At 42.8% G+C, this 72089-nt stretch overlaps 1 protein-coding gene across 1 annotated transcript; it reads right to left on the bottom strand.

Annotated features, from left to right (window-relative positions):
* Positions 1 to 343: 343 nt before the first annotated feature.
* On the bottom strand, positions 344 to 47895 carry LOC146810659 (uncharacterized). Its single transcript, XM_085614441.1, has 5 exons — positions 47540 to 47895; positions 22894 to 22931; positions 1972 to 2409; positions 751 to 967; positions 344 to 664 (listed from the first exon to the last, which is right to left on the bottom strand). Exons 3-5 carry the CDS (start codon positions 2104 to 2106, stop codon positions 393 to 395), a joined length of 624 nt encoding a protein of 207 aa, XP_085470567.1. The 5' UTR covers positions 2107 to 2409; positions 22894 to 22931; positions 47540 to 47895; the 3' UTR covers positions 344 to 392.
* Positions 47896 to 72089: the final 24194 nt, after the last annotated feature.

Below are 72089 nucleotides of genomic sequence, written 5' to 3' on the forward strand. Positions count from 1 at the left end.
AGGTAAGAGTGTAGCATATTGAAGTGGCAGAATGGTGAAGTGCAATTAGAAAACTGTAAATTAAATTTGCGAATGCTGAAGTGTCTAAATATAAGATTTTTCTTTGATTAATTTGCAGTTACATTGGTTTTGCACATATTAAACACCCAATTAGAGTAATGTAGTTTTGAGTGTTTTTTAACTATTAGCATGATATACATATTCTTTTTTAGCACCTTATAAGTGTTTATTCAAAGATATTAACAATGGTTTGTATAGGAATAACTGACAAAAATCTTTTAGAGTAAATTGTATTGCAAAAAGTTTGAGGCAACATTTTTATTACTATAAAGTAAGTCCTGTGGGAAAAAAACACCTATAATTTACATTTATACATTTTGCTTAAAATATATTCATACTGTTGCAATATATTTTATGATTTCTGTAATAACGCCATTGCAAAATATTATTTCACATGTCCGTGGTAAATATGGCATAAGTGCATCGGATAATTCCTCTACGTCAGTATTGATAATAAACCAGTCCATTAGAATGTCATTACTAATATCCATCGACTGATATGTGTCAGTATTTAGCACTTGCGTAGTTAGTGTACTTATTTCTTGCTCCGTTTTTTCAATCCCATATATTTCAATTTGTAATGTTTTGGATGAGGTTCTGTTGCCTGTGAATGGATGATAAAGTAAACATTAGGTTTGTTCAAACTTTGTTGTTGTTATTGTGTTTAAAATTTTTAGAATTTGTACTTACTTGAAGTTGGCTGTGTCTTGTTGTATTTAATATTGTTTTTATCGTTGAACTCATGCACTGTGACATGGGTTATTTTTACATATTGTCCAATTTGAACATTAAAGTTGGTTGCTTCTCTCCATAATGTTATTTCTACGAAGTCCGTCGAATCCTTTATTGTTATCGATTTTAAATTAGTGTCTTGTCCGCCAATAAATACAGTTTTTATTTCTTCTTCCTTGAAAACAAAATTTAGAATAGTTATTTTTTTATTTAGTTATTTTGTTAGTGAGAGAGAGAGTTTGAGAGCTAGTTAGTGAGAGAGAGGTAGTGAGAGAGAGAGTTAGATAGTGAGGTAGTTAGTGAGATACAGTATGTTAGTAGAGAGTGAGAGAGTTAGTTAGTGAGAGAGAGTGAGAGAGTGGTAGAGTGAGTTAGTGAGAGAGAGAGAGAGTTAGTGAGATAGTGATAGAGTTAGTTAGTGAGAGACAGAGATAGTGAGATAGGTTGAGAAGTGTAGAGAGAGTTAGATAGTGAGGTAGTTAGTGAAATAGAGTATGTTAGTAGAGAGAGAATGAGAGAGTGAGATAGTGAGATAGTGAGGGAGAGAGAGTTAGAGAGTTAGTGAGATAGTGATAGAGTTAGTTAGTGAGAGACAGAGATAGTGAGATAGGTTGAGAAGTGTAGAGTAGGTAGTGTAAGGAGTGGTGTGGCGTTGGATGAGGGTTTTGAGGTGTATGTGGTGTTTTTGGCGAAGTGAGGAGTATAGAGTAGGGTGTCACTGTTGAAGGTGTGTGATCCCTTCCTGTGGAAAAGTAGTTAGTGTTGCGAGGTGATGCATTGCGTGGTGCTGGGTGTTGCTTTTGTTGAGGCTATGGCCTTTGTGGAAGAGTAGATAGCGCTTTTCTGTGAGGTGTGGCGCTGTGTGCGGCTTATGGAGGATCGTGAGCTATTGTGAAAGAGGAGATATTTGTTCGAGGTTAGGAGTGGCGCTGTGGGCGGTTTTTGGAGGTCTTTGAGTCCCTTGTGGAAGAGGAGATAGCGCTGCGAGCGAAAAGGTGTGGTGCTGTGCAAGGGTCTTGAGTAATATGTGTAGAAGTGAAGAGTAGAGAGCGCTGCTAGGTTGTAAGTGTTGCTGTGTGTTGCGGTTGGAGTGTTTTCAGCCCTTTGTGGAATAGCAGAGAGCGATGTGAGGGGAGAGGTGTTGTGTTTAGTTTGTAAAAGTGTTGTATATAGACTTACCTCTGCAACAGTTCCACAAACAGTCATTAGTGTTTTTAAGCTGGCTTCTTTTTTAGCTTTCATTGGTGATGCTGGAGGTGCTGGTGGCTGTAATATCTTTTCAGCTTCTTTTACCATGAAGTCTGATAATGCCATTGACGGAAATTTTGTTATTTTTGTTTGCTTTGTTACAATAATTGTATTGTTTTTGATAATACAGTTCAGAATTAGCAAACCATTTGTTTCCTTTGTTTGACTGTAGAATTCTTCATTGTAACAAGTTGCTTTTATTGTTCCTGTTGTATCAGCTAATGCCAAATGGTATAGAACTTTGTTGTCTTGTCTTGTTGTTTTGTACTAGGTTTTTGGTGAATATTTCACAACGTTTACTTTGATCGGCTTTTGATAATTTTTGTTGTCTTCTGTTGGCTTGTTGATTATTTCTTGAATAGTAAGCATCTGAAATGAGAAAAAGAATTAATCGTATTTTAAATTGATACCCATAATGCTTTGTGATCACTATAATAGCATTCTAGTGTTCCATAGACTTGTAATACTTCCTTTGTGTATATGTGATCTAATAATGATTGGTAGTTGTTGTGTAAGTGTTTATAAGTTGTTTGCATTGCAATTGTCGATCCATAAATTCCAGAAGTAGTGTACGTTTTAAGCATTTTGTTTTTAAATCAAATCTATGTTAAAATTTTCCCTGATGATATATTTATAATTTGGATAGAATTGGGTTAAGTTTTGTATTGCTTGTAATAGTGTCTGCATTAATATATGTGGTGGTTTGTATAATATTACAACTAGGTAGGTGTTATTATCTATATGTAATGTAAAATGTATTATGTCAATCCCTTGTTGTGTTTTATAGATAGGTAGAATGAAAAGCTCTTTTAAAGTAAGATTCCATGGTTTGTTTGTTCCTTATGGTATTTATCAAATATCATATGATGACATTGCTGTATAAAGAAGTCATTTTGTGTTGCTTTTCTAGTGGTGTTTAATTCTGTTAGGCAAATAATGTCAGCTTTCATAAGGTTTTTATCTGATGTTATTGATTTGAAATGCTTTTGAAGTGACCGGATATTTTGTGAGATAATATTTAAATGTGTGCGCTATGTTCCTATTTGTGGTACAGATATTTCTAATAGCATATGTGTTCTTAATCTTTGCATTTCTTCTTTTACTTTGGGATGTATTATAATTTTGTGCTCATTAAAGTTTTTAATGTATATGTTTGATATAGATTTTGCTCTGCTTAAAGCTACATAATACAAGTGACGTATTTTACTGTTATTAAAGTGTATATAAAGTGGTTCAATAGTTTCACTTTGTGTTCTATGTAAAGTTCTTGCAGATGCTTGGCGTAATGGGAATTGTTTGCGTATAATTGTTATAATTTTTTTGTGAATTGGAAAGGTCTCGATATAGGATGTATGGGTGTCCATGTCGATGAAATATGTGATTGATATAAGTGTTTGTTTTGTTCTCGTGTAATTTTTCCAACTGTTTTATTATCAAATGCAACCCAAACGATAAATGGTGTATTATCAATATTTTCAACTGACTTCACTAGACCTGAAGCTCCATTAGTTAACCCATCATTAATATCAACATTACAAGTTAAATCATAGCGTAGTTTTAAAGCTATGTGTAATGTGTGGGCAAGTCCCATAGTTTTTGTTGGATCTTTTGGTAATTGTTTTAATACTGTTTCTTTTACTTTTTCTGCAAGATCTGAACTGACGGTCTCTTTTGCTATTTTGTAGTGAAAACTGGATATTTCTGGCTATGTTGTAATAATACTTTATTGTTAATGTCATTTACTTCGTTGTTAGTTGACATTATATATTGGATCGTTTTGCTAATACTGTTATCTGGGTTTTTTTCACGCTGCTTTATGTCTAAAATATCTTTGCATGTATGTTTTCTCCTCTTAATCTGTTTAGTAATTCTGCAAATTGAAGGTCATTTTGTTGGCGCATTATTTTTGTTAGTTCAAATAGTTTAAAATGTGCCACCCATAAGTTAGTACTTAGAGGTCCATAAGAATGTTTACTATTTTCGAATATATAGCTGTCAAAAACTGGCTTTAATTGATAAAAGTCACCAATAGCTAAAATTGAAATGCCTCCAAAAGGCTGGTTAAATGCTTTTATTTCCTACTGTAGCCTATTATGTATAAAGGTGAACATATTTCTTCCATCCATAGAAATCTCATCAATTATTAGCACTTTAACATGCATTATTTGACTTTGCAGAGCTGTTCTGTGTTCATGAGTTAGTGGTTTATAATTTAAACTTTGTGACACATGTATTTCGAAAGTGCTATGCAGTGTTCTCACATTAATATTATGTGCTGCTTTGCCTGTTGGAGCTGTAAGTAATATATAAATATTGTCTGGACTTTTACCGGCTTTGGTATTGTAATAACGTAGTAATGTTTGATGAAGTGCAGTAATGAGAAAGCTCTTTCCAACTCCTGCACCACCAGTGCAATATGTATAGCATTGTGTTTCTTTAGTTTTTATCCAGTGTAAATGATGGTAAACAAAATTTAGTTTCTCTGTTAAATTATGCATGATATTATAGTATTTGTCATCTGGTAAAATAGAATTAGTTAGGCTTTCTTCTTCAGTTATGCTACCAATACCTAAATCTAATGACAAGTCATATATAATCTGCTGTTCATTATTGTGTACCTCAGTGTCTGCTATATTGGATGGTATTATTATTGGTGATATAAGAGGGGTAATTAGTATTTCATTGTTGCTATTACTAGTAAGTTCTGTAATAATTTCATTATTTTTATTATATTCATTATGATGCCCATCTACAATGTCCTTAAATTGCATATAACTTTCGTAGTATGTGGTGTTATCTAAAATAATGTTGCTTTCTTCTCTCCATGGATAGTGAAGCATTAACAATTCTCTATAATAATTTTCGGTGTCAGTGTTTTTGTTAAACCTGCAAAAGCGTATAATTTTACTTAAGGTATAGTTTGTGACTATGTGTATATTTTCTTCCTTTTGGTTTATGTTGTTTATTTCAAGTTCTTCCTTATCTGAGCTGTAAAAATTTGTTTCAGTGAGTAAATTATTACTGTCATTTTTATCCTTTCTTATTTTTCTTTTGGGATTATAATTATAAATCGAGGCATTATCAGCTAATGTACATTGTTCTAATGCTTTTGGACGTTTGCAATATTTTACTATAATATTTTCACATTGAATGTTAGTTGATGTAACTGGTAATGAATGTATAGTATCTACATCTTTCATTAAATAAGTCCTTTTTTCAGGAGGGCTAGTAATAATAAATACAAATGACCTAGAACTTTTCCGTAATGGAATCTGAAGAATGAGGTAAGCTGCTTCCTGAGCACTTATTTCTGTACAGTTTAGGAATTTGTTTTCTATGTGTTTAAGTTGTTCTTTTACATTAGTATTGTAATTTACTTCTTTTGCAGCTTGTGCAATTATTTTGCTCATTCCGCTTAGTAATTTACTGATATATGAAATTATATAGACAGCACAAGCATAAGCATCTAATATAAACTGTAAGTCTATGTTTGCTCTCCAAGCTTCTAAAATAATTGAAATATAGTTATTAATAAAGCATTCTGCTGGTGTTCTCTTAAAAAAATTGTTGTTTTTTCTATTATTGATCTTGTACATGTAATATATTGCTTATTATCCAAATGTATTACTTCTAAGAATTATGCAAAATCTAGTGTATTAAATTCAGGAGTATTCATAGCTTCATGAATTTATTTATTTATTTATATTCCTCATATACCAAAGAATAAAGGGCTTTCCTGATGGGAGGCCATAACCTCTCCTCAACGGTCATCCTATCCCAGCCCTGGTGTTTTAAGACCGATGTGGAAAGAGAAAGGCTCAAACCCTCAAGCAATCACCACTTCCACTGTCCACTTCTTTTACACCGCTAGATGGGCCAGTGTCACTTAGAAGGGACGAGACGAGCAGTGCCCAGGTGAAATCATTGGAATATTCTCTATCTGTTCCGCCATGCAACCAAGTCTGCCCAGACTCTTCCGTAACTATTACTGTCACATGCTATATCTGATTCACTGGTGTAGATTATATGTTTCAGACACTCCATAAAGGTTGGGGCATTTATATTCTTCCAGGCCCTACAAATCTCTCGTTTTGCCAGGATGATCACATAGAATATAAATTTAGATAGTGGTTCATTGAGATGATAATCTGTATGTAGTCCAAACATGATCAAACTTGGGGTAATTTCAATCTGTTTATCTAATACCTCGTCAAAAAAAACTTGCACCTTTACCCAATAACCTGCTATTTCAGGACAATCTATAAACATATGAAGGTCATCCGCTGCAGGAAATTTGCATCTTGGACATTGATGGTAGAGGCCTGTAATCTTTGTTAACTTTTTGGGGGAGATATATACTCTGTATGTGGTATATAAATGATTTCTTTTAAGAGGAGCTGATTTAACCACAGCATGTAACATAGTGAAAGAGTCTCCCCATACTTTCATAAAGTTAAAGTTATTAGAATCCATACTGATAGCGTTGCCCCAAAGTGTATAGAGTTCAGATTCTGTTATACCTTCTATCTCAAGAATAACCGAGTACCAAAAAGAGACCTTCTGCTTCCACCTGCCCCTTCTTAATACATAGTCAAACTTAGGGTTCAGTGAATCAAAGTCCCAAGTTTTGCTTGCCCACCATCCTGCCAGCTGATAGTACTTATACCTAGATAAAGTTTCACCTGTCAGGCTGGATAACGACTCCCAGTTCAACAACTGCGAGTCTTTCTGCAGATCCTGCCAATAAATCAGACCAGCCATTTTTAGAGGGCGAGATAGATGGTCATTGAGGCATTCTGGTGTGCCTGGAGAATCCCAAATCGGAGCTTGAGGTGCATAATACGGGATTTTCAAGCTTTTCCTAACATACACCCAATTCTTAAGAGCAGTTTCCAGTACCTTTAGTCCCACCCTCTTGAAAAACCTTGGGTCGCCATACTTGAATAAAAAACATTCTTGCCCCTTAGGTATATCATATAGTAAGGCTTGAAACAGAAGGCCTTGAGAAGAAGCATCTATCTTACCGGCTAGCAATCTGAAATTTTTAAAGTGAAATGAGTGACAGTAGACGGATATATCCGGCAGGGAAAACCCTCCCGTTTTAAGGCTTCTCCTCAGTTTTTTCCAGGAGATCCTAGATATCTTAGCGTTCCAGATAAAGGAACCAATTTTCCCCTGTATTTTGGCGATATCGGATGCTGGAAACATCAATGGGATGGAATTAAACAGAAATGTGATCTTCGGCATAATAATCATCTTGACTAAGTTTACTCTGCCAAAAATACTCAGAGAAAGGCCAGTCCATCTTTGTAGTAGGCCACAGATGTCCTTATGAATCCTCATCAAATTTATTTTGGCTATTTCCGAGATGTTTTGGGACAAAATTATACCCAGGTACCTCATGCGTGTCTTGGTTTCGATTGTCCCTCCTGCCTGATTCCATTGCATAATCTCTGTTTTTTCTTTATTTACCTTGTAGCCCGAGACTTCTCCGAACAATTCTGCTTGTTCAAACAATCTCAGGATAGCCTCAACTGGATAAGAGGAAAACATGAGGAGATCGTCAGTGTACAAAGCAAATTTTAATTCAAGATCTGCAATTCTAAAAGGGTGAATCACCGGATCAGCCCTAAGCAAAGGGTTCGATATAGAGATCGAACAGCAGGGGTGACAAAGGACACCCCTGCCTCGTTCCACGTGAGATAGTAAACCAATCTGAAAGTACGCCATTTACTAAGACTTTTGCACGAGGACTCTTGTATATAGACCGAACAGCTAAAACAAAATTAAGGGGAAAACCAAATCTGGACAGAGCCGACCACAAATAGGGCCAGAATGGGGGGCGCTAGAGGGCGCGAACGCAGTATGGCCGCACTTCTGGGAGGCTCCTGCTGCCTGGAGCTGTAATCCTTCATTTATCCTCCTCCACCGTCTACCTGCCCGACATCAACCGGCGTCGAATGTTGCTGTCCTTGTTCTGTGGCTCCGGCGCAAGTTTGGGGGCTGCGGGACCTGCCGTGTGCGACCTGGAGGCTTCGCAGGTCTGACCGTCCCCTGGGCTGTCGCGATGCAGAGCGAGTGGCCGGGCCTCTGATCTGCGCGAGGCCGGTGCGTACCACGAGGCGTGTGGGCCCTGAGGAGCAACTCGCTTGTTTGGAGCCCCCGGGATCGCGGGGGCGGATTGCCGGAGAGAAGCGAAGAGCGCTGTGCGGCCGGAGGACGCGACCTGTGCCTGGTCCCCCCCTCGCCCCTCCCCCGGCGGACTTCCATCGCTGGTTCAGCCTTTCATCGGAGGGGAGGAGAACTGCCGGTGAGTGCTACTACTGGGGGGAGGTGTGTCCCCGGCCTGGGGAACGCATCTGAGTCGGACCTGTCCTCCCCCCCCCACCCCCCTGCGGTATTGGAGTGGCTGACAGCCTGCTGTTGGAGGACCTGGGCCCCCCCACATGGCCACATCGTACATTGGCATCCTTACTGGTGTGGCCTGAAGACACTGCTGAACACTGGTCGTCCCCGGACACACAGGCCCCCCCCCCGTGCTTACCTGGTGAGAACGCCACTGACCGCCCTGCTGAGGATGCGCATGTGGCATGGGGGAGAGTGGTGGCTGTGACACTGCCGGCCCGGGGGTGGTGGAAGACGTGGGGGACGCGGACCTGTCTGCTTGGGCCCTGTCGCCGGCTTAAGGTGCGACCCTGGATGGCGCCGGAGCGCGTCTGACCTCTGCACGGCCCTCGCTGGGGCCTCTCTGCTCCCTGGTGCTGTCTCCATGCCCGGGTTCCACTGTTGCTGCCGGAGGAAGATGGTTGCTGGCCCCGTGGCCATAGGGGCGACTGTCTGGTGACGACCCGTTGGCGATCCGTTGGCGCCCGACTGTCCCTTCAGTCCACTCGGAGGCCTCCCTACCCTGCAGGGGTGCGATAGCGGCAAGGGCGCCCTGACAGCGTGGTTCTTTATCCAGCGACGTGTGAGGCAGCTGTTGCTTTGTGTTGGTGACCGGCGCTTTCCGTGTCGTGGAGGACAGCTGTCGCACTCCTTACCAGTCTCTGCCTCGGTGTGCCGGCCTGAGCCCTCCGTTGTGTGATTGTCGCTTGCGACTGGGGTGTATCCGAGCGCTTTGCCTCCTTCACGAGGGCCCATGATGGGCAAGCAGGACAGTAAGCAGCCTAAGCTATCCTTTGATGCCCCGGTGGCTAAGAAGGGATTGCGGAGTACGCAGGATACGGGTGGCCCACCGGCGACTACGGAGGGCCTGAGCTCCCCAGCGTCGGACCTGCAGCAACTAATGCAGGAAATGAGGCAAGGCTTTGCTACTGTCGTTGATAAGGTGGACCGTCTCTCCTCGCGCATGGATGCTTTTGCGCAGAAACTGGATGTACATGAAGAACGCATAACGGAGGCTGAGAGGCGGATCTCTGATAATGACGACACCACCGCTTCACATACTTCGCAACTTTCGAGAATGGATATGTCCTCAGACTTATCGCTGCCAAGAATGAGGAGTTGGAAGCCCACAGCCGGCGGAATAATATCCGCGTGGTGGGTGTGCCTGAGTCCACCAACCCGGGGCGCATGGAAGAGTATGTGGAGAAAATACTCCTTGCCTCCATTGGTCCGGAGGCTTTCTCCAAACAGTTCATCGTCGAGAGGGCGCACCGCTCGCTTGGGCCGCGTCCCAAACCCGGAGCTCCACCTAGGCCCATCATTGCACGGCTGTTAAACTACCGAGATCGCGATGCTGCGCTGAGGGCCGCGCGCCAGAACCAACAACTCTCATGTGATGGTGTCAGCTTCACTGTTTACCCGGATTTCACGCCTGTCGTCCAGGAACAGCGGCGCAAGTTCATTGATGTAAAGAAAAAACTCCGGGCCCTCCAAATCGACTATGCGCTGCTGTATCCAGCGAAGCTGAGAGTCACCCATCAGGCTAAGCAGCATTTCTTTATGAATCCGCAACAAGTGGACGATTTCTTGAAGACTTTAAAACATGCACGTGCCCAGCGGCGGGAGACGGAGGGCGCTGGCCAGGACGATGATCAGTGACGACTTTGCTGTTGATTTCTAGGACTGGCCTCTGTACTTGAGTGTGGTCCGGCTGGCGCTCCACTAGAGGGCCGCCGCGCGAACCCAGATGGCGGTTGACGGAGCTGCTGCACAAGACTGCCCTGGTCGGGCATTGGTTGGTGGTTGGTACTGTACTCCAGGCGCCGCACTCCCCCCTGCTCCCCTGGCTGTGTTGGGGGTGCGAGGAGCGGAGGGCGGATATGTGTGTCCCATGGATGACCCCCGTAGGGTGTACCCCAATGGACTACCTGACTTCGCTGCTCCTGTTGAGCTGTTTGGTGTTCATCTCGGGAGGGGGGTGGGATGCGACTTCTGGCAAGTTAGGGATGCTTCTGTGGGCTGGGGGTGGGGTGTGGGGTTTTGGGCTTGCTTTGGTACATTGCATTTTCGTTTATTTTACGGTTGTTTCATTGCTCCTGCGGAATACGGCATCTCCTCCTGGGGTAGTGTTCCGTGCCCTCGTTGCTGGTCCATGTCTGGGGGCGGGGGAGCCCGCTCGCCTTTTTGTTAAATTCCGGGGCACAGGGCTGGTAGGGCTCACGCCTTTTATCTTGAATGTTCACTGCGTGGGGACTGGCACGTCCCTCCTGGACCCCGCTACGGGGACCCCTGGCGCCCTTGACGTGTCTGCCAATGGCGGGGGAGGGGAGCCTGTCCCGGGTGCCGGTAGTTTCCTGACCCCTTACTTCTTAGCGGTGCTGGGTGTGCACGGTGGACAGCCTGCTTCCACTGTGGTTCTGTCTACGGGCAGGTATGAGTGGAAGATCTGCTTCGGATATGCTTTGGGGAGGATGGGCACGGTTCTTTTTTCCTTTGGCTGTGGGATTGATGTTCCTCCGTCACCAGATGGAATTGACATTGCAAATGGTACCAGTTGCTTGTTGGGAATGTTGGAGGGGAGGGTGGGGGGGGGACAATGGGATTTGTATATGTTGTTATGATGTTGAGCGCAGCTGACGGCACACGGATGCCCCTCACAGGGTCGACAAGGTATTCCGCTCAGGGATCGCGATGCGGTCCCCTCATCCGGCAGGCCGTACACACACCTACTTGCTTCGGGGTGGGAGTGGGGCGGGCAGTATATATGCCCTTTACAGATACCGATCGCGCAAATCTCTCACACAGTGCGACATCTTTCCTTTTCTTATCGTCCTGCCTATGGGAGACACTGACCTGAACATACTTACTTGGAACGTTAGAGGCCTGGGGGACCCGAGAAAACGTAGGCAGATCCTCTCTTACTTGGACCGCCATGCAATACACATAGCGTTTCTCCAGGAGACCCACTTCAAGGCGCAGGCTACTCACACCTTTGCCTCCAGATGGGCGAAGCACACTGCTTTTTCCTCCTATTCCTCCTATTCGCGCGGGGTTGCAATACTGGTGAAAAAGGGGACCCCCTTTACTATGGCCGGCACTAGGAGCGATTGCCAAGGCAGGTACTGTCTTATGTGGGGTAGATTGGGACACATGGCAGTTACTCTGGCTTGCTGTTATGGCCCCAACGTAGACGACCCACACTTCTTCATGGACCTCGGGGCAGCCATAATAGGCGCTGGCCCGCAGCACCTTATATATGGGGGGGATTTCAACACCACCTTGGATCCGCAGTTAGACAGGTCCCATCCAGCCCCCCATCATTATACTACAGCCCGCGGGGCGCTGCTAGAATTACTGGAGGAGCATAGGTTGATCGATACGTGGAGACACCTTCACGCTGCTAAGCGGGAGGGCACACACTTCACGGCGCAGGCGAAATCATGGGCACGGCTTGATTACGTCCTCTTGGCCCCGCGCTTTCATACCGCGCTGGTTCGGGCACATCACCTCCCTCGTACCTTTTCGGATCATTTGCCGGTACGCGTTACCTTGCGAGCTTCGGACCTTGGCCCTCCGCTGTCAGCCTGGCGCCTACAGCCCGGGATGCTGTTGGATGCCTCTTTTCAGGAGGAGCTTCGAGACGAATGCCTAGACTTCTTTCAGCGCAATAAGGACTCCGTAAAGGAGGTGGAAACTATTTGGGATGCATTTAAAGTGACTCTACGTGGCGTGTGCATCGCCAAGGGGTCGGGGGTGCTGAAGGGTATACTAGGGCGGCTGCGCACCCTGGAAACTGACCTTAAGACGCTGGAGACATCACTGGCTGTCAACCCCGACGATGCCACGCTTGCACGTATTCACGAAAAAATCACGGAGTATACGGCCGAAACCTCTAGAGAGGCGAAATTTAGAGGCAAACACTGGATCGCCCGCCGCTACGGCGAGGGCGAGCGACCGGGTAAAGCTCTGGCAGCAACGATGAGGCTGACGCGTCCTACTAACACCATCGTTGAGCTTGAGGGGGAGGATGCCACGCTCTATCGGGACACGGCGCAAATCCTTAATGCGTTCGTCGCGCACTACCGAGCGTTATATACATCGACTAGGGAGGGGGAGCTCAACTTGCAAGACTACCTTGAGGACGTGTCCCTGGGATGGCTCAGCGACTCGCAAAGAGAGTTTCTTAGCACCCCTTTCGAACTGGACGCTATTATGAACATGCGTTCGGGCAAGACCGCCAGACTGGATGGGATTCCGATCGAGTTCTATAAGACTTATATTGACTTTATGGCGCCGGTCTTACGGGAGGTGTATGAAGATGCCTTGGAGGTGGGTCACCTCCCCCCCTCGATGCGCATGGCCCTCATCACGTCCCTCCTTAAACCCGGGAAAGCGGCGGCAAAATGCGACTCCTACCGGCCCCTCTCATTGCTCAATTGTGATGTGAAAATCCTTGCCAAACTCATAGCTAATCGTATTAATCTTCTGCTCCCCAACTTGATATTACCCGACCAGGCTGGGTTTGTACCCGGTAGGGCGACGTCCCATAACCTACGCACGTTCTTTTCAATCCTAAATTCGGTGCATGATGATCAACCAATGGCCGCTGTCTTCCTCGATGCCACGAAGGCATTCGACTCCCTGGAGTGGGATTATGTATTTCAGGTGCTGCGGCGTATGGGGTTCCCTGACATCTTTGTCTCCTGGATTAAGTTACTATACACCGCCCCTAGAGCCAAAGTCCTGATTAACGGCCAACTCTCGGCTGCGTTCCCCATTACCAGAGGCACCAGGCAGGGATGCCCTCTGTCGCCCTTGTTGTTTGCCATAGCTATGGAGCCCCTGGCTGCCAAATTACGGCAACACCATGGAGACAAAGCGCTGAGATGTTTTCAGAGGCAGATCTTAATATCTATGTACGCTGATGATATCACTCTTTATATACGCGATCCTAGGGATAACCTCAATCCGATTCTTAGGGAATTTATCCTATTTGGCATGATCTCGGGGGTCCAGATCAACTGGAGCAAGTCCTGTTTGTTCCCCCTGACGGCCTCTACTAGGCGGTTTGGGCTGGACTTCCCCCTCGCCTGGTGTGAAGGGGATTTTAAATACTTGGGCATACATGTGGAAAAAAACAGGGAGGAACTTCTGAGGGCGAACTATGGCACGGCGATGACTCGCATTACGGACTGCGTCGCCCGTTGGATCACTCTGCCCCTTTCTATGGCCGGTAGAACATCATTGATCAAAATGGTAATATTGCCGCAGTTGTTATATCTCTTCATGAACATCCCCTTTTATCCAGGAGGTTTCTTCTTCCGTCAACTACGCACAGAGCTTATTAGATTGGTGTGGGGCGGTAGGTCACCCCGGCTTAGGTGGGAGATCCTTATTAAACCGTACAATCAGGGTGGTTTCGGTGTCCCCGACTTTGAGTTATATTATCGAGCAGCCCAGGCACACTTCGCCTATTTCTGGGTACGTCAACCTAGATACATGCCCCAGCTGGCTGCCGAACATTGGCTGGCGCATCCGATCCCGATAGACGGCGCATTGTATATCCCCGTGGCGGGTAGAGATAAGACGCCCACGACAGTGATTAGTACGGTATCCGCATGGGGCCACTTGACTGGCACGCTAGGGCTAGACTTGTTATATGCACCGCTTTTGCCTCTTACTTACCATCCCAGTATGCTCCTGCTGCAAGAAGCGGGTTTTCGTAAACTGCTTCACACTATTCACGTATCGACGTGGGGGGACTTGTACCATAATGGCACATTCCGGTCAATGGACCACCTTTATGAGGGCATACAGCCTTCGCCCTTTGACGTTTTTTTGTACCTCCGGCTTCGTCAGGGGATAAAGGCACTGACACCTAGCTTTCCGCAGGAACCCCCACATATGGCACCGCTGCAACGCATCCTCCAGGACGATGTCCCTGCCAAGCTAGTTTCTAAGATATACAAATCGGTGCACTCGTTGACGCCCGCGTCACAGTTGGCAGCCAGGGGCCGATGGGACCAAGAGCTGCAGGCCCCACTGACGGACAAGCAGTGGGAATTCTGCCTATTGCAGACGGAGCGCATCTCCTCCAGTAGTCGATTTAGGATAATTCATTAGAAGTACATCCATAGATTATACTATACCCCTGCCCGACTGTGTAGATATCGACTTCGTGATGATGACAGGTGCAACAGATGCCGCGCCCCGGGGGCGGATTTTCTGCACCTGGCGTGGGCGTGCGAAGCAGTACACCGCTATTGGTGCCAGGTGTTTGAAGCGCTCTCCAAAATGATTAATACCGCGGTGGCGCCCTCCCCTCTCCTCGCTCTGCTGGGATATGTGGAGCCCATACAGGCGGCACACCGCAAATTTATCGCGTTAGCCTTTTTGCTTGCTAAGAGAAGGGTTGCGTGCCGATGGGGCAGAGGCAGGGCCCCGAAATTCAAGGATTGGTTGCGGGACCTGACCTACTGCCAGGAACAGATCAATACCCATGCTGAATTATTGCCGGCAGCGTCGCGTCCCACAGATATCTGGGCTCCGTTACAATGCTACCTCTCGGCTGGGGAGGCTGTTGCGAGCGAAGGGATGACCGCATGATGTCCCGCGGCTGGCGCTCCCACACGCTCTTGGGATCGGGCTACCCGAGACCATTCCCCGCTAGTTAGGGGGTAGGTGTACACTGCACGTTGCGGATCTCCACACAGGTTGAAACACATACGAGGTGGATACATGTGAGGCCTGGAGGTAGTCCCTCAGAGTGTGGTGTGGTCTCAGTTGTCTCTGTGGGTAACTATTTGCGGGTTGTATAAGACTGTTTTGATGCACATGTACGCACTACTGATGCCTGCTTTGAGATGTCTGCTCCCGCCCCCTACTCCCGATGTATTCCTTATGATTGTGATGTGTACTTACTGTCGCACTCTTTGACTGACCCTGTCTGTTTGCTCAAAAAAGTTCAAAAATAAAATTTAAAAAAATAAATAAAAAAAATGGGCCAGAATACTTGGTCGAAAGCCTTGGCGGCATCGATGGCCGTGAGGGTCAACGGAAGCTTTTTAGCTACTGCAACATCTATTGCTGCTATGACTATAAAAGTTAACTCATTTAACTGTCTGTCCGGGATAAAGCCCTTTTGATCCTGATGGACAATCGTTTTGATTACTTTGGCCAACCTTGCCCTGCAAAGATTTTATAGTCGGAATTCAACAGTGAAATAGGTCTATACGACTCTATTTGTAGGGGGTCTTTATTGGGCTTCAGGATCAGGGCTACTGTAGCTTCAGACCAAGAATCTGGGATAGTATCACCCGGCAAGTATATTCTATTAAATAAAACCGTCAAGGCAGAAACAGCTTCCCCTGATTCGATCTGATATATTTCAATTGGGAGACCATCCGGACCGGCTGCTTTACCTCTAGCCATTTTTTTTATCTGGGCAAGGACTTCTTCTTCCCTGATGGCTGAGGCCAAGGCCGTGCTATCGGTTTCCAATAACTTTGGTGTCTCTATCTGGTTTAGCCAAAGCTCTATATTTCGAGTAGGGGGGAGATATATCCTCTTTATATAAGTTTTGCATATATGATCTAGCTTCCTCTCGGATAAGGGTATCATCATGAGTAATTAAGCCTGTATTTTGAAGACAAATAGATTTGATCTGGTTGCGGACACTGTCCGTTCTAGCCTTCCAAGCGAGAAGTCGACCACATTTTTCCCCATAGGAAAAATTCTGAAGCTTGCTTGAGTCCCACCTATCTTTTAGAGTTTTATCCAGACTTGCTTGGTATTCTGCCCGCAGAACGTCTAATTCCCTTTGGATGCTGATTATATTATTTTGAGAGTCTGCTGAGGCCTGTTGTAGTTGCTCTTCCTTTTGCTTAATCTTAACAAGGCTCTCCCTTTCGATCTGTCTCCTGACCTTATTCCTCCTGATCATCCATGTGCTTAAAGTCCCTCTGATATAGGCCTTAAATGCCTCCTATGTAATGTGAACGTTTGCTGTCCCAGAGTTGAACTTAAAATATTCCTCTATACCTGATTTTAAATTACTTATGACCTCATCCTGTGCTAGTATAGACCTATCTAATGTACACCTCCTCTGCTGGTTTTCTATCTTTAAATTTATAATCAATTCCACCATAGAATGATCAGAAAGTATTGCTGGAATATATGCGATGGAATCTACTTTAGAGTAGAGGGCTTGGTCCAGCAGGAAGTAATCGATCCGCGAGTGGTGTCTATACTTATGGCTACAGAAGGAAAAATCCCTCCTGTTGCCGTTTTTTACCCTACAAATATCTATGAGGTTGAAGTCTTTAATGATGTTTTTCAACTCTGCTAGCGACTTCTGGGGGGGGGGGGGGGGGGGAAGAGTATATTTAGCCCTGGAAGTACGATCTAGTTTTTCATTTGGAACTAGATTAAAGTCCCCTCCCAATACAACTGGTGTTGTCAAAGCTGAAAGACTAGTTTTTAAGCATAATAGTGCTCCAGGCATGTCCTGATTGTGCCCATAGTATACTGCACATGTTAGTGGAGAGCTTTCTACTAGAAGAGATGCAACCAGCCATCTCCCTGAACGATCTGTCTCGAAGTTATCTAATCGAACCCCCTTATTGGATCGAATTATAACAGCCACTCCCCCTGTATTTCCTATCTGTCTGGAGCAGCAAATCTCTTGTATCCACCTACGCTTACCGAACGCTGCCTCACATTCATGTGCCTCCAAATGGGTTTCTTCCAATAAACAGATATGGGCCTCTGATTTGTTTAAGAATTCACAAACTCTAGCTAATTTCCTGCTATTTCTCAACCCGTTAACGTTCCAGCTAATAATTTTTATTCTATTAGGGATATTATTCATCAGGTGGTTTTCCTACCTTTTCTGCATTTCTCAAAGGATGAGCGATTCTCCCTTCCAACTCTAAACCTACACAAAATTTCAACCCTTTTTTCAGTTTTAAAATTATATGAGGAACAAGCTTTTCTTTTTTACCCCTATTACTCCCTCTCCCCTCGACCCCCCCCCTCCCTCCTTGAGAAACACCCCCCTTGTGATCTTTGGCGATCTTATCGCCTGTTGGGAGTTAATGGACCCAACATAGGATAAAGAAAACCCATGGACCATATAATCATAAAATCATAATGAAGTCACATTAAATAACATGCCGCTTTCCCTTTCCCTTTTAATCTGTATTATTTTTCTCCCTCATTATTCTCCATCTACTACAACTACTACATATATTATATCTCACTCTCCCCTGTTTTTTTTCTTTGAAATATATATATATATATATATATATATATATATATATATATATATATATATATATATTTTCCTTTCCCCCTTTTTAAGAGACATTATAGAAAAAGACTCAAAAAAAAAAATTATTCAAATACAACGTCTAAAAAAGAGCGAGTTTAGAGTATTGAGAGGAAAACAAAAACTTCATCAACTTTATTATTCAAGTATCTCCCATTTTTTTTTTCTTTTTTTTAAAGGAAAATAGATATTTCTCCCTTTTCTTTTCCAGTTAGTGTCGGGTTTTCCTAATGTCCGACAGAAAAGAATCTACTTCCTGCGGAGATGTAAAGTTATATGTTTTGTTAGACCAGACGACCCGTAGAGCTGCTGGAAACTTCATTTGTACCTGCGCCCCCAGACTCCTCAGATCTGGCATTCTAGAGCCAAGCTCCCACTGCCTCTGTGCTGTTGCCCGTCCCACATCCGAGCGAATTAGATATTTTGTGGTGTCTATCTGTAGGGATTTATCAATTAGCGCTCGGCCCAAAATCAGCTCCTTAACTGCGAATGTTTGAAAATTAACAAGAATTTTCCTTGGGGCTTTCTTATTGGGGTGCTGCCTAAAAGGATCCCTATGCGCTCTCTGGATTTCTTTTTCAAGGTCAATCTCGGGCTTATCTTTTAATATCCCCTCTCTAAGGAGCTTGCATATCAGAGTTTTAACGTCACCGTTTTCTACCCCTTCAGGTACATTCAGAAATTTAAGATTATTTCTTCTGGCGTGAAGTTCTAACCCCTCAACATCCATTTGGAGCAGTCTATTCTGAGCCCTTAAACCCACTAGTTCTTCAGAATGTTTATGGGTAACTTCAGATAGGGTGACGACCTCAGTCTCCAACGCCTTAGTTCGATCACGGATATCGTCCAGCTTCTGCTCCAGAGTTATGCATTTCTTATTTATCTCCTTCTGATTGAATTCCGAGATTTCAAATTTAGAAAATATGTCGCCACGAAGAGAGTGAAAAAGTTGCGCTAACTGACTGCTTCCGCCATCCGAACCACCCTCAACTTCTGCTGCGACTATCTCATTGATTTCAATTGGAAGACTTGATGATATTGCGCAGACAGATTTTTGGGGGGTCTGAGGCTTACAAACAATTACAGAAGAATCACCAGAAGGAGTTACTTGGGCCATTCCCTCGGGTTCGGACATCAGTGGAGAAAATCTATTCTCTGTCTGTATTTGAGGATGCACTAAATCCAAATTATCAACCTCTTTGGAGCCAATATTTATATTATTAGAGGTGCAGGGTACATTAAATACGCCCGAAGTGTTTGAGGATGCGACAGAAGGAGTTACTTTGTTTTTGGAGGTAGCCATTTGCTCCTTTATATTGAAGAAGGATTTTAAGGAGGGAGTCGATTTAAATAGAGGAGCACATCCTTCAGGAGCTTGACGTTTTTTTTTTCTCCTGTCTTACTACCCTTCTCTTTCTTTTTTCTCTGGCGTGGTGTAGTCGGGATTACTGTACCAGCCTCACCAGGAAAAGTAGGTTGCAACTCACTTTCTATCTGTGAGCGGAGTTGGTATCTATTTCTTTGGGATAATAAGTTAGATTTACTCGGAATAACAGGTAACTTAGTGTTTGATATCACAGACCGATTCTCTGATGTGCCCTTTTTCACACCCCCTTCCTCCCCCACAGCTCCGACTACTCCAGCTTGCCTCAGCCTTTCGTCTCTCTCATCTCCAAGGAATCCTTGGTCACAGACTGCTATTAGTCCTCCTTTTGGTGCAGCGTCCATTCCTGTGTGGGTCAGCTGGCTAGACACAGTACATCCAACAGGGAACTGAAGGACAGAACAACGATAGCCTACCAAGCTATTGCCTAAAATGGAACGCTGTTGACACAAGATAACCGGGGAACCACAGATTGAGCATCCCCCCTGCGTCCCCCCCGTCACTGACCGTATCGCTCTTTTACTCCGAAGTGGCCAGAATTCAATCCTGGCAACTGCGATTCTGGATCGCCGCCACAGACCTGCCCGACATCCACCGCCTCCTTCTCCCACACAGCGTCGTTCGGCGCACAACTCAGCAAGCACTTCAGCCCCCATCCGCGGTCGGGACTCTCCAGGGTCCTACCGCCTGCCGCCTGCCGTATTACCGTGCTGGGGGCTCCAAATCTCGACAGGAAAATAGAATATATGGGTATATTGAGTGCGAGAAATGCATGTAACGATCATTATATTCTTTCCGCACCTTAGAGTTGAACATCCATGGGCTCTCCCTCCATGCTGGTCCGGAGCTCCCGCGGCCCGCGTCAGCCGGCCGCAATGTTTCTCCCATGAATTGATTTAATGTTTTCTAGTAACTGTTTATCAGTTTCATCTTGTGGTAAAGATTCTAGTATTATAGTGTGTGGCATTGGATATTTAGGATATTGATATTTGCATGTCTGTTTGTTTTTTCTCCTGCAATTTTTTGTGTGTGCATGCCTTTCTGGAGGTATTAAAGGCTCTAATTGTGTCTCTTGTGACTTGCTACATGTGATATATGTATTAATAAATTGTATTACTTCTTCTATGTGTAATTCCCCATATTGTGGTGCCTTTTCAATCCATAATAACACATGTATATGTGGGGAGCCTCTCTGCTGAAATTCTACCCTGTAGAAGTAGTCAATTAATTTCCCAATGGGATTATCTTTATGCATTAAAATGCAATTAAATAATTTCCTAACTTGATAGTCGAAATGCCTTGCACAAGTAATTGGATCTTCTTGAATTCATTTACATTTTGTTTCCCAAGGCATATTTTGAAACTCTTCTTCTGTGCATTCATTTAGTTTATGTGACTAATAGTATATTTATTAAATGGTGCCATTTTGTTTCTGCAGCAGATAAAGTGATGAAAAACGTTGGTATTCCAAGTTGCCTTATCATAGCAAACAGATCTTTTTTGTAATTTTCCCAATACAGTGGGGAACTGAGGATAGTTTTTAGTATTTTGTACCCATCGTTGTACTGTCAGACATTTTCTAAATTACATTTTATGTCTTTTGTGGTAATACATTTCCCATTGGTGAAATGTTTTATTAGCGATATGTTAATTTTACCTTGTATTTGTTTTATGTGCAATTTGTTTAGTTTAAAGAATATATTAGGGATAGATTTTGCTACTCTTCTATCACAGCTTCTTAGTTCCCATTGACATATAGAACTTTAATGTACAGGTAATTGTCTTTCATTATTGTTAAGTCTTCGGCCGCCAGAAAAACTTGTTGGAAAAGCTAAAAACTCAGAATCTTTGTCTTCGTATAAATCTGTTGGGTGTATTATGTTCAGCAGGTGCTAAACTTAAGATATTAACACTTTCAGTGGTAATAGTTTCATTTGTTATCATGGTATCTAAATTTACTGCTTCTATGTTGTCTGAATTATCTGATGAATCATTTGTTTCTGATGTTTCACTGCAATAGTTTATTTGTGTTGGTATATACTCCCAATCTGGATTAACAGTGACTCCATAGTCTTTGTACATGTCACTATTTGTTGCTAGCCATAGTGCTGCTCGTTTGACTTTATTTGGTTTAAAAAATTTCAAAATGTGTATATGATTTATAAGCTTTCTTTTTAAATTAATAGGGAATGTCATGTTGTCATTAATTTGCCTTGGTAAAAGTGTAACTGTTGTCATAACATCTGCAGGTACATTAATAACAGCACCTAATAATGATTTCTGAAACCCACATGGCAATGTTCTAATTTGCAGGAAGGTAATTCTTGGAGAAACTAATCTTTCTTCCAAATTGTGCAAATGTAATTGCATTGGGATATATGGAAACTTCATCCCATTTATAAAAGAAGATGGTTGTATTTTATCTTTAATAATGTGTGAAAAGCTAGTGTTACATATATAGCTTGATTTGTTTGGGCTAATGTTACATTCCATACATTTGGGATGTGTGCAAATAGCACATGGATTTTTTTATGATTGTTTATTCCATAATTGATTGCAAATTGTACAAATGTACTCAGGGCCATGAAGTATTTCTTTATGAAAATGTGGATAATATTATGTGTTCTTTGTGTGTTTGTTTGTATTTTATACCATTATTGAATGCATTGTGTGTGTTGTGTTGTATACATTGCCTTTTGCTGGATCCTATTGCTTCTGTTATAGAATTAGTGCATGTTCTTATTTGTATGTTTGTTAACATGCTAGTTTCTAAATTATTAACTTGGTTCGTATGTTGATTTGAGCTATAGATATTATTTTTGATGGTAAGCTTTAACCATTAATGTTATTGCCACCAGGATTTATATGTGTTATGTTTCTAGTTTTAGTAGAAGGCATAACTGTTTTGCTAATTATATCTATAGATGTTTGTGTTTTATGTACATATAGGCTTTTTATAGCTTTGAATTCTGACTTTTCTTTGTTTTTCCGGAGTGCATCTTGGAGTGATTTCTTCTCTATTGTATTTATATCTTTTGGAGTTAATTCAAATGCAACATAATTTTCGTTTCTAACTTTTATACTGTTTGCAAGTTGTAAAACATAGTCCTTCAAAGGTTATTATTTGCATAGTAATGCATGTCCCATTAGGGTGAGGCATCCCTTTGTTATCTCGGCTATGGGAATCAAATACAAAGTATGACTGTGTAGTAGAGAAATATGAAATTACATATGCATTCATACAAAGTAGGATGCCTGAATGGTGATTAACAGTTACATTTAATGCAGTTTTAATATCAGGATATAAAGGGTCAATACCATATAGAACGTCACCATAATAAGGTTTTCATAGTGCAAGCGAATATATTCTGTTATTGTGCTGTATAAATTTAGGTAAGTCATCTGGATGCATAAGTATCTTTTTATTAATGGAATGTATTTCTGCATATAAAGCATCTCCTAGGTCCATAATATAATGTAAATCATTTGAATCCTATGTACTAACTGTTTTATAGAAGTTATGTATAATTGCAAAAGTACTATTTGGTAGGCATCGTTTCCCTTGAGAATTGCTGTTAAATCTTTTATGGCCCTGATGATAACTAGCTTGTAGGATTTTATTAATAGTGTATGTTTATGTTTGTATGTATTAGTCGGTATATAGTGGATTAGTTTATATTTTGTGTTTTGAGATAGATGTGTATTTGTAGTGAATGTATTAATATTTGTTGGTTTAGGTGAAATAAAAATGTCTTACCTTGTTTTTTGTCTGAAGTTTTTGTTGAATGAAATAATCTGTATGGAAGTAAAAGAAAGGGACATTGAAATGTTATTTTGATGTCAATAGAGAATGTGCAAGCATTTATTTAAAGTGCCCCAGCCCCTTTAGCTTTTAAGAGACAGACAGTATTTTTTTTAATTAAATAATTTGTAATTTAATAAAAGGTACATTGTGTAACTACTTATTAAAATAAAGAAATAGTATGGTACTATGTTTGAAAGAGGAAAAGGTTGAGATAGTGTTAGTTAAAATAAAGGTTCGCATACATAATATGAGTAAGTGTCCACGTAGTATTAGGTTTTTGTTTCTTGAAAGAAATAGTAGAAATTGGGTTAGTGAACTATTTTCTTTTTGTTAGTTAGAGAGAGAGAGTTGGTAAGGGAGAGAGTTAGTTAGTGAGAGAGATTTAGCGAGTTATTTAGTAAGAGATAGAGCGAGATAGTGAGAGAGATTTAAGTATTTTTTGAGTTAGTGAGAAAAAGTGAGAGTTAGTTATTTAGTGAGTTAGTGATAGAGATAGAGTTAGTTAGTTATTTAGTTAGTGAGAGAGTTAGTTTGTTAGTTAATGTGTTAGTTGGTGAGAGGGTTAGTTAATGAGAGAGTTATGTTGTCAGTTAATTATAGAGAAAGATAGTGAGAGAGTTCGTTAGTGATAGAGTTAGCGTGAGAGTTAGTTAGTTAGTAATAGAGTGAGAGTTTGTTAGTGCGAGTGAGAGAGTTATTTAGTTATTTAGTGAGAGTGAGTTAGTGTGTTGGTGAGCTTGAGTAAGCAAGTTATTTAGTGAGAGAGTGAGAGTTAGAGAGTTATTTAGAGAGAGAGTAAGTGAGTGAAAGAGAAAGCAAGTGAGAGAGTGAAAGAGGAGGGCTCTTTGTTAGGGCTACAGAATGTTGCAGTGTTACAAATAAGATATTTAGAGCATAACTTATAAATGTCCGTGGGATTTTTAGATTTACTGTAGAACTGTATTTATAACATAAATACAGTGGGTGTGCACAATTAGTTAGATAGCTTGGGCTAAAGTATTATGCAAGCAAAAAATTTCATTTTTGTGCCTGATTTGCTAAAAAAAAAAAATGCAGCTTGAAACTTAGAAATGAATAAAAAACACGTTTACTCTATGCAACTTTTATAACAGAACTTACAAATTATATTAAAATGGGCTAAAGTATTATGCAAGCAAAAAATTTCATTTTTGTGCCTGATTTGCTAAAAAAAAAAAATCCAGCTTGAAACTTAGAAATGAATAAAAAACACGTTTACTCTATGCAACTTTTATAACAGAACTTACAAATTATATTAAAATGGGGCCTATTAGGCGTTCCCCCTTATTAAGTGTACTTAAAATATTACAACTAGCGGCCAAAGTATTTTGCATTCATCAGTATACCATTTTGTGTTGAAATGTTAGTATATGCCTTAATAGGGAGTTGCTGTTTACTTAATGCAACTCTTAATAAAAGCTTTGTGACTTACGCAGTTGTATGTATGTTGCATTGAGTATTGTGTAATTATGTGATAAGTAATTATGTGGTAGTGAGTGGTATGTGTAGTGTATTTATGTTGCATTGAGTTCAGTGTAAACATGTGGCATATAATTATGTGGCAATGAGTGCTATTACATGGGGTGCATTTATGTAGCATTTAGTAGAGTGTAATTATGTGGCGTGTAACTATGGCACACTGAGTGATATTATGTGGAGTGTATTTTTGTTGTATTGAGTATATTGACATTATGTGGCGTTTTATGATGTGGTATAGTGTTCTCCGGTGGAGTGTATTTATGTTGTATTAATAGTGTGATTATGTGACATGTAAGTATGTGGTACTGAGTGGTATTATGTGTGTAGTGGATGTTGCATGTAGTATAGTGTAATTATGTTGCGTGTAATTATGTTTCAGTGAGTGGTTTTATTTGTAGTGTATGTAGCATTGAGTGCAGTGTAATTATGTAACATATAATTATGTGGCAGTGAGTGGTATTATGTGGAGTGTATTTATATTGCATTAAGCAAACTGTAATTATGTGGCATGTAATTATGTGGCATTGAGTTGTTCAGCTCTTCTACAAGCTTGTGCGTATATGTATGTATGTGTATGCACCCGGATGCACTTTATCTGTGTGCCTAACAAGTGTATTTGTGCAGTGAAATGAATGAATTGGAGGAGGGATAAGAGATGGGGGTGAGAGTAACAGATCGAGTGGGATGGAGGGAGTGAGAGAGGGAAGCAGACAAGAGAGAGAGAGAGAAAGAACAGACGTTGTCTGTGCTGTAACTGAGCTGCTGGAGGGACTAGTGATGGTACCTTAGCTTCTAAATGTGGGAAACAAGTCTTTCTTCTATGGGACTCCCTTTGGCTGAAATGTTGGCAGCTTAGACAAACATGAAGGCTGGTGTTTGGAGATATACAGGGTCTGTGCAAGGCATCATTAATTCACAGCAAAACAAGGAGAGGGGCTCATTAAAGTCCAAATGGACAGAGCACCGGAAACTGTGTAGTTAAAAAGATTTTTCTCTTTGGACTAGTATAGATAATTGCACCATAAATAATCCACTCACATCAATCTGCCACTTATACACTATCACACTTGATTATGATCACTCCAGATGAAATGTTGGAAAGTTACCACTAAGGGATGGCAATTGAGCTTCCGAGACCCCTTTTTGCGTTTAAACGCAATGATAATATTCGTAAAAATCTGGTTACTACTTATAGAGTCAGCAAGCCACAAATACAATCTTCTCTAACCATGCAGAAGGTTATTGGCAGCTTTCCTTGTGGCACGTGTAGTATTTGTGAACATTGTCAGGCCACGAAATCTATCACTTACAATGGATTTACGATGTTATCCAAAAGCATGAATAACTGCAGAAGTTGCAATGTTGTTTACCTTCTACGCTGTCCCTGTGGACTAGCGTATGTGTGTGAAACTGGAAGAGAACTTAGATTACGCCTATTGGAACACCGATTGGCTCTTAAAACCAATAAACAAAATGCCCCCCTTGTTGAACATTACAATCTAGTGAAACATAAACACACAGAATTTAAGTGGTTTGTGATCGGAAAAATCACAGGTAATATTAGAGGGGGCAATATGGAAATGAAAAGGAAAAATAGAGAACAATGGTACATTTCCATTCTCAACACCATCAGCAAAGGACTTAACACCAAAGAGGACTGGATGAAACTGATTACATAGGAAGTCACTCTAGGGCCATATCTGGTACACCTATTGGGTAACCACATGGGTGGTTCTTTGATTGTGTTTCAACCACAGTGGACAACTACATTGCTGGTCCGTTCATTATGTCTCAACCACAGTGGCCCCACTAGGCTTCAAACTTACCCCCCTTCTTCTAAACTGGAAAAACAGGAATGTCTGATTAGCACTCCACCATAGAGATATGACCGCACTATATGGGTACAACAGAGGTATTGTGTTATCGGGTAGCCTATTTTCTCTTTAGATGTCTGGTTATTTGATCATTACATATTCGTACTACAAAGAGATGAGATTCTGCGCTTCACATACCTGAAACATATGATGTTTGAATCCACGTGATTAGAGACGAGTACTTAATGTGGTTCCTAAATGCCGGTTCTTGCGAAGAGAGGCACGCACTAATCGACGATCGTACAGACGCGAATGTAGAGCGAAAGAGGTAAGAGCTAGTTAGTATTAATTATAACTTTTAGGTCCCTTAATAGAGAATATCGGGCATTTTTAGGTTAAAAACGGTTTAAATAAAGTATCTCCCTCGGTCTTTTTTTGAAAAAAATGACATTGACACGCTTTCTGCCTTTAAATACACAATGGCAGTGAGAGATTATAAATCGTGATGCTTTTCTTTATACCACTAAATGACCTAAGTGTAGGGCTTTTTTTTACCCTCAGTTTTAAACCTTGTGTTGTAATAATAAATACGGTGATTGACTACGTAATGAGTCTTTCGTTACTTCAAAAATCATCGGGGGTCATGTTGTTAATATAACACAATAGGCGGCCCACCCCTTTTAGTTTTAACATGGCCTCCTCAATACTTTGAGTAGTGGTTATGTTATAAATTTCTCGTATGTGACTAAATGAATCTAATATAAGGGGTCACTTATTGAATATGTACACAGGCGTCAGCATTAACATTACTTTAGTTTGTACATGGCCTCCTTAATACTTCGAGTAGTGGCTATGTATAAAAATAAAATTCTCGTATGTGATTAAATGAATTTAATATAAGGGGCTACGAATTGAATATATACATAGGGGTTAGCATTAAAATGACTCATGTTCATTTTAATTTATTTTATTTATCTCGTCTGTCTAGCCCATCCTACAATATTGGTTGGAACAGATAACCATCTCCCTGTCCAGTAAGACATCTTTTTAGATGAAACACGGCTATTTCAACAAACTTGTGTGAAAGTATTTTCATATTGTGGGTAAGTTGTTGTGACAAACTCTTAAAACACGTAACATTTAATATCCACAATTCTAATGGGGCATGCTTTGGACTTATCGTTTGTCTATATAGATCGTGTTACCCTCGAGGATTAATTGATTAATACGAATCTTCATACGGAGTGAGACCCCACCTGATCATCTTAAGGTGAGATACCATAGAGAGACCAGTCCCTTTTATACACTCTAGGTGTTATAATGCAGAGGGTCCGTTGAATAAAGAATTAATTGAGATATTTCCTTTCTTTTTCAAGTAAAGATAGATAGATACCTATCATCATTTTAACTTTGGTCGCCTCCAATCCCAGAAGCCCACTGCCAGTGATTTTCATTGCGGCAAAGGTACTTATATAATCACGACTGAGAATTACATTGGGAGTGGTGGATAGAGAGACTTTAGAATAATCAAATTGCTCTCTATACAATAAATAGTCACAAATAAGGTATGGTGTATGATGAGTAGTTTTTTTGATAAAGTGTGTTAGTCTGACAGTGTGACGTTTGTGGATTTTGTTTACTCTAAGCAGAGCGTTCCAAATGGGATGTTGGAAATTTGAGGGTGGGATATTAGTAGCCAAATTGACATACTGTTTATACTAAGACTGCCAATTTTGCATGTTTTAAACAACGATTCTCTAATCTATTGGAGTGTGTAGACAAATTGTATATATATTGTTTTTGCACTATATTAAATTTTTTCGTTTTTAATTTTATATTATGTTTTATGCTAGGAATGATCACTAAATTTGTCTAACGGAGGAAAAAATATTGCAAGTCCTGAGGAAGGTGGTTCTTATCATTCTACACCACCGAAACGCGTCGACGCATATGTTTCTTGTTTAATTTGTTTTGGGACAGAACTTTGAGAAACTTGGGTGAATTATTATCAGTCTGTTTTTGTCAGTGGTTGTCTTTCCTTCTGTATAAATGTCTAAATGTTCAATTGTCATTCCTGTATGAGTTTCAGGGAAAAAAACATTTTCTCACTGGTTTAATGATTAAGTTTTGTTTTAAGTTTATTAATTTGTGCAAACTGGTTTTATAATTCTCATGTGAGTCCCATTGCTATAAAGGGACTTTTAATATGCTAATAAACTTAATTTGATGTTTTTTAACTAACACAAATCTCCTTAGTGGTAACTTTCCAACATTTCATCTGGAGTGATCATAATCAAGTGTGATAGTGTATAAGTAGCAGATTGATGTGAGTGGATTATTTATGGTGCAATTGTCTATACTAGTCCAAAGAGAAAAATCTTTTTAACTACATCATTAATTCACAGTACAGACAGCAAACAGATAAAGAGCTTCGAGTCCCAAACCCCATCTTTGAACCGCCCTATCGTATATCTATGTTTTAACCATACATTTGCATGTTAAATACTTTTTGCTAATAAGCGTTCCGGCACACACCTGTTAAAATTAAGCCCCTGTATGGCTATAGGGGCGCTGCCAGGAGTGCTGGGGTTTTTTGTTTGCCTTAATAGGTGGATATTTTTACAAAAAACAAAATAAGCAAACATGCAACAGCGGCAGCATTTGCGAAGGCAAATTTTTTAGCGGTGTTTTTTTTTGTATTTGTAAGGAAATATTTAAACTATGCAGTTTACACAATGTTACTGGCTTATAAAGCAAACTAACCGCGTCTCGCCAGGACCATCCCATCTGTTCTAAGTTGCCAACACCCACACCCCTGAGCCTTCCACAGGTAAACCGCTGACTGGCTGCAGTCATTCTATATACATCGGCAAGTTAAATGCGCGTTGCTGACATCTGAGTGATCAGCAGGTCATGCATTTGAGGGGGGACAAGAGAAGGGGGTGAGAGAAATAGATCGAGTGGGATGGATGGAGGGAGTGAGAGAGGGAAGCACACAAGAGAGAGAGAGACAATTAAAACAGACTTCGTCTGCGCTGTGACTGTGCTGCCATAGCGACCCGTGAAAGGACCACATCTTGTAAATGAGGGAAACAAATCTTTCTTCTAAGGGACTCCCTTTGGCTGAAATGTTGGCAGCTTAGACAAACATGAAGACCGGTGTCTGGGGAAATACGGGGTCTGTGCGAGACAGCATTAAATCACACTCCAAACAGCAAACAGATAAAAAGCTTCGAGTTCCAAACCCCATTTATGATCCGCCCTATCACATGGTACATATTATACTGGTAAATATCATCAAGCAGACACCTGTTTAAATTAAGCCCCTGTATGACTATAGTGGCACTGCCAGGAGTGCTGGGGTTTTTGTTTGCTTTAGTAAGGTGGATATTTTTACAAGAGGTAAAATAAGCAAACAATAAACGGCGGAAGCGTTTTTAAAGGCAAGTGTTTTCTCGGGGAACCTTTATAATTTGAGGAAATATTTAAAATTACATGCAGTTTACAAAATGTTACAGTTTTTTGGCACTTTGAAACAGACGGATTACAACAAACGTGTGTTTAGTTTTGGTGATAGTGCCTGTATTTTAGCCCACCATAACCGTAATAGAACGGTGCGCTATAGAAGCCAGTGGAGGGTAGGGCTGGGGGAGAGTCAATGACTGCAGCGCTACCCAGTGTGAACCCAAACACCCCATATGCATTATAAACGCACCATAGGAGACGCGGCCTCGGTTACAAACACCTCGTCTGACTGCCTAGAAATAGCCTAAGGGGGGGGTGTGGGGGGCTGTGGTGAAACTAAGCAACGTCCGTGCTGGTGCCATTCCACGGCCTTATCTCTTGTTATAACAAGTCTGCAGACTAGGGACATGAGTCCACAAGCAAAAAGGTGGTTGTAAAGACATCCCAAGGGAAGAGAGTGGTAAACAAGCAACAAAAGCTGTAAATTCATTAGTAACAGGATACTAGTTTAAGCAAAGGCAGCAGCATTTGTAAAGGCAATTCTTTTATCGGAAAATGTTTATGATTTCTGAGGAAATATTTTAAATTCTATGTAGTTTACACAATGTTACTGCTTTATTTGCTCTTTCAAACAGATGGCTCCCCCGCCCTATCGCATGGTATATGTTTTACACGTAAAATTGGATGTTTACATACCTTTTCATAATAAGCGTTCCGCCAGACACCTGTTGAAATTAAGCCCCTGTATAGCATTCATTCTATATAGATCGGCGAGTTAAATGCGCGCTGCTGACATCTGAAGTGATCAGCAGGTCATAAATTCGAGGAGGGACAAGCAAAGGGGGTGAGACAAACAGATCGAGAGGGATGGATGAAGGGAGTGTGAGAGGGAAGCAGACAAGAGAGAGATAGTGAAAGGACTCCAGTTTCTAAATGGGGGAAAGAAATATTTCTTCTCCGGGACTCCCCTTGCTCAATACATTATCACAACTGGTAGGATAGCTCAGTAGTTCAGGGCTCACTGCTGTAATTTGTGTTTGATATGCAGGCCACACAGTGGTCTACCCTCTGATCATTCTGAGGCTGACAGGGTGAATGCCACTGGGATGGTGACAGCAGGCACTGTGCCAGGGGGCAATTCGATTTGTGTTATAAAGATGGCCGTTATTATAAAAATGTAGACCCATGACAACATTGGAAAAGCCAACGCACAGCACGCTACGAATGAGACACAGTTGAAACGCACTCACATGCGCGTGAGAGGCAGGTGCTCACGTGCGCCACCAACAATGTGTTCCTTACCTTTCACTAGGCCTACCTACGTCTGTATCTTAGCCCAGACCAACCCTAACAGGACAGTGCGTGAGAGAAGCCAGTCAAGGGTAGGGCTGGGGGAGAACAATGCACAATACAAACAGCAAATAGATAAAAAGCTTCAAGTTAAAAAGCCCATTTATAAACCGCCCTATCGCATGGTATATGTTTTACCCATAAATGTGCATGTTTAAATGCCTTTTGCTGATAAGCGTTCCGGCAGACACCCGTTTAAATTAAGCCCCTGTATGGCTATAGTGGCGGTGCCAGGAGTGCTGGGGCTTTGTTTACTTTAGTAAGGTGAATTTTTTTACAAAAAGTAAAATAAGCAAACAATGAATGGGGGCAACGTTTTTAAAGGCAAGTCTTTTCTCTGAGAATCTTTATAATTTGTGAAGAAATATTTAAAATTCTATGCAGTTTACAAAATGTTACATTTTTTTTGCACTTTAAAACAAACGGATTACAACAAACGTGTGTTTAGTTTTGGTGATAGTGCCTGTATTTCAGCCCACCATAACCGTAACAGGACGGTACACGATAGAAGCCAGTGGAGGGTAGGGCTGGGGAAGAGTCAATGACTGCAGCGCTACCCAGCGTGTACCCAGCCAACCCATGTGCATTAGAAACGCACCATAGGAGACGCGACCTCGGTTACAAACACCTCGTCTGACTACCTAGAAATAGCCTAAGGCAAAATGGGAGGGAGGCGTGTCTGTGGTGAAACTCAACAAAGTTCGCCCTGGAACCATCCCACAACCTTATGTTGTTATAACAAGTCTGCAGACTAGGGACATGTGTTCAAGAGCAAAAATGTGGCTGTAAAGACATCCCAAGGGAGGAGGGCGGTAAACAAGCAACGAAAGCTGTAAAGTCATTAGTAACAGGATAATGGATGCCTGTAGACACAGAGGGCACCACTCAAAGGGGTTTCAGCGGAGCGCGGCCGGAAACGCCACAGTAGGGAACGGGTGTGCGGCTTTGAGGCTCAGTCCATGTACAGCGTTTACCTCATGGGAGCGAGCAGCGGCAGGCTCGATAATTGGAAACAGATGGCTCCGCTGCTCGCTCCCGCAAGGTAAACGTCGTACATGCACGAGTGCTCATTGGAAACAGTGCAGTACATGCACGAGTTTCCCAAAAAGTACGGAGTGATTCCAAGAGATCACTCCAAAGCAGCGCTTGTGTGCTGCATAGGTGAGACCTAAAAAAATGTGTGCACATGTAAAATACATACCATAATGAAGCAGAGATTGTTTACATCCAAATAGAGCCTTATTTTACAACAAAAAAACCTTCCACTTACCAAGGGCATTTTCTAACACAGCAAACTTAACTGCTGCTCAGTTTCCCCAGAAGGTTTGAAAAGAGCAGGACTCGGTCCTCCGTTCATCTGGGTGTCCTGTCTCCTGCCCTAAATGTGAAATATAATTCACGGTGCCCTTGATATACAATGAACATTCAAATTACAGAATTAATAATGGTTGCTGAGAGATGCTAGTAACCGCATGTGCTGCGGGCGGCTTGAGGCCCCGTCAAGAGCATAAAGCGCTGTAGACATCTACAACACCATGTGGATACTTAAAAATGTTGTGATTAAAATGGCAGTCTTCGGATGCTCCTGTTTGGGGTCTTGGGATGCTGCGCACCTTTATGTGCTTCTGCCCGCTCTTGGGGTGACTTCTCGCTGTAAAATCCGGTGATTACATCTCTTCTGCTGTAGCTTCATAGCGCCAGTGCCATGGCTCCTAGCCTAGCGCCTCTGCAGCTGTATGTGCAATAGAGCCGGCCTGCGGTCGATTACCAACTCTTTCCTGTATCTAGTGGAAGGGACAGGGCAGGCCTGACTGGCATGCAGAGGAGGCCAGGGGTCCTGGTTCAGTAGTGACTGAACAGTGAAGATGGCAGAAGCAGACAGAAAATCTGAACAATAAACGCTGAGTAGTTGCCTAGGAAACCAGTTGTTAAAACACCCTTTGACACAGGCAGTTTGCTGAACTTCGAGGCCTCACAATTTTGGCAGAAAAGAGGAATGGAAGGGCGCTCGAGATAAAGTGATTAGCTCAGGATCACACACTGTAGGAATGCGTGGAAGCCGAGATTTGAAGTCGAGTTTCCTGGTTCAACAGTTGAAGACGGCCCATCTGGACAGCGTCTCCTTTACTGCCTCTACACTCCTGGAACGCAGTGGCTTCAGACACAACACGGCTGCTCTCTTCTCTGTCAGTGCGCCCGAGAGCTTTACTGTTTTGGCCGAGCACCTGCGAGTGAACTGAGCAACATTGAAACCGTTAACAGCGCAGCGCTCATGCCGAGCACCGTGCTGATTATGTATAATTAACAGCACGGTGCTCGTGACAAGCTCCGTGCTGATTATGTATGCAAGTGGGGCCTTAAAAAGAAAGTTCTCCTTGGACACACATGAACCACAAGAGCGGACGAAAACTATAGTTAGGCGGTGCTGCTTCTGAAATAAACGGAAGTGACGCATCAGATCAACAGCCAATAATAAGCCCGCTAAGAAAAGCAATGCCAGAGTTTACTAATGGCATGTGGCAGGAGAAATTACCTGGCAATAGGCGGAGTTTGACCCCTGATACGGATTAATTGATGTCTCGGAGAGACAGCGCATGCGCGATGCCTAGGCGAGACCTAAATAAATGGGCTAATGACTATATGGGCTTATTTAAAGTATTTCTTCAAGAGATGAAGATGAATTCAAGATAGAATTGATATGGATATCATTTTTTCATAGAGCTCAACGAATGGCCAAGGGCGTCTTGGCGCTGGCATATGCAAGATAAGTAACGCCTAGAATAATACTGTAGTTCAAAAAGCCAAGATTTCAGTTGTTTCCTGAAACATGTCAAATTAGGCTGATTTTTTAATTGGAACGGAAGCTTGTTCCAGGGTTTGCATGTTAAAAAGACAAAACTGCTGACCCCACAAGAGACATTGTTACATTTGGGGATAATCACAGTTTTGGATGCCACGGAACGAGGGGCTCTCCAAGGCATATTCCAGGAGAAGGATTTCCTCAGATACTCTGGGCCTGTATTATACAGAGATTTATGGGCCAAACAGAGTGACTCAAAAGCAACTCGCTTTTTGATCCGCAGCCTATGAAGCTCAGCTAACTTGTGAGAAAACTATTTAAATTTAGTTACTCTCAAGAGAAGAAGGGCAGCGGCATTCTGTAAAGTTTGAAGTCTATTCAAAAAGCGTTGTTCAAAGTCCAAATACAGGGCATTGCAATTATCCAACCTGGAGAGTACCAGCGCTGTGATCACTGATTTCTGCAGACCAAAGGAGATGAAAGAAAAGATCTTCCTCAACATTCTTAAAAGACAGAAACAAGAGGAAGAGAGCTTGTTGATCTGAACACAGAAAGTAAGATTAGAGTAAAAAATAACTCCCAAATTCTTAACTTTTGGAACAGGAAGGGTACCCAAATGCTGCGGCCCCCAAGCAGAATCTCAAAAGGAAACATCCTTACCAAAAAGGAGGTCCTCGGTTTTATTCATGTTTAATTTAAGGGAATTATGTCTCGTCCAACAGACAACTTCGCTCATGCAGCTATTGAAGCATTGTGAGACATCTTTACCATCACCGGAAATCAACACCACAATTTGGGTGTGGTCAGCATAGGAAATGGTCGAAAAGCCAAAAGAGAGGATCAATCTTGCGAAGGGCTAAACATACACATTGAACAGCGTGGGGCTTAATGACGACAACTGAGCAACCCCCCAAGTCAGTTAGAATGTTTTAGACGTGAACAGGGTGATAGACTGCTCCCTATTAGTTAGAAAACAGAGAAAGAAATCCAGCACTGTTCCACAAATCCCTATCTCCTCTAGACGATCCAGGAGGACGGAGCGACTCACCATGCCGAAGGCTGGGGATAGGTCCAAAAGGATCCCCGCAGCCTTCCCTCCCCTGTTCATAATAGATCTGATTTTCTCCATGGCCACCCAACAAAGCCGTTTCTGTACTATGGTTTTTCCTAAAACCATTTGGGCTCCATATAAAATTTCATTTTGATCTAAGTAATCAAACAGTCATGTTGAGATGTTTTTCAAGAATTTTTGCAGGTATAGGCAAGCATGAAATTAGGCAAAACATTTTTTTTCCTCCTTAGGATTGAGATTAGCTTTTTTTTGATCGAAGGAGTACAGAGGTCGTTTACCAGAGGCAAGGGAAGGAACAGGTGAGGTGTCCAAGAGTGCTGACCAATATTGATACTTGGACACAGGCATTTACGATGTATGCCAGAATAATTTGTGAAAAGGCACCTGAAAGTAGCATGGTATTGCTCAAGTATATGAATGCAATAAGGATGAACAGTATCAGCTTTGGTGGTCTGGCATGGCTGAAATATGACGAGAAATTCATGTGGAGGAGAAGTCTTAATCTAGCCAAAATATGGGAGGAATTGGACAATGAGCTGTAATTACAATACACAATCCCAACAAGCCCCATGCTGGGTATACAAATGGTGAGTGGGTTACCACTGAATGAGCGAACAGGCCCAGGAGGAGTAAGTTGGCATTTAAAAAAAAAAGCATGCTACTTACCCATGCAAGTTCTGACATACATTCTCCAAATGTTGAGGCAGACATCCAATGCAGACAATCAACAGGACAAGGAAAGAGGTAAATAGGTAGATTCCAGGGTACTTTAGGAAGCAGGGGATAGGAGTGGTAAGCCACGTAGATATAGTATTTGAAAGTCCGGTGTTATTCCATGATGAGGGAGTCCACCTATCCCTATTGGGCAACAGGATTTACTTAGAAAAATTGATGGAAGTGTTGGTGAACCAGGTGCAGAATGGTCAGAGAGTTGTTTTGTAGGGGTGGGAAATTGTTTAGAGGCTGAGGAAAGAGTTAGTCATTATTTAATAGGGTAATGTGTATGGATCATTAGAGAGAGCAGCAGTATGCGTTCCGTGGGTTGGAGTGGGTGATACTGTAGTAATTCTGCATGTTTTTTCCTAGGACGAGCTGAGAAACTGAGACTCTTCTTGTTTGTATGTACAAATCTCCCTAGTATTTAGCTAGAGACATTTTTGCAAGGAACATCCAGCAGATCAGTGCAAGTTTTGTACAAATTTTGTAATGACTACTTGGACACTAAACCCCTGCTTGCTCCAGATAGATATTAATCTGAATAGGGATATCAAGGCATAAGATTCCATCTCTATTTGAACAGTGCACCCAATCAGTGCAAGGTATTGTTAATTATCACCACACTGAATGATAGTTCACTCATCAAATTCAGATGGAAAAAACAGTGAGAAGACACAGACAGATTCATAGCAATGAAATGCAGGTTTCACACAAGTTAGTGTTGATTGTTCCCAAAATTAAAACATCATTACTAAGGAAATTCATAATCATGAGGGGTAGGGGAGGGAGACGTCTGGGGGCAGGTTTTGAGGCTGGATCAAAATGTCCTCTTAACCAGCGGCTAAGAGGCTGCGTGATTGAAATGTACTTCAAAAGTTTATCAGGTCACCCCAACGTTAGTAGTGACACATCTCAACACGTCTTTCATTCTTTAAATGTCGTATTACCAACACCTTTCATCAATGGCCCTAATCTTTAAGGGGGCATTACCATGAATTCTGAGAATGCCTCCCTTTCTAGTAATGAGCAGTACCAGCCTTCTGGGGCAGGTGAGAGAGGGTGGTAGAGATGTCGATGACGATGACGGCAAGCTAGAGAAGCCCCCAAACCACAAGGTTGCAAATTAATCCTTTATCATTCTGACACCGGAGAGGTCCAGAACATTCCAAAGAACAGTCAGGTGCTGAGAGAGGGGTGCAAATTCTCTTGATACTTTTCCCATTTCAGCCTGAGGGTGAGGAGGGGCCCATGAGCTGAGAGAGTGACTGTCCCAGGCTGGGAGGGAAGGAGCATGAGGACATGTGCCTAAGGGGAGTTGTGAGGTAAGATGCTGTGTTGCTCGTACCCTGGGAGAAACCCATGCAGCAGAGACTGGGTCAAGGTTTGTGGCAAGGCAGGATCCACGATGAAAAGAGCTGCAGTTCCGGTAACAAGGAGAGAGATAACAGATCCTGAGCCCATGGAGCGGCATGACCCTGTCACAACATGACTCAAGCACTAGTTGCCGTGATAAATGAAACAGCTGGAGGAGCCGATGCCAAAAAAGTGGTATCTCCAAGACAGTCCCAACATGGAAGCAAAAATGGTCGGTGGGACTACTCAGAGCTGATCCTGGGGATATTAAACCCTGATTGTAAAACTGGATCAGAGAGTTGCCTTCTCTCTGCACAGAGGCAGGGAGCCAGTGGGCCTGGACAGCTAATCTTATTGTGGGATGCTTAACTGAGGTTAATCTACAGATTGTCTGCCCCCCAGTATATTAGACATGGTCCCAAATCTATTGTTTTTTGGCATCTGTGGGGTGCAAGAGCCATCAGTGAGGAAACAGGAACACTGCACAGCTGGGCCAAGTAGGTTGGAGAAGACGAATGGTGGCATCAAAGCCTAAGTTGGGTAGGCCGCACCCTACAGCGTCTGAGCATACAACCATGATTGTGGGAAGCCCCAGACTGAGCCTTCCTTGCTCTGCAAAGCTTCTGAAACTTGAGTGACCCTGAAGTGAAGACACTCTGGCCACTTGTCTTGTGAAAGAGCAAACAATACCAGAAGCAGCTGATGTGGCTGCATGTGTACATGGTGGCAACCCCTGCTCCAAGGCGGCTGCCTATATAGAGCCCTGAGGACCAAACATTAGAGATGCGGAACTGGGGCCCTGAAAGGGGGAGCAGATAAGGACTTCAGACATGTTACCTGTAAAATGGTCCTTATTAATGCACAAGACATGTGTGAAGCCAGTTCAAGTAAGAGCTCTATTCAAAATATCCCAGCCAGCTCCTCTGATCGGCCCAACTGATCTCTCTGGAATACTGTAATATAATATTCCAAGGATACAGGCTTTGAACAATGATCATTAGCCAGGTGATATCATTGACATCATGTCACAGGACATCACACTCAAGCACACAGAAGGGTAAACCATAGGTGATTTTTGTCCCTAAGTGAGGACACTCTAGGCATGAGAGGTGGACTGTGACTCCAATGGCCACTGAGGCAGTTCAGCATATTCCTGTGCCGAACCATTAAGTGTTGCGGTCTGCTGGCTGATTGCCAATGGACAAATGGAATAGTGCACTGTGACTGGAGCCTGCATTCAACCGTTAAGAGCCCTGGAGCCCTGGAGTCAGCAGCAGCAGTGACTGAAACCAGTAGGACTGGCCAAACAGATTGAGGCTCTCCACTGAATTGAAGACACATATTGGTTAACTTGCATCATTGAGATATGGTCCACTGGGGATGTCAGCCACGTGAATCAATAATGGATAAACCTAAAACATGCCAGGAATTGGCACGGGGGAAGGGCCCTAATCAGCAACAGCGGGCGCCCAAGTGGACTATACCTTAGGGGTGATGCAAGTAGAAGTACATGGAGATACATTACATCAACCTCACAAGCTGGACAAAATAGTGGACACAGTTGCATCCACAAGGGAAGCTCTGGAAACTAAGATAATTGATAAAGTGGTTATAGCTGTAGGGCTGCTTAGGGAAGATCAGAAGAAACTGTGTGGGTCAGGGAAAATGAGCCTGTGAGTGTAAAACTGCATTCATGCCCTGAATAATCCACATTTGAATGAGGAAAAACAGGTACAGAACCTCACAGAGAGGGTGCGATTCCTAGAATATACAGCAGAAGATTCAGAGAGGGCTCCAGATGAAAATAAATTCACATTGTGAGCCAAGATAAAGGAAAAGAGGAAGCAGATATGACTTATTTTCTCAAACAATAGCTCACAAAGAGGAGGAGCCTCAGGTCCTTTCTAATTTGTATGGAATATAAAGGGCACATAGAATACTGGCATGTTGAGGTCCTCATCAATATATAATCCTAACAAAGGTTCAGAGGACAATTAACATCAAACTACAATACAAAAAGCTTTTGAAAGCTAGGCAAGTCATAAATCAATACCTTCAAGAAAAAATAGAAGAAAAGTTAAAGGAAATTGAGAAGAAAAAGAGAGAAAGAGACCCATATATAATGTAAATTCACAGACAATTTTTTAACAAATTTATTACATTAATAAATATTGAGACAGTTAGAATAGTGGCGCTTAATACAGTATGCTGGTACAAAAACCAGACAAGTGGCAAACAACAGAATAAATATCACAGAACAAGGAACAACATAGAACAAAATAATGTGTCCTTCATTATTTGTATGGCCACATTGTGTCGACGGCGTTTCGACCTCTGTAAAATTACACGGTCATCATCAGGACTGAGAAATACATTGAGCGTCCAAATATTTCTGTGTGATAAAAATATATATATGGGTCATAACAATGATAATAAGCTAATTTTCATTTATCACAAAAAAAGTACTGAAAAAAGGTCAAAGCTGAAGAACAAGACCATGTAAAGGAGAAGAAAATAGATTCAGTCCAAGAAAGTTAATTCACCACACCCAAACAAAGTGAAAGGAAAAAGGGCCTTAACACCTAAAGTGAAAATGAAGTTGGAAGCATCACCTATTCCGGTTTGTTCAACAACCCTATCTTGCTTTAATGGGTTGGAATAAGACTCCACCAGTTTTATCTAGGGGTAAGATATTTGTAAATTAGAAAAATATACATTTATTCTATATATCCAAAACCGAAAAACGAATCAGCATATTACTTACTTTAGAATTTAAAATGAGCAGGCATAAATTTAAGCCGTCCAAACAAGATCCTGAAACACTTTATTCAGGCTGGTGATTTCGATCTTGACAAATCATGTCACACGTCAGGCAAATAAATCACTAAGGTACTTCGGCGCCACAACTGGCTGGAAAAATAGAACACACGAATACCTTTCTTTAGTTGGTATGACCAAAACCCATTGGTCCAAAAAAAACCTAATATTACGAATGTAGTCACAATTCTCATGTGGCTATCTTAATTAATTGCTAGCCACAATCTGATGTACCATGTCAAGGATATACTTACAATATTTATCTCTAATGTTAGCAGAAAGCTAAACTAATTTCGGTCAATTTAATTTCAGAATTGACACTTTATCAATAATATATATTTGGAAAGTATTAATTTCTAAACGGTAATTAATCACAACGTTTAAAAATACGTGCTTAATCCTTGTATGTATTTAAGAAGCAACAATTGCAGATGGAATACTGCTATTGTGACAATTTTACGAAAATGACTGTATTTACAAGACGATAATACGTTTGTCGTTGTGCATATGTACACAAGAGTGGTTAAAACACACTCCCATTGGTGTGCATGCTAAAGAAACATTGCTTGAACCTATATGGTCAGGGACTACCGAATTTCCCCCTCCCCCTGCGCGTAAACCACATTTTCAAATGAGGGACATGAGAAGGTAATTACTTTTTGGAGGCGGGGGTCGTACAACCCCCGGCCGTATTTATTAAAATATGAAAACAAAATTAAAATTTAGAAATAAACAATATTAACACAATTATACGCAGAAACATAACACCACATTTGATTACAATTCATATGCACAGATATCAGATGGCTAACCTTAAACTATCACTAATACATAGTTTTCCTATCCGAATCTAACATCTGGACATAATCATACATTAATTATTTTCTGCGTATCCTATTTGGGCCTACGGCAAGGTCGCTAACCGGTGTCAGATCCTTATCAATTAACCACGCCCTCCCGTAGGAGTTGCGCATGCGCAGAGGGCCCGCTTACCGAGAGGGTACTTCCCCCCCCCGGTTACCCCCATACGTTCCCTGAACTCCATTCCAATTTGTGGGGTCTTGCACTCTGCGCCATTTAATGACGTCGATACCAGTGCGGGGTGGCCAACCAGCCTAAAGAAAGCGTGACTCCCCTCCTTTCCCCGCACCCATCCATCCAACCGGATGTACCGCCCCTGGAGTTCTAGGAGAGACCCCTTGTCCCTCCTCCTGGGCGACCCCATCCGTGAATGGCGCCGCCCCCTAAGGACCTTAAATGTACTGCTCACCAGTCATGACCTTACCGCCTGACCAAGGAATAGCAATAAATACGACGATAAATGACCTGTAACGGGAAAAAACAAAGGAACAAAACAACACCACACCGTAATTCATTACCCAATGATCCTATTGCAACAGGGGATGGTGGGTGGGCAAACAAATAGTTAGCAGCCCCCCAAGGGCTGCGTCTGATTGTCTAAGAGCGCGGGACCAAGAGACCGTGTCCCGCGCTCCCGGGCCCTTTATCCTAACACTGGGGGCAGACCAGTTCTAACTGGCCTGTCCCCCACCGCCCCCTTGACCCAGAAGCACCTTAATTGCTTCCGGGTCAAGGGTTCCCTGCCGCCACCCAATCCCGGCCGTGGCGCGCCCACCGCGTCACACTGATGCGGTAGACCCGCCGGGCCGGACGAACAGGCGAGGGAGGGGGAGGGGGTCGGTGCCCCGCCATATCCGCGGCGGGGCCGATACCGGCACCCGCCTTTCTATATGGTCAGGGACTACCGAATTTCCCCCTCCCCCTGCGCGTAAACCACATTTTCAAATGAGGGACATGAGAAGGTAATTACTTTTTGGAGGCGGGGGTCGTACAACCCCCGGCCGTATTTATTAAAATATGAAAACAAAATTAAAATTTAGAAATAAACAATATTAACACAATTATACGCAGAAACATAACACCACATTTGATTACAATTCATATGCACAGATATCAGATGGCTAACCTTAAACTATCACTAATACATAGTTTTCCTATCCGAATCTAACATCTGGACATAATCATACATTAATTATTTTCTGCGTATCCTATTTGGGCCTACGGCAAGGTCGCTAACCGGTGTCAGATCCTTATCAATTAACCACGCCCTCCCGTAGGAGTTGCGCATGCGCAGGGGGCCCGCTTACCGAGAGGGTACTTCCCCCCCCCCCGGTTACCCCCATACGTTCCCTGAACTCCATTCCAATTTGTGGGGTCTTGCACTCTGCGCCATTTAATGACGTCGATACCAGTGCGGGGTGGCCAACCAGCCTAAAGAAAGCGTGACTCCCCTCCTTTCCCCGCACCCATCCATCCAACCGGATGTACCGCCCCTGGAGTTCTAGGAGAGACCCCTTGTCCCTCCTCCTGGGCGACCCCATCCGTGAATGGCGCCGCCCCCTAAGGACCTTAAATGTACTGCTCACCAGTCATGACCTTACCGCCACAGGCCAGCATAGTTGACCGACTATCTGGCCCCCACCCATCCTAACTCAGAAAGGTCATGCCCCTGCCTCAATTCCCTGACCCATCCTATGAAAATTCATTCCACACCATTTCATCACCTAACCTAGTCGAATGAACCACGACTTCTATGAAGCACAGTTCCCCCTGACACCCCATGGGACCAGATTATGCTGCAGCCCTGGCACCTTTGTGCTACCCAGGCAACCTTGGAGATTACCTCCTCCAGAACGACCCTTCTGCCTAGTGGTATCAAGCCGTTACCCCACTACCTAAGAGCTATTGTGGCGAAGGACAGTGTCTCTTCAGAAGATCAGTGATAAAAACCCCCCTAAACTGACTGCGCCCAAGAATAGATACTTGGAAACCCCCTTGCTCTCAGCTCTGTCAGTATAGTCCGCAGGTGTAAAAAACACTAGCTAGCTTCCTCCCTACTGAAATCTCTGCAATCCATGCAGAGGCGAACCGCGGCCTAGACGCGTCACTATCCCACCCCCATACGAAGTATTCCACCTGCTCTCCCCAGGCGTAGGGTCCGTGACCCCCTTCCTAGTGTGTGATAAAACAAATACCAGGGTCGACTGCATCCGACAAAGTTGACATACCGCCAGGGAGCCACTAAATGGTCTTGATTGAACGCATCGCGATGTAACACGTCGCAACCCACACCCCTAGTATTAGTAGCACCATGCTGTAAAACAGTCAGGGTTAACCGGCCACTCAAATAGCCCGGCACTCATTGCCGACGTGATTATACGATTGTGATACTGACCCAGTAGTGTCCCACAGGCTCCCAAAGAATTCCCTTAAGCGTACCATGGGCCTCGTGACCCATTGAAACCGAAACAATCTGCTCTAAGATAGGTTCTGTGTTGACTGCTGCCCCTACCACAACATCCCAACACGCCTAGTGACCAATTTATTGACAAAGGGGTGCTGAGCAATAGTTTCGTACCCGGTCACTCCACATTTCCAGGATAATAATGCTACGGGGCTGGCTTCATCATAGGAATGTGCTTGCCGTTTGAGCCCTAGACCGTGAACTACCTGCAACCAAGCACAACGTTCTGGGATAAGCTCCGTGCCAGCCTATCCCCCTACATCGAGCATTCCAACCCTGCTCAATGTCCGCACTGAAAGGCGCCTGCGTGGACATGCGCCCTAATGGCAGTTAGCCGTTCCATGACCCCGCAATTCATGCGTCGCATCTGCCCCTAACACTTGTGTTTTATACCGCTGGTAAAGGTATCCACCTGCAAGGCAACGACCTGCCACCATAACACGAATGGCAACAATAAATGGGGGAGAACCATACCCTCCCACTATAATGCATGAGCAGCTCTGAAGGTATACACCTGCCAGGCAGACGTACTGCCGATTTACCACAAATGGCAACAACAAATGAGTGACAACTACACATTCCAGCTATGAAGCATATGGAGCACTGTCTCAGGCTAGCACCGCAGGAACCACTGGGTCGATCGCCCATTCCATTTGATGCCGCCGCTTGCCACTCGCGTTCCGACTCCACCGGTCCCTTTAGTTGTCAACCTCTCGTAGTCATAGCGGTGTGTAGCTCTTCCAGGCATCAGGCGTGGATCCAGGCATACATAAATGAAAATCAAAATTAATGATTAGTGCCTTATGCTGTGAGGTGCCCAACAACGATTTTTTAAGTCAGCGCTACTTCGCGAGACTGTACTCTCCCCACTTTCACCCACACCCCACAGGCTTTTAAAGTGTATCGATACTAGTCTTAGGCCCACCGGACCCATCATTCGTACGCCAAAATGTATGTAGGTGACCCGACGGAGGCGGGCGCCTCGCGGGACTGACATCAAAGACTGGAATATATTGATGTGACCTCACCACGGCTTGGAACGTCACAGTCAGCAGTCATGTTTCAATCTGACAAACATGTTTGACCATTCTGTAGCACATAATGGTCAGCACCTGGATGTGTAGCATTGAGTTTTTTGCGTCCATATTGACCAGACACATTCCTACTCCCCGAGTAAGTTCTACGACAAAATGTGGCAAGCAAGTAGAGCTGGCTAACCTGGTTGTCACCACTCTTTAGTAAGTAAGGATATGTGCGTTTCCGCAAGGATTAATTTGTGCCACTACCATGAGAATAATGGGTAATCTACCGTCTCTGCACCTTGGTGACTGACCCGAAGTAGTCTGTGGTCAATGCAAGGTTTAAAAACCCTACACCGATCACCGACTTATAATTTCGACCCCTTAGCCTGCCCTCAGTTGTATCACATAAGAAACATTGAAACCGACTTTCAAAGAGAGCTTGACTTAAAATGAGAGCGCCTAGCATAGCGCCAGTTGCAGTAATTGAGGACATTGAAATCATAATTCTATGTAAGAACGCCTAGCATAACACCAATTGTAATTTATATGAGGAGCATTGAAGTAGCGAAATCAAATTAGAACATCTAGCATAGCGCTAGTGTCATAACATGAAGAACATTTCACCAGATTTTCCGAGAGACTTCGAGAGTGCTAAGCATGGTTTAGCTTTAACTTTCGTGTTTTGACCCGCAAACCTATCCTCCATTTACACATTCAATCAGAACAATAGGTCCTGAAATGGCCTCACATATATCGGAACCTCAGTTCGCTATGCATTATCACCAATGATTAATAACGGCCATGTAGCCGTGTGAAATTTTCATTTGCGAGTTTTTGTATTAGTTACACTTGGCGTTACGCTTAGCAGAGGGGCAGGCCATTATGTTGAGAGCACCCAACACAGCCCACTCGCATTTAAAAAGGGGCACATTCATAATTGTTAGGCACAGGAAGATTGAGTGAACTCCTGCCTTACTCCTGTGCAATCGTGTTAAGATGGACATGATGATACGTGCTAACCACCCCATGGTTACATACATGCTGGCACACTTGATAAAACCCATGCGGTAACACTACGTGGGAATACCCCAGAAAAACGCCCATATCGTAACATCACTGCAATCCCTCCATGCGGTAACATCCCCTTTGATAACCCCTTGTAAAACCTACGTGGCAACACACGGTCACAGTCACGCGGTATTACCCCCCTGGTAAACATTCAAATCCAAAAGTACTAAACACCAACGTGATAGAACCCACAAGGTAACTCTTGCTATCATCGCAGAAAGGGTTTACCCTATTCCGAGAACCTATTCGCTAAGGTGTCACCGAGATCCCAATAGCGTGAGCATAAGCAAGGGGCTTTGGTCTCCTTGCTTTGTGCAGTAACGTAACCGCAAAAATATGTCTTTAGATAAAATACCCACGCAACATATCCCCAAGAGCATAAATACCCCAACTGTGTAGCTTCAGGTAGTAACAAGCTGCCCTGCAAAAAATGCGCTTTATGATTTACATGCAATCCATCATAATCTCTCCCTTACAAGAGGTATTCTTGACCTGTCCGCGCGTGGATGTGATTCAGCAGGTGTCGTTATAATTAACTAATAATATTTGTAAAGAGATAATCATGCGGGAAATACCCTAGTCAACAGCAATCACTGACAACGCCAACATACTTAGCGAATGTACGCGCCGAATACGGGCACATATGGATAATGCATACATGCACACAGGCAATCACAGCTACTGACCCCCCTGTTACCGAAATTCGAACAGACATGCAGGCAGCCATGCCCACAATCCAAGAAATATGTAGCCATTAAACAGTAGGGGCAAAGAATGACGGGTATCAGGGTACGATGAATCACTGGGCGATTTGCACTAGGGGCCCATGATAGCACCGAGCCAGTTGCACCAAGGCGGTTAGCACTTTAGGACAACACACATGCACACAGATACACAGTCTTGGCATCAAAACGTGCATAGTCCCAAATCGCATCTCTTAACACCACCGTGGGGAAAGGAGCATGGTGGTTTCACGATTTTCACTATTCCACCCTCTCACGCTGCCACGCGCATCAAGCCCACGCGCACGCAGGGCCCGCCCCAACACCCTCTCACACTGTAGTTCCGGGTAGCCCGGTTTAATACGCGCTACCTTACTACTAACAAATGCGCTCCTTTATGCTGGTGCCCGTGCCTATCTTCTGACCCAGAATGACCCTGCTCTTTTAAAAGGTAGTGCACCCGTGCACGCGCGCTGCCTTCAAGCGCTATCTCCTCCCCGCATTATCGAAAGCTTGTCATCATACCTCAATTCCATGCTTCAAACTCAATCAAACATGGTCTGGCAAGTGTAGTTTTACAAGTAGCTACTGACCGCCGATTATTGGAAAATGAATCTGTGTGTAGCTCCTGCGCGCACACCGCACTCTCATTACACATATTCTATGGCTCGGGGAGATTACGTAATTAGCCCAGAATCACAGGATGGACGCGACCAGGATGGAAAATTGGAGCACCTGATGACCGCCAAGGGCACTTTTACATGGTGCCCATAGATGTATGGCGCGCCATGCTTCTGTTCTGAAAATAAACGTTGGAGAGTAATTCCCAACCAGCATTGGATCGCATTGCCATGAACCAGCCTACAGCGCATAACATGAGGTAAAAGTAAAACACTGCCCTGGGCCGAGCCAAAGCTCACGTTATGTATATTTTAACTAATGGGGGAAAAATAGTTCTTGCATATAGCTGCACTGTCAAACCAGAGCTAAAAAGACTCAAAGGGTCAAGGGAGACATTAGCGAAATTCTAGTGTGCAAGGGCAGAAATGCTACACACGGATCCAAATTGTGGCTGATCGGCTGTTCTGTGGAGGCCAAAAGGGAAAGCAGACTTGCTTTCTGTAGCACCACGAGGGGCTTCGCAATGTTTACACCATATACCATTAGGGTAAGTGCCCCCTCCTGGTTGTGATTACCACACACATCATTGCAAACAAGCAAGGGCAACAGGCCATCAGCAGTAAATATTAGCACAGGCCCAGAGAGGAATTATGATTCTAACTAGTAACAGAAACAACAAAACACCACTCGGTGTTAGCCGAGGACAGAAGACAGACTGTATGTGCACCGCCCCAACAGAACCTTCGTGTCCACATTCCAGAATAATGCAGCAGTACCTAGGTGCTTCCTGCTCGGTTGTGGCTCCTGTGAGAGTGAACATGACTACCATAGAAGAAGGCAGCGGTGGGAGAAAGTCACTACCTGCCCCATCGTAAAACGCTGCACGCCTACCTCGCGCTGAACAGTGCCTCACGCTGAATAGTGCCTACAACTGTATCACACGTTTGCCACTCACCATTCCTGTGCTGAGCAGGGCGATCACCCTGCGAAAACGGCGCGGGTCGGATCCACTGTGCCGCTCCTGTTGCCCACGATGTGGCTCCACCCGAGCCCATCCCTCCGAAGGCAGCTCACCGCCGTCGAGCGGCAGCACTAGGATTCTTTTCGACACCGGTTGAAAAGTATGGCCTCTTCATTCCGCCGCACCCTGCAGAAACAACAAAAAGAAGGAAATAAAATTACAGCCTCCTTGCGAGACTGTTGTGCTTAAGGCAAACAAATAGTTAGCAGCCCCCCAAGGGCTGCGTCTGATTGTCTAAGAGCGCGGGACCAAGAGACCGTGTCCCGCGCTCCCGGGCCCTTTATCCTAACACTGGGGGCAGACCAGTTCTAACTGGCCTGTCCCCCACCGCCCCCTTGACCCAGAAGCACCTTAATTGCTTCCGGGTCAAGGGTTCCCTGCCGCCACCCAATCCCGGCCGTGGCGCGCCCACCGCGTCACACTGATGCGGTAGACCCGCCGGGCCGGACGAACAGGCGAGGGAGGGGGAGGGGTTGGTGCCCCGCCATATCCGCGGCGGGGCCGATACCGGCACCCGCCTTTCTAGAAAAAGCCTGACAGAGTAAACGAGTCAGGAAGCAACAATTGTAAATAATGTACTGCTATTGCGGTAATTTTGCAGAAACAACTTTATTTACAGACCGGTAACAGATCCGTAATTGTGCATTAAGACACGCGAGCATTTTAGACCATAGTCCATACTCAATATTACATCGCTAATATATCGAAAAACGAACAGTTCCCGCAACTTGTACTTACCGAAAGCGTCCAAGTTGGCGACAGAAAATCAGGAAGCCACTGCGTGCCTTAAAGAAGTGCTCTATAAAACATTGCGTTACCAACGTGGTTTTCCAACCGACAGAGACAAAGGACTACAAGCTACAAATTGGTATACACTGAACTCCAAAATAGACGCCATCACATACATAATGTTTAAAATGTAGTCTATATGGCATCCTAGAAGCAAGAAAAGAAGATTTACGGAAATTTTCAGCTGCATCCAGAAGGCAATAGAACTCCCTTATACGCGGAAAAATATCCAAGAGCCCAGCATATTGCATCACGGGCCCATATCTTTTTAGAACACAAAGACATATCACTTGCTGATTACGTGTGCGCCATTTTGGATAAGTTAACTCTCAAAAATATGTCAGGAATATGAAAAATAAACGGACTGCTACAAAAATATAGAAATATAGCGGACCAGGAGATCGGGTGGCAGTAAATAAAAAACCGCATCCTCAAATCCAATGATGATTTCTATAGCAGATAAATAAAGGCAAATTGAATATCATGCCAAGAGCAATTAGAGTGCAGAAAAAGAAAATTAAAAAAGCGAATGGAAAGAATAAACAATTACATTATAAATATCAGCAATCTAGTTACACATAACCAAAAAGATTTAACAATATATAAGGAATACCATTCCCCAATACAATACATTGCATGCATAAAAATAAATATAAAATGTAAACATAACAAATACACTCAGCATAGTCACATGGTCCTGGCAGGATATTATCGATTTTAACAAAATATATGGTTTGTCTTTACATGGTTTCAAATAAGTCATATACTTCAATATTTTAGTGATAACTCATTTGTTCATCGATCATATATTGGGACAGTCATATTTCAGTATTAATAAAACTGCAACGAGTTTGCACAGTTGTATCATAAATCATGTTATCCCAATAGCCAATAATATACACAAACAAATTGTTAGATTCAGCACCACACACAGTCAATACAGCAAGAGAGAATGTCAAGGGTAGATAGATCAATCAGACTGGATATAAACTAATCAAATGTGGGTGATACAGCCTGCATGTCACCTTGAAGCCTCAGTATTCACATATTTGCTTATTAATCATTCAGCTAAAAATAATAGAATGGCATTCCTCCATAGAGTTAAGGCCCTTATTGATACAATCGCAACGAAGTATCCAAAGACATTCTGTTTTATTCAGGATATTAGTAATACTCCTTCCTCTCGGTGGAATCCGAATTACTTCAATAACCTGCCAACGAATTTCAGAAGGGGCATGGTTATATTATATTCAAGAAAATGCACCACCAGATTTGCATTCTCTGTTTTGCAGCGAATTCGGCTTTTATGTTGTCCCAGGCGGACCTTTATCTTTTGGGTCGTTTGACCCACATAGATAAGGCCGCATGGACACCAAATTGCATATACAACGTTTTGTGTATTACAATTTGCATAATCTCGCAGGTCATGATGGATATTGCTCTGAATCAATTGTTTGGTATTTAAGCTAGAATCACACATGATACAGCTTTCGCATTTATAATGGCTCACAAGTTTGTTTAGACCCCACATAGTTGTCAAATTAGGAGGTTCAATTCGGGGTAATGCATCTCTGGCCAAATGGTCCCTAAGATTCTTTGCCCTTTTATAGGAAAGGAGAGGCTGTTCGTTTGTGATTCCTGTTGATATCACAAGAGGCCAATGTTTTTTGATGATACCAGAAATTTGATTACTTTTTGTGCCAAAAGTGATAACACACGGAGTTCGGTTGGTCTGTTTCCGTGTCCTAGGAGTTAATAAAAACTCACGGTAATTATACCATGCTCTTTTCATGGATCTCTTAATGAGTTTCCTAGGATAGCCACGTTATCTAAGTTCTTCAGCCAAAATCTCAGCTTCGTGAAAGAAGTCCTCCTTAAAAAAACAATTACAACGGATGTGCAAAAACTGCCTAAAGGGCAATCCGTCCCTTAGACCTCTTGGGTGGTTACTTGAATATTCTAGTAATGTATTGTGAGCTGTAGGTTTTGTGAAAAGTCTCGTCATCAATCTACCATCACATGGAAAAATTGTCAAGTCCAAAAAATCAACCTTAATGTTACTAGCCTTAGAAATGAACTTCAAATCAGGAGAACATAAATTAAGCCAATTCACAAATAGTGATAGATCAGAACTTGTGCCAGTTCAAAAAAATGTCATCAATATAACGTCGCCAATGGCGAACGTTGGCAAGAAAAGGATTTTTACGGGAATCATAAATAAACCTTTGTTCAAAATAATCCACAAACAATATGGCAAAATTGAAGGCATAAGAAGCCCCCATCGAAGTACCCTTCACCTGCAAATAATATTGTCCGTCAAACTCAAAATAGTTACGTCAGTAAAATAGTCTGAAGTTCCACAATAAAGTCAGTTGGAACCAAGGCCGGTGCTGGAAGTGTGTCCAGAACTTTTATCACCTCAATGCCTTCCAATTGTGGAATGTTGGTGTATAAGGACTCCAAATCCAAACACACCAACAATTCCAAGTCAGGGCAGAATTGCTTTGCTTCCAATTGTGAGATAATGTCACCACTATCACGTACATAGCTACGAGTCTCAATGGCAAAATCCTTGATAAAAAAGTCAATATATTTTTAGGGTGGTTCCAGGACCGAACCACAGCCAGAGACTATGGGTCGCCCTGGTGGGTTCACTAGATCTTTATGGACTTTTGGGAAGGTATAGAGAACCGGAGTTCTTGGAGTCTTTGAGTTAAGAAGAGCAAACTCCTTCACACTCAAATACCCCTCCGTTTTGGCAATAGATGTCACAGTCGAAATCAATTTTTGAATTTCAAGCAACGGATTCGTTCTCAGCATCCGATAGTGATTTACATTATCAAGCTGTTGTTTGATTTCTAGTTTGTATTTATCAATTGACTGAACTACAATCCCCCGACCTTATCGGCGGGTTTAATAATAACTTCCTGATTTTGTTTAAGCGTTCGAAATGCTTCTCGCTCAGTCAGGGAAATATTATAAGGGATGTATTCAAAATCCTTGGCCAATAGAGAAACTTCTTTAAGAACTACTGACTCAAATGCCAGCAGTTTAATAGGCATTTTATTTGCAGGAGGGTTAAAAACCGAGGGCAGCCATAGTCCAGAAGGGCTAAAAACCTCAGTACTGATGGTATTTAGAAAAAATGCCTTCAAACGTAATTTCAGAAAAAATTGTAGCAATTCCAATTGAGTATCAAATAAGCATGTTTTTTCAGTCGAAACAAAGCTTAATCCTTTAGTCAATAAGGAGAGCAAATGATTGGATAGATTGAAAATGGGGATCATCTCGGATGTAGTGTCAGTTAAAGAAGTCACTGCTGTGGGGGGCCCCCCTGGTAGAACTTCCTGCGCGTTTGTCTCTCCCCTGCTTGAAAGTTCCAATGTTGGGGGGGCGGTCTGGTCTTCCCCCTCCCTCGCCCACGCCCATGCTGCTCTAAAAAAAGTGTGTAACCAGAGTTAGAGGGACCAGGTTGTGGATTAAAATTTGTGTCAGATTCATCAGCAGAACTGGCTGAAGAGTCAGAAAAAGTAATAGCAGTGTTTCTTTTAAAACGGCCCCATGTTGGATAATTCTCATTATATTGCTGTCTAGGCTGAGAATAAAATTCATCAAGCAGGGATGGGTGAAACAATGTTTGATCAAACATAGCTATATCTTTTTAAATTTTATTCATTTTTTTGTCACGCCCAATTTTTTCAAACTCAGTAATGGTTTTCGTAACCTTTTCAACAGCCGCCTTAGTGTCAGCAACCACATTGCCCTCCATTAGGTGCTTCTCTAAGTCAGCAATATTTTCTAGTTCTTTTTTGCTATGCTCTAGGGCAGTTTCAATGCCATGGACAAGCCAATGGCGAGAGCATGTTATACCAATATGACTAAACCCCTTTCTGAATTTTGGATTGTTTATAAAGATTGCGCACTTGCAAACCCATCGGTATCACATCTTTTTTGAGGTTTTCAGCCATCATTAGAGCGTGTAAAGTTGTGCGTACATGTTTCTTTTTGCACTGTTCCAATTCATCAAGCAGTGCTTGTGATTCATTCACAATAGGTTGCACCATTGTTGATCCCAACAATGATGGACCACTCTTAATTTTTGAAATATACTACTCAGAATAGGTAGGGGCAACGGCATTAGCCATAGTTACTTAGGCCGAGTGTCGAAGCCGAAAGGAGTCCTCACAGCCAACCGGCTGTACTTAAATCATTAGAATGCACAGGAGCAGCCCAAACCACCTGAACCAGGGGCAAGCAATATATAATCCTAACAAAGGTTCAGAGGACAATTAACATCAAACTACAATACAAAAAGCTTTTGAAAGCAAGGCAAGTCATAAATCAATACCTTCAAGAAAAAATAGAATAAAAGTTAAAGGAAATTGAGAAGAAAAAGAGAGAAAGAGACCCATATATAATGTAAATTCACAGACAATTTTTTAACAAATTTATTACATTAATAAATATTGAGACAGTTAGAATAGTGGCACTCAATACAGTATGCTGGTAGAAAGACAATGCATCATTCAAACCAGACAAGTGGCAAACAACAGAATAAATATCACAGAACAAGGAACAACATAGAACAAAATAATGTGTCCTTCATTATTTGTATGGCCACATTGCGTCGACGGCGTTTCGACCTCTGTAAAATTACACGGTCATCATCAGGACTGAGAAATACATTGAGCGTCCAAATAATTCTGTGTGATAAAAATATACATATGGGTCATAACAATGATAATAAGCTAATTTTCATATTTTCACAAAAAAAAGTACTGAAAAAAGGCCAAAGCTGGAGAACAAGACCATGTAAAGAAGAAAATAGATTCAGTCCAAGAAAGTTAATTCACCACACCCAAACAAAGTGAAAGAAAAAAGGGCCTTTTAATTTAAATTAAATTATTAAAAAATACATTGAGTTTTAAATATTCTGAAATAAAAATTAAATTAACATTTTAGTAAAAAAATAATTATTATTAATTTAAAAAACTCAAAATATAAATTCACAACATATATATTTCTTAACATTGAAAAAATAATTATAATTAAATCTAAACGATAAATTATTACATTCACTATATCAAAATCAAAAATGTTAAATATACACTAAGGTGCCGATTCCAATCCTGTAAAACCCGGGTACGAATGGTCGTACGGAGCGTATTCTCCGTACGACTCGTACCCGGGAAATCCACCATACAAACCAGCAAGTACGATTTGTACAGAAATACCATTTCCGTACGATTCGTACAAAATACCGTACGGCTAAAAAATACCTACTATTCTGATCCGGGACCGCGCGTACGCGACGTCCGTACAGAGTCAGGCAGCATTTTACAGACCAGCAAGTACGATCCGTCCCTACGGCACTCCGTCCGGCTCTTTTTTTACGGGAGCCAACAGCCATAAAAGCTGATTCCCCAGGGGTACGAGTCATACAGGCCCCCCCACCTCCACCCCGTATGTACGCACCGTACCCCCACCCCCCATATGTACGCACCGTACCCCCACCCCCGTAGGTACGCACCGTACCCCCACCCCGTATGTACGCACCGTACCCCCACCCCGTATGTACGCACCGTACCCCCAACCCCTGTATGTACTCACCGGTGGGGGTACGGTGCGTACATACGGGGGTGGGGGTACGGTGCGTACATATGGGGTGGTTGTACGGTGCGTACATAAGGGGGGTGGGCGTACGGTGCGTACATAAGGGGGGTGGGGGGGCCTGTACGACTCGTACCCCGGGAACAACTTTTCCCGGGCTACGAGTCGTACAAACTTCGCCTCGTAGCGGGTAGAGTCATTCCCCGTGTACAGGCCGTTTTCCGTACGATTCGTAAATCGGATAGCCGGTCCGGATCGTACTTGCACGCTCGGACTGTCATTTTACGGATCGTACGGAAAAGTGTCCGGGTACGTCTCGTACAACTTTTCCCGCTACGATTCATACAGAGCGGGCCGATCCGTACGTACTTTTTCCTGTACGAATCGTACTTCACGGGTCGGACGTGACTTGTACGATTCGTACGGAAAAAAATACGGATTCGAGTCGTACGGAAATATTTTTTCATGGATCGGAATCGGCACCTAAATGTAGCTTTAAAAACATATTTTAAATAAAATATATTTTCAATAAAAATTGTCAACAAAAATACAAACTGTAAATATATCAATATTTTCAAGTAAAAACTATTTAGAGTTATTAAAATACAAAAAATAAAATATTGTTTTAAAAATTTTGTACAAAAATAATATTACAAAATAAAAACTCAAAACACTCCCCCTTTTCCCCTCCAAACTCTAAATGCCACATTAAAAACATTAAAATATAACTCTAAAAAATCATATAAATAATATAAAAAACTTTATTAGATAGTAAAAAATAAAAGATTATAAATATAAAAGCAATATTACAACTAAAAAAACGCTTACATTTAAAAAACTTCCAACTCCAGTTCCCTATAATTTCATCCAACTATTAAGAAATGTAAACATTTTAAATAAATTTAAATACAATAAACACCAAATAACAAACATAGAAAAAAACAATATTACATACATCAATATTATATACAACATCTTGACAACAAAATTAAATGAAACACAAAAATATTATATTCGTACCTGCAATATTTAAAATGATGAAACTTTGGTTATCACAGTATAAATGCAATTATATTATGATAATAACATAGTTTTTACGATATGTTGGTAAAACTCTGGAAAAAACGTTGTCAACAATCATGCCGAGATATGCAAATAATCTGATTTGACGATTGAGGGATACTGCACTCTACCTGGCCACTGAACTCTGATTTAAACACCCCCCCCCCTTGAGGAAAGTGGTGAAATGTTTTTTAAACTTTTGAGGATGACCTGTGAGAACCGTAAATTACGCAGGTGAGAAAGGGAGTTGTTGTGGAAATGTTTGTGTAGATGTGTAGTTTGTGTAGTTGGTAGGGAATGGCACAAAGCTTCTTGATGCTACCCATGAACACGTGGAGGGTGCCCCTACTCTGCTAATCACAGCATTCCAGTGGTTGACAAATATAAATGTATAAGATAGAACGTGAGTGGTAAGACCCATCTAGATAAAATATAAAATTCACTCTTAGCAAAAGATGCAGGGGGACACATTCAAGAGTTAGGTTAAAGGGAAATGCCCAGTGGTGGTATTTTACTCGGCCTAAAAATATATTTTGCCACACAAGCTTGCCATAATATTTGAAAAAACTAAATGATGGTCAATTTACCCCGATCAACATAAGAGGCACTGGTTGTCTCCCTACCGATACTCATGCAGTGAGTAATGAATCAGTTGCTTTTTTATGTTGAACATAGATTATAAGATCATAAATAAGGTGTATTAGTTGCTATGCTCGCAATAATGAGCAATAGCAGAATGGTGCATCAGGACAGTCGTCCTTTTGGTGTGGCTATTAGCATAGCTATTAGTCCTGAAAATGCTGTTGCACTGACGCCCATAAGTGAGCCAATTATGGTGGCATTTTGCTACCCAAAAGAGGCTTAAAAGTTCATTTTCCATGACTGATATACGCCCCGCTTTCACTGGGCACACAGCATCAGCAATACACTGCCAGATCCGTCAGTGTAATAATTGAACATATATATATATTTTTTTAATTTGATTGTTTTACATAGCGCAAGCCCGACTCTCACAAGTATCAGAGCGCTTCACAAAGGAGCTGAGGCATATAGAATCAATAATGCAATAATCTAGCACAATACAGGATAAGGCAATTCCCCAGATGAGGATAATGTCAGCTCAAAGTTAAGACAAGACAGTTCAAAAGGTCAATATCTTAACAAGCAAGCAGTAGTCATGTGTGAAGTTGAAGAATCATGAAAACATCGGAGCAGGGAGTTCCTAGAACCTGGGGCATAAATGTGTTCATAAATAGTAGTTTAACTTCTCTCATGAAAGATGTGATTAAACGATTCAGTCTGATTTGAGGGGGGAGGGAGTTCCGAATTCCCAGGCGATGTCAGAGAAGGCTCTGTTGTTTTATTTTTGAAGAATCTCTATGGTTTCAGCAGTAAGGTGATAGAGTTTCTTGAGAATCTAGAGCCACCTGAAAGTTCTAGCTCTGAGCGAGGTAGCTTGGGCTGTTGAACTGTAGAGCTTTGTGGGTCATGCATGCAATTTTCAGTTGAATTCTTGCTCCGTAGGGTAGCCAATTGAGTGATTTCAAATCGGGGGTTTGTGTTTTTTTTTAGATCCTGTGATAAGCCTTGCCGCAAAACTAAGGGAGGCACCTAATGGAGCGGATTAGATCTGGGCAAACCATAGTGGGTAGCACATCCAAGTGTTTTAATTTCCTTAATGTGTTCATTTGGAGGTTTGCTCCTTTAGTGGCAGCACTAATGTGCTTCTGCATGTTAAGGTTCTTGTTGAGAGTTACTCCCAAAGAGCTCACTGAATCAATAACTTGAGGTAGGAGGTTGAAGGGTGCTAGATGCTTCATCCATTCATTATTGATGGGTGACATTTTGAGTAGGTCAATTAGGAGGAATTCAGTTTTGAGTGTTAAGTTTGAAGTGGTTGCATGACAGCCAATTTTGTTTTTTTTGTAGGGTTACGTTTTGTAGGGTTAAATTGAGGGCTCTCATGTGTTCAGCGGAGGAGACTTTAATAATTGGATGCCACTGGCATACATGTGATAATGGATGTTGGAAGAATTCAGGATTACATTAGAGTCTCCATGAACAAGTAGAACAGGGGAGTGTGATTGGATGACTGCGAGGCTATTGCGGTGAATGTAGGAATGCCTCCACCTGGTCAGCTAGATTTTGCTAATCGAGTGATATTGTAAATAGGAGGGCCTAGTATGTCAAGGATAGGTGTATTTTCAGTCAAGATAAGGAGGGAATGTTTGAGGATAAGGTCAGCAAGGTCCACCACATGTCCTGCAGCCGATCTGCTGATGAGTAACATACATGTCAGATTGGATTTGTGGTAGAAGGATAAGTCTGAGTAAGGGTGACTCTTTTATGGTTGTGCTTGTTTACCGGTCTGTGGTTGAGCTCAGATTCTCTGTGTGGGTTCGCAAGAATGGATTGGATTTGACCCTGATTGTCTTTGATCCCAGAGTGAGATGAGTTATATGATAGGAGGAGGGAATGGATATCTACATCAGATGGTGGATCTGTTAGTTTAATGGGCCGAGAGGGTGCATTAGGGTAGGGTAAGGTTCTCCTTCTCCAGTGCAGGGACTTCGAAGAAGGTGAGATCAGGTTGGGAGGGAGGTGTGTTGGAGGTAAGGTGATGTGGTTGGTGGGCTGGTCTTGATTATAATTAATCGTTCTCGGATTACTAATGAGTCACAATTATTAGTAGATTGTTTTGTGCTGTGGATAAGGCTTTGTAAGCCTGCCTTGATCTGTTGTAGGTTTTGTGTAATATCATTCAATCTGGATGCTAGTGAGATATAGGAACAGATAGTCGGGTCTTGGAGGAAGGGGAAAGGAGGCGATGGGAGTGTTGATACCAGTGGTAGTGGAGTACTGTTGTCCAGAGGGGTCCAGCAGAGGAGAGGTGGAGTTGAAGGTGGAAGAAAGCTCAAGGAGAGGTGGAGCAGAGCTCAAGAGCAGAAGGGTGAAAGGAAGTCCTAGGGCATGTTACTGAGTGGGATAGGGGATTCGGATATTTTGGTTGTCATTGGTTGAGGCATGGAGGAAGTCAGAGGTATAATCAGGGTGAAGTAATGATTTCCATGGCTATATGACTCAGGAGTAACTGCTCTGGGTGTGGGATGTGGCTGTAGTTTGATATGGCGATTGCCAGAGGGGGGCTCAGACCCACTTGTAGATGTAGGTGAGTTCATGTTGCAAGCACTGTTAGGAAGGACTACAGAGGGGGTGGATACCGTACTGGCCACAGCTTTTTTAGAGGAGAGTGGAAGTTTCCTCAAATATTTCATACACAATATTTAAATATTACCTCTTACAATTCAAAGAATGTGAGTTGAAACCAATTTGGATTTGAGCAGACAATTTGAGCTCAGCATCAGAAACTGAGAGCTTCTCCCATTTCAGACACACTTCAGATAATTTAAGAAAACCAACCTACAAAGAATGAGCAACCCACCTCTGTTATGGCCTGCATGCCCTACCATGAAGCCATAGAAGGTCCAACACTAGGCTCATTGCTACATGACCAGGTGAGAGTGGGATCAACTAGCACTTTCCTTTGACAATGGTTCTTTGCACTTGTATGAAATGAGGGACTGTCTTACCTTCTTTTGAGGAAAGCTTTTCCTCTGCAAATAGCTACGACTTCCCAGGTCTCACAGAAAGCCACCCCTGAACACCATTCTGGTCAAATGATTACTCCCTGAATGACACGCCAAGGTATTCCAGTCTAATGCACTAATGCAGACAGCACTAAATCTAGGGAGCTATCTTACCCACTGAGTGTACTTTGGACTTTGCATTTGAGTCATCACGCGCAGGCACACGGACCATACAGTCTGAGCTGAATCAGGCAAGCGTGGTGGAAAAACTCAAACATCTTCAGTTCCAGGAAGATGACACTTAGTTGAGTTTTTCCTGGTAAGATTACATTTAAAACTAATTGATAAAAAAAATGATAGCTAAAGCTCATGCTCTTTGAGTTTAAACAACAACTTCTTACTTATTTCATTACTTATATTGGTTTTATATAGAACTACATGTTGACTTGCAGTTATATTAGAACGTCTGAAAGGCTTCCCGAATCCTAATGCCCAGATGATCACTTCCATTCATGGAATCAAGACAATACCACAATGTGGTATGTAAAGAAAATCACGCACACTCTGGCAGTGTTTCAGCGCTTAGACTAGAGGCACAGATGGAGGAGAGAAAGGAATCAGAGGGGAGCCAAGGTCAAGAAGGTGTGACCGATAGCAATGTATGTGTCCAGACACTGCCTTGAGAGGAGGTAAAAAGGGGATGGGAAGGGGGAGGTTTGGTGTTGGAAAGAGCCTGTTGGATGTTAGGGGACCTGGAGGCCACTTCTGTTGAGTTTCAATCACAATACAAGTGACAATGCACAGCCTGTGTAATGCAGAACAGGGAATTCAACCAACAGAAAACTAGCAACAGTGAATTTCAGCTGCTGAATTGTTTTAAAAAAGCAATATAAAAAATATGACATTTAATTATCAAAGAGGATATCCCACACACGGAAAGGTCAGCAGTGATCAAGTTTGAGGGTGAGCTCTGTAGTAGGGTAAAGATGTACAGATGGACATGAAGTAATGTAACTAAGATATTTCCAGTTGTGGAAGGAGGCAGGTTTTATGGATTTACTAAGCTGTCAGCGGACTGCGCAGAAACAGACTTGTGACTCTTGACTTGTAAAACTCTCAAATATTTTCATATTCTCCATCATTGCCAAGAAATTCTTTGAAAAGAACGTTGAACGCAGTGCAGTACAAATTCCAGAGTATATAAATGCTTTAGTACTAAAAATCACATTTCTTTTCATGAGAACGTCCAAAATGACAAGAGCCAGACATTCTCAGGGACTTGGTTTTCTCTGAAAGTTGCTATGGTCATAATCTTCATTGTTATGAGTGGATCAGAGATACAGTCTCAAAACTTCCATTTTAGGAAGATTTTAAACATATGGCTGTGATATAATGTAACTTGATAACTTCTACAACTATTAATGTTAAAAAAAATAAAAATCTTAAAAGATAACCACATTTCTCTGAAGTGTAATACATGTCTCACATCTGAAATGTTATTGATGTTCTGTTGGATTATTGTATAACACATTTGTACCTTTTACATGGGCTTGTAGCGCTTTAGGAATATGGATGGTCTTTATGCATGGTTCTAGGATTTCTCAATTAGCAGAGACATAATGTTCACTTATATTAAGATCAGACTTTTCGATGCTTTGTTTAGTACATGGTTGCATATGCTACAGGCCTTTGCAGTTTGATTTGTACTGCAAAGTTTACGATAGTCCATTGACTGTCCTAAATTATCAGAGTAAATAAGTGACATCTTTTGAAAGTTATATATCTACAGAACTGTATTTTTCACATTAGTTTATTTTAAGTTAGCTAGTGAATTCGGGTGGTTGTACAAGACAAGGTTGTGTGAAAATGGAGTGCTACTATGGTGGCAATTCTTAGGGACTTATTACAAGTCTGGCCGTCCACAGACACGCGGGTGCACCGCAGTGGCAGTCTTCTGACCGCCCTATTACGACTAGGGCGGTTGGCTGCCCTGGGACCACTGCAACCCAGAGATCCCTGGCTGTGGCGCGGCTGACGTTAGGCCTCAATAAGCTTGGTGGGCCGCTGTGTCCCCACCATGCAAATTACGAGTTTCCTCACCGCCACACATGAAAAGTGTGGTGGTGGCCTCTGCGCCATGGGGTGCATGCATGGGGGGACATGTTGTGCCCCTCTGTGTGCACGCACCCTAGTAACTGCAAGGCATGGACTGCAGCAGTCCATGCCGTGTAGGTACCGATTTTGACGTTCTCATTTTGATGCCTATTTCATATCTATATAGTAATAAGAGGAAGTGGTGGGGTGCAGCAACTAGTGGGGCTCACTCCGAAGCACGGGGCTCAGGGTATGATCCCTGGCAGAAGCTCAGCACCATGTGACTCTGGGCAATAGCTCACTTAATCACCCTGATGGCCCCAGCGCCTTGAGACCCTTATGGGGTGATTAGTTTGCGCTTGACAAACTACCAGATTTACGATTTACAAGAATGACATGCTGGAATTTTTTTCTCGGAACATGTGGGACATTGTTGCATTTTTCCTGCTTGAATAAATAAAAAAAACTATCTGAAAGACTGCTATAAATAAGGTGCACCCTTCAATGCTGTTTTTAGCCGTGGCCCTGTAATGGATGGCCCACCATCGGAGGCTCTTGAGTTGGAAACTAAGAGGTCCCCCCCTTCTAAATGAGGTCGGAATCAATGAGTGGGGCAGTCCTGAAATCAATAAATTTTGGTGAGTTGCCAGTGACACTAAATGAGGCCCTTAGTCACGAAATAGCTGGTTCCTACTGCTAAGTGCTGGTTTTGTTCCATTTAGAGTTCAGATCTGTACAGGCGCTTCAATTTTCCAATTAAAGAATGCAAATGCTATGAAAAGCACAGACAATGTTATATACAGTATCCATTTTAGGACAGCCTCACTCATCATTTCTGCTTCTCATCCATTGCCCCTACTTCTTTTCCATCATCCCTACTTCTCAAATCTCATCACAGCTTCTCATGCCTACTTCTCATCCATAATCCCTACTTCTTGCCCTACTCCTCATCCATCGTCCCTACTTCTTTTCTCATTCCTCAGTTATACCAAAACACTTTCAATGTTTCAAAACACTCCTTCACACTGATTGGCTGGCAACAGCCATTCAGACCTAAGAGAGAGGGTTGCATTTTATTGGTCTAGCCACTGAAAAAAACAGCCCTGTCATTGCACATGCTGGTTGAGGACAGAGGAGAGAAAATACCAATGTTGTTTTCTTCTAGTGAACCCACGATTGTACAGCCTTTCACTGTATTCAAGAAAGTGTTTTTCTGTTTACACAGGCCTTTGCAGAAAGCTCTGATGATTTAGGGAAGGCAAGGGGCCTCCCACCTGAACCATAAATCAACACTTGGAGAGAGGGCTAAGCAGGTAATTCCCTCAACAAGATCTAAACGATCTTGAGAGAGAGGTGCATCTGTGGAGCCTTGGGGAGTACCAAACCCATCAACAGTACTTAAAAGGTCCAACAGTCAACAGAACCATTCATTTCATGGGCTCAAGGAAATAGGCCATCAGTCAGCTGACTATGTTTCTTGGCAGGAACACATTTGGACAGTCCATAGAGTTTACCTTCCCCACTGATGGCATGGAGTAAGAGGACAGGGAAATGAACTCTGCCCATTCTCAGTACAACAACAGGGAGGAAGGGGTGACAGTCAGTTATGAAAATAATCCTGCAAAGAGGCTGAAGAGCAATGGAGGAAGAAAGAAGTAATGAGATTGCAATCATCTACTGTTGTCACAGCTTCACAACAATACAGCAAGGGCCATGGCACTGAACAACTATGCAATGTATTGTTCATTGGCACAGGACATTGGGCTAATACTAATATTCACCGGTTATAGTGAACTGAAGTAAGTATAACTTGCGCCCGCCATCCACAGAGGTGTAATCAACAATGTAATTTCAGATCTCATCAGTGATATTACCAATGATGTCACAGCACATGTCATGACTGATGTAATATGTGAGGTCATAAGCTGTACACAGACGGAGGGAGCGAGTTAGAGTTCCTTCAGTTACTATAACTGGTGAATATCATTGTTTTTTAGTTCTAAATGTTATGTTTTAACTGACTTTATCACCTAACTATAACATCACTATAACCTTTGTACTTTTCAGTTAATTCCTGAGGTACTGTCAATGTAAAGTAAGGTATTAATACTTGGCCTTACTATACCATCAATTTAACCTTTTTCAGTGAATTTCCAAGGTTTTTTTTAATGTAAAGTAAGACATTATTACCTGACCTCACTATACCATCACTTTAAACTTTGTTTATTTTTCAGTGAATTTCTGAGGTCTTTTTCTATGTAAAGTAAGGTATTATTACCTGACCTAACTATACCATTACTATTAACCTTTGATTTTTTCATTGAATTTCTGAGGTTTATTAAACAAAAAAGTAAGATAAACAGATGTCATTTTAAATAAGACAGACCTACTGACTTTGATAAAGGGTCAGAATATCAAAATGTACAAGGCTGACCTACAGCTTTAGCAAGTGGTCAGCACATGTTATGTTATGTTATGTTACAGTGATTTATAACGCGCACGAATACTCAAGAGTGTCCCGGCGCGAAGAGCCAGTAGTAGAAACAGCATTGAACTGGGGGAAATGATCATTAAGCAAACAGCAGGGTTTTTAGTCTTTTCTTAAACATGGAGGGTCGTGAATACTGCACAGTTCAAGGGGGAGAAAATTCCAAGCTTCGGCCGCTTTGAAGGATAGAGAGCTGCCTCCAATTCTTATCCATCGAAAGCGGGGGATCGAAGCTAGGCACTGTGAAGCGGAACGCAGATGCCTTCGTGGAGTATAAAAACTAAACCGCTTCCTCAGATAGAGTGGCCCTAGACCATAAAGGGCTGAGTGGGCCATCGTGAGGGCCTTATATGTCACTCTTTGTGCCACTGGTAGCCAGTGCAGATCTCGCAAAAGATGTTTGATGCTGGACCTGCCCAGGATACCCATCAGAACTCTGGCCGCAGTGTTCTGTATTACCTGGAGTTTCTTAAACTGGTATCCCGGTAGCCCCATATAAAGTGCATTGGCATAGTCAAGGCAGTTAAGGATTAGAGCGCGCATGACCATCTCCTTGGCGGACCTGAGTAGTAGAGGAAGAAACTTCCTAAGAGACTTCAATGTGCCAAAAGATTGTCTGGCCAGTTTTGTTACATGTGTAGAGAACCTGAGATTTTCCTCCAACCAAACGCCCAGGTTCTTTACTGCCTGTCCAGAGGAGCTGGGGAGTGGATAATCTGGCGGCCAAAGTGCTTCCCTGAACTGTGGGGGAAAGGATCCGAATAGGAGGATTTCGGACTTGTCCTCATTGCACTTTAACTGGGCGACTGCAAGCCATTTGAAAACGGCTGATAGATAGTTTTTAGCTTTCGTTGTGGAAATATCTGAGTCCTTCCAAGTGAAGAGGAGCTGGGTATCATCTGCATAGGCGATGATTTTTGCTCTCAGCTCCTCAGCCAGATAGACCAGAGGGGTGACATATTCATTAAAAAGGAGGGGGCTCAGGGTAGAGCCCTGAGGTAATCCAGTAGTCACCTTTTGTGGGTTTGATGAAAAAGGAGGTAGCCACACTTGCTGTGATCGGTCAGCCAAAAACGATTTAATCCAGTCCCACGCATGGCCGATGACACCAATGTTCGCGAGGAACGCTAATAGCAGTGAGTGTGGCACCGTGTCGAAGGTGGCAGAGAGGACCAATAAAATCAGAACCGCTCTCCCGCCCTCATCCAAGCATTCTCTAATGGCTTCTGATATTTCCACAAGCGCCGTCTCCATGCTTTAAGTAGCTCTGAACAATGACTGAGCGGGATATAATGATCCAAAGGTCTCTACATAATTGGCCAACTGCTTAAAGAACACCTTTTCACATACCTTAGCAAACACTGGAAGGAGGGAAATAGGGCGATAGTTGGCAGGGTTGGCCGGATCAAGAGAAGGTTTTTTAAGCAGAGGGAGAAGTTTGGCCTGCTTCCATTCGGGCAGAACTGTGGCAGATTGGAGGGACATATTGAGTGAATTAACTTCAGGATTAACAACTTCTGCCACAGCCGCCAGCAAGCGGGCCTGGCAAGGGTCAGTTGGCAAGCCAGATTTTTTAGATTTCAAAATGTTCAGTGAGTCTTGGTGAGCAACGGCAGAAAGTTCAGACATCAACCTATATAAAGGACACCTATTGGCTTTGTAAAGAAATCACTACAATAATTTAGCAATAACTATAATCCAATGTGTATCCAAGTACATACTTAGCATCAGTGTTTTAAAAATACTCTAAATGAAGCATTTTAATTTAAAACAACCATAAAAGTGTTGAGTCTTTTTTACATGCTTCAGGCCACAAAATGAAGCCATAGAACCAACCACAAGGAAACCCTGCACTAGCGCTGAAGAGCATACAGCTCCAGCTCAAGGTTCTTTTAAAAAAACACATATGGTAAGTGCTCCTGGGGCCATGCATTCCTTGACCCAGGAGATTTACTGCAACGTTTGGGGTCCTGGGCCACAGTACACTTTGCACATGCCTCAAAACCTCTATCTGCACAGGACCTGTGGATTGAAGTATATCAGATACAACAAATAGCATAACCAAGTGCCATGCATATGTGGGAAATGTGTAAGTGCAAATCATTAAAGCAAACACAGCGTAACAGCAGTTGTCTCACATTAATATAAAGTAGTTGTAAGGTACGCACAAAAATGGACGTCAATTAAAAGTCCTAATAATGTATGACAATTTAACACACTACATGTGTGGCTGGACAAATAACTAACTTTCACACATGAAACACATATCAACCTACATCATAGGGAGAAGTGCAAGATAAATGATGTTGACATTGGCCAAGCCAAGCTAAAAATACTTACCATATGAAATATCACCCAATGCAATGTCCATACAAATTGGATTTCATCCCACATATCCATCCATTGAACATTTCCCCTTGTCCTGCGTAACACCAGCAATGGTTCCAATGTCAGATCATACTAGCCACTTCAAAGGGATGAAACACACAACTGTAGTCACGCATCACAAAGTATCCAATAACATCAAATAGTTAGAAAAGTAATGGCAGGACAAAGGTGTTCTAAAGAAAGCAGATGTTTAATTTTGCAAAAACAATTAGATGTAGTAAACCAAAGGCCATTGGCCAGTCCATTTTCACATTTTGCGGTCCAGCACACTGCTATGCCACTAAACGTGCCCTTCATGAAACTGCAAGGGGAACCTCCTCACAAAGGGGCATCCATTGGGCATGTCAGACACCTTCAAGATGTTACTTGGGATAGAGATGTTTGGGTTTGGGAGGGGGGTCCTTGGGTTTGGAAGAGGATGGGATGGACTGATGTTTAGAAGGGGAGGTTTGGGAGTCAGAATGGGTGGACCTACGTTTTGAAGGGGGACCCTTGAAAGGTGTGGATGGGTTTGGACTATGGGTGGATTTGGGAGTGAGTGAGGTCTTGGAGGTAGAGGGAGTGTCCATGTCTGATGTGCTTGGGACTGTTGTGGGTGCAGGTGCATGTGTGTCAGTTGTATGTGCTGTAAGTATGGGTGTGTCTTGTTCCACAGGTGTCTGTTGGGTGCGTGATTGTTTCTGTCTAAGTTTCTTAGGTGTGTATAGTGTGAGTGATGTATCTGTGGATGTTGATGCAGCAGAAGTGTAGAGTGTGTGTGTTGTGACTGCTGATGTGGTAGTGTCTGTGTTGTGTGTATGGATGTGATGGGGGTTGTGGTGGTGAATGTGGGTGTGAAGGTGTCTGTGTTGGGTGGGGATGTGGTGGTGAGGGTATTATGTGTGCCTGTGTGTGTTGTCTCCTGTGTTGTGTGGAGATGTGATGATGGAGTGATGTGAGTATGTGGGTGTGGTGTTGTCAGTGGTGGGTGCAGTGTCTGTGCATTGTGTAATTTCATTTTGTGAGGGGGTGCTTGTGTCTGTGTGTGTGCGGCTCCAGTCTGTATGGGAGGGTGCATGGCAATGTGTGTGTCTATTTTGGGCAGGTTTGGTAATAGGGAATTTGGATGTGTACGGGCAAGGCGGAGGAACACAAGGTTGGGGTGGATGGGAGGCTGCGGTGAGTGAGGAGGCCCGAGCCTGAATAGATCTCTGTAAGCCAGACATGGCACTGTGAATGCCTTCCTGGTAGCCACCATCTGCTGCAGATGGGTGCCTCGCACCTGGATGGCATTCAGGAGTGCTGTATGACCCACAGAGATGTGCCTCAAAAGTTAGCTTCCTCGTTCAGCGCAGCGGGGGAAGGGGCAGGGGCCGAGGTGCCTGGGGCAAAGGAGACGGCTCCCCTCTGAGGGGAGCAGGCCCAGCCAACAGTTTGGTGAGCAACAGGGTGGGTGGAGATAGAGCTGGGGATGGTGGACAAGGATGACAGTGAAACTAATCTTGTGGGGTCCGCCACCACTCTGGAGTTTCCACAGGAGGATGATCCTGTATCTGAAGAACCCGAGCTTGTGTCCTCCGTGGCACTACCCACACCCTCCTGGTCACTGGGTCCCCTCCAAGTCCAAACTGTAACATCTGGGCCCACTGTGACCAGCTGTGTCCGTTGGCCTCTTCTTTTTTGCTTGCCCTGGATGAATCTGAAATGACATGTAAAATAGGTTTACTGCAACTGCGATTCCACACCAGACCATCAAATATCAACATAAAACATTTATTAAGTGCACATATCACACCAGCTTCATGGTTCACTACATAGGCTTCAACATTAGCATGAGCACATGCATGCAGAATGTATGACGATACAACGCGATCATTTAGATCGCTGTACATTACTTCGTGGTTTTTACAACGCAAGTCGTTAAAACGACTTGCGCTGGAGGGTGCTGGACTTAGGAATAGTATTATTTACTATTCCAACTCCGGCCTACGTAACAGTAGGGAAGGTGTTGGAATAGTAAATCACACTATTCCTTAGTCTAGAGCGCCATTCAGCGCAAGTCGTTGTAACGGCTTGCGTTGTAATGACAGCGAAGTAAATGTATTGCGGTGTTTTGACCGTGTTGTAAAGGTTATTTACCAAGCATGCATGCTACATAACCTGGAAACAGTTGGTTCAAGTTATCTCATAACCCCAGACATCTCCAAATTTATTGATGGACTTGTCTACACTCCCTCCTTATGGTCATACTAGGAATGTTGATCACCTTGTAGACTTTGGCACTTGTAGTATACCATAGTAAAATTATGTTACTTAATAGGATGGTTACCGTATATACATTTCCACAAAGTTCACTCAAGGCCCAGATTTCAGCAAATGTTGATTTACCTTACAGCACATTATGATGTAATGGAGGTCAAGTTTAAGACCAATGTACCACCACTGCGTGCCTCAGCAGCAATTATGTCACATGCAAATTCTCATTGATCACTGATGACGCTTTTGACTTTAAACTTCATCATATAACCACTTCCAAAAAAGTCTTATGGAAGCTGTACTGAAATAGTTAAAGCTACGTATCACATGTAGCATAGAAAAGTAGCCTGGAGACATTGAGGGCCAAAGGTTTGGGAGATAGATACTCCAAATGCACACAGCGTAAGACTTCTTATAGGCATATGAACATCCCCAATCCTGCTTGGTACAGGTGATTACACCTTTCATAGATTGCATTCCTACATGTCAATACACCTTTAAAGGTTGTTGTGCGTCAGTGAATGTCTATGACATGAAGATGTGGGATCACTATAGTCCTATGGGATCACACACCAGAGCACTATTTGAGAGAGCAAACCCATAGGGCCTTTTAAAGATGAGTGTAGACACACATGTTTTCTCTACATTTCTACATCTCACTCCCTGATGCATGTCACCAGTCAGTGATTTAATTTTGAAACACTATTGCAGATGAACTAACAACAGGGACATGTACAATGGGCAACATGCAGGCACTAATGCTGATGGCACCAGTGATGTTGGCACACTCATGTCACGGTTGAATACCAACTTACAAATGGGAAGTGTTGTCCATACATTGCATAAAGAGTGCACTGTATGCCAAGTCACATGTGATAGGTCCACCATCACATGAGAGACAGTAGTGTGGAACATCACTCCTTACACAAGGAGGATAAGTGGCCTGTTTGGTACGATTGTCACCTAGAACATCAAAGAACATGAGATGATTCATCAGTTCACTCAGCCATGTGTCTGCTCAAGACAGTAAATTGGTAGTGGGCTGGGCTCTTCTGTGTTCCTGGTCATAAACACAATAGGCACAGCACATCAGCATGCACCTACTACCAGACCTACACAAACAGTAACTCTTCTTGTGCGTCACACATAGGCCACTCCCAATATTGAGAGGGAAATGCCTGCCAGTAACATACAAAGTTGGCAAAGTAGCATGTATGACTCTGGCTATGACTCACCCCATTGTAGCTGCTGTTGGGTCCTCAACTGCCTATCAAGCTCCGGGTAGGCCACCACCAATAAGTGGGCCATTTGGGTGGGGGGGTCAAGGTCCGGCGTGTGCCCCATCCACGTTGGGTGGACACCCCCAGCTGAACCTCCATGATGTTCTGGGTCCAGCGCCTCAAGTCCTCCCACCTATTCCTGCAATGGACGCTGCATCGGCGATAGACCCCCAGGGTACAGACCTTCCGGGCAATGGCTTTCTACATGGATTGCTTTTGGTGGGCGTTGACCTGTATAGATACAATAGATAAATACTAACCCCGGGCGGGTAACTAAGCTCCACCAGCGGAGTTTACGTAGTTTTGCATACTCCGCGTTCCATTGTGAACGTGTAGTTCAGGCAAAATTACGACTCCATGGTAGAGCGTAGTTAGCTGGCCCCTCTACCCTCCTCAAATAATTAAAAGTTAGTAAAAGGCACTTACCTGCCCCGTGGCTGCCTCCTCCTGGAAATCGCCGCTTTCCTGCCTCCTCCTCGCATCCGCACGTGCAGGACGTACAACGCAGGGGTTATTAGTGAAGCAGGATGGCTTATAAATTTCTTTGCACATTTACCATGATCTGATTACAAAATATATCACAGATAGCATTAAATGTATACATGCATAGATATGTCCATGCAACACAAGTAGAATCTAGGCCTTACCACACATGACACATCACAATGGTTATGTTAGGTACAGAATGTACATGCTTCGCAATCCATTCCACGATTGTCCTATGTAGAGACTACAAAATGTTACAAGAGTAATCATGATACACTCTGGGCCTCAGTGGCACATTGTACCCTGTGGGAATGGAAAGTATGGAGTTAAACAGAGTAAAATGTAAGATAGGTACCTGTTTCTATTGTGAGCCATAAAGCTGGCCATACAGGGGAAGCACTTCTTCTGCCAGTAGCTCCAGCTCCTCTGGAGAGGAGGTACAGGCCCTCTTACCTGCTTGGCCTGGCATGATTGCCCTCAGAGATGGCAAACAGCAGCTAAAGTGGAGGAGGTGATGATAACAGCAGTGTCAGCAGGCAAGTGAATTATTTTTCAAACCACGGCGTACATGTACGCCACGTACGCAGTCATCAGCATAGACTGACATAGCCATTGGTCCACGACCGTCACAATTACCAACATTAGCCTATGGCGTGGATGAAACCGCCTTCTACTTCTGTAGGCAGCGGCAGGTTCCAAATATCCTATATCCGAGGTCAGCCATCCGCCATCTTCGACTGAACCTCAGCACCCAGTCGGATCTGCAGCCCCCCATCCCACCGGCGCCCTCATACCCTCAAGGGTGAGTAGTCGCACTTAACAAATACTGATTGATTGATTGATTGAGCGGTTGGAACTACAGTATTGGTGACTGTTAAGTGCATCAACACCACTGCAAATGTGCTGTAACATATTAACATATGTAATACTCCATTGCTCTATAATTTCCTTTACACAAACATTAGTGTAGTGCGTTACTGTGCATAAATGCTATATTTAACAATATGAAGGTGCTCATGATACATTTTTGGATGTATTATGTGCAAATTTCTGTTACATACACATGTGAAGACCACAATGGGAATTATTGGTGGATGTTGGACAGTAGACAATTATTATGTGAAATATGTTTTGCCACATGACTTTTAGTTTATTCTTCACATATGTTACTCTGGATACTGCGACCAATGTTCAAAATTGTTTTCACAACACACATAGGTACCCTGGGAGAGGGAGGAGAGGACAGCCTCCAGTGTACCGCCCATTTTCAGACTTTTAGGCCATGGAAGTAAGGGATATAATCAAGAACTTTCGTTTGAATAGGCAAACAATACAGGATTTATGTTATCAGTTGGAGCCTGATCTCCTTCCTCAAAACACTAATACCATATGTAGCCCCCTTTTGTGAGACTTATGGCAATATTGCATTTTCTGGTGACAGATTCCTTTCAGTACACTGTGGCTATATCTGGTGGTATGTCACTACTAATGTTCACTGGTTCAGCAGTGATGAGACACACTGACAGCTACATCCAGTTCCCAAGACACAAGTTTTTAGCCAATGAGAAGGTTGACTCCTATGGATTTGGATTTGGTCACATCCCACATTTGGTTGGATCCATTGATGGCACCCATATTGCCCTAGTGCCACCACAAGCCAGGGAACAAGTTTGCCAAAACAGGAAGCAATTCTATCAACGTGCAAGTTGTCTGCTTACCAGATTTGTATCTCAAACATCTGTGCCCAATTCCTAGTATCAGACCATTATTCCTTCACACTGCGGAACAGCACCTTACCCCAGCTAATGTCACAACTACCATCAGAGAGGGCCTGGCTTCTTGGTAAGTTTGATCTGTTCTAACTTTGTATGGGTGATGACAGGTAGTATTATCAGAAAGTGTTGTGTAATTCTTAATAATCCGTAGGATCTGCGCATAAACTATGGGCTTGGTATCAAGATTGATTCCGGACACCTATGCAGGATATGTTGGCCTATAGACCAGCTAGCTCACAGTGTCACCGTAAGCCCCCCTAACCTAACAGGGAGCGAACAGTTTCTGGCAACCACTGAACATGATAACTCCGACCCCTCAGGGATCGTGGAAACAGTACAGAACCTTTCGCTCAGTCACTCGTGCTCACTTATTCTCAGAGAAGTATACAGAGAATACACAGTGGGACGTTTTCAATATATTTATTGAACCAACGTTATTCTTGTATAGAATACATGTGCTGCAACGATTAGTCGACAGAAGCAGATAAACTAGGGGTGGGCGGAATTTGCGAAAGGGACTTTCGCAAATTATCGCGAAAATGTTAAAAATCTCCGCAAACACGCAGAAATATCGCGAAGATGCGGAAGTTTTTTTCCCGCCCGTTCGCGGTATTTTCTGCGTGGTCGCGGCTCGCCAACTTACCCATGCGGTTGCTCGCGGGCGCGGCTATCTTGTTTTCACTCTTCTCG

Source organism: Triturus cristatus, chromosome 7, assembly GCF_964204655.1.
Source record: "Triturus cristatus chromosome 7, aTriCri1.1, whole genome shotgun sequence".
In the NCBI taxonomy this organism is placed as follows: Eukaryota; Metazoa; Chordata; class Amphibia; order Caudata; family Salamandridae; genus Triturus; species Triturus cristatus.

What these genes read in the sequence shown, in the direction of transcription:
- LOC146810659 (XM_085614441.1), bottom strand. Translation starts at nt 2,106, where the DNA reads ATGGCATTATCAGACTTCATGGTAAAAGAAGCTGAAAAGATATTACAG. An exon ending in TTTGTGGAACTGTTGCAGAG is followed by an intron (nt 968 to 1,971) that starts GTAAGTCTATAT and finishes TTTGTTTTCAAG; the next exon opens with GAAGAAGAAATAAAAACTGT. An exon ending in CAAGACACAGCCAACTTCAA is followed by an intron (nt 665 to 750) that starts GTAAGTACAAAT and finishes ATCCATTCACAG; the next exon opens with GCAACAGAACCTCATCCAAA.